The following is a 72089-nucleotide window of genomic DNA, read 5'->3' as shown; positions in this document are numbered from 1 at the left end:
CAATATAGGCCCTTGTATTTATTCGGACATCAATATAATAATTAAATGTATCTTTGAACATCAATTTAGACCCTAAATGCTATTTTTATGCTATCAACTATGAAGAATGAAATTGTCATGTAAAAATGTTTAAAGTAACAAGATGTCTTCTGAATCATTGAGATCCCAATTTGAGTATCTACTGAAATAACAATTTTAAAGAAACATTAAAATCTCATGACCATACAACAACAACAACAACAACAAAGCATTATCTCACTAAGTGAGATCGACTACATGGATCACATGATGTCATTCAGCACAGTTAAAAACTAAAGCTTCAATCAAGAATATCATGAACCATACGGAAAATTAAATCATTGGGCAAAAATTTTGCAATGCTACTTAGCCTTACATTGCTTTGGACATACTCAGAGCTCGATCCTAATATTTTCCCTCCATACGCACCCAATCCACCTCGAATGAGTCCTGAACCAGCAACATTAAACGCGCTCCCAAAAGGATTTGGAGGCAAACTTGTTTGAGGCTGCTGTACTCCGGGTTGGGATCCAACATTACTATACATTCTCACTGCCACCACACACGCACACAGAAAAAAAAAAAAAAAAAACAGAACCAATCAGAAAAAATCTCCAATGTGCACATAAAATCAACATAACATAATACACAACTACGCAAACCCTCTTCACACGAAAACCTATTATTCCAAATACTACGCAAGATCCATTTCAGACACAGATTGCCACACCATTATACATAAAAACCAACAATTAACAAATCATTACCAATAATCAAATGCATCAAAAGGTTGAAAGTAAAAAAATACTAAGCATGAATGACAGAGAATACCCCATTTTACCTAATTTCATATATTAACGATTTGAACAGAAATTTTCATTTATATTAATGATTTGAAACGCTATCAGAAATGCAAATACACACCAAAATAATCGTAGACTCAAAATCCATATAAAAAAACGGGCAATGAAATTCGGAGTTGCGTGTGAATTTGAAAACGACCCAATAAGCAAAAGACGGAAATGTTTAAACTTTAAACCCCAGAGAGAGAAAAGGGGCACGAGCGATAATGGGTATGGAGAAAAAGGAACAGATTTTGAATAGAAATTATTAATTGACAGAAAAAAAATAGTGGAATTAAAAATCTGTGAATATGTTTGAAGGAGAAGAAACAGCAACCTCGAAGTGAAAAGAAGTTTGGAAAGACGAATCACGGTGGTGAGGGAATCAAGAACTATGGCTCCGGCGAAGGAACTGAGTGAGATCTGAGAACAGAGAAGGAACCCACAGCAGAGGCAAAAACGGTAATTGGGGCGAGCTTTCTCTTTTTTATAAAATGGAATGGAAATATATATATATATATATATATATATATATATATATAATTTAAATATTAGTCTAAATATTTTTTTATATAAATTGACACTGATTTATAGTTTTTAATTTAATTTTTTCTTATAATTTGGCCTTTTGATTTAATTTACAGTCGCAATTATTTCGTTAGTGTCAAATTCGTTTTTTCTGTTTAAGAGAAGTTTTTTTTATCTTGTTTAAAAAATATTAAATATTTTATATTAATTCAAGAAAACCACTACATTTCCTAAAAAAACCAATTAATTATAAATATATTTTAACTTTTAAAATATACATTTTTAAAGAAAATTATATTGATATTCAGTGTGATCTTTGTTAATCTTTACATTAACTCTTTTTAGTTTTTTTTTACAATAACTTTTTTTAGTTATTTGTTGTTTTAAATATGAAATAGATCACACTGACATTTTTTATTATCTAAGAAACGCATTGAAAAGATAGAAATGCGGTTATTTTTAATGTGTGTAGTGTTGCATAAGATAAGAGTCATCCATGCACTTTTTTTAAATAAACGACCTTTTTTTATGATTTTCAATTTAATCTAAATTAAGTCCTTAAATTATTTAAGGATCTTTAATTGCGTCCGTCAACCATAGAGCTGTGAGAATGGGTTCCGAGAGATGGATCGGCTCAATTTTTTTTTAAATTGTTATTGGAAACTTTTCAACCAGGCCCATTTAGCCCGTAAAGTAGGTGGGCTCAACTCGTGGATTGGTGGGCCAGTCCGTCAACACAACAAATTTAAATAATATATTATTTTATTTTATTTTATTATAAATTTATAATGACTAAGAAATGAAATTTTTATTTTGTAACTACATATTCAGTAACAGAGCAAGCCCAAACGATAGGAAAGTTTAGTTGAAGTAGTAATTGTTAATTTGTTAATGGTCCGAAATGCAACTACGCGAACCTTTCTTAATTTCTTTGCAACTAGAGCAACACCAACACATTTGACATTACACGTACGCACACAAACACACAAGAGAGAGAAAAAGTAGAAAACCTAAATGGCAACAAGCCAACAAAAATTACGAAACCTAAATCTCTAATAGTGCGAATTGCGAAAATTGATCTGGCGCCACCTCCACCACACGAGCCATCAACGGTGACGGTGACCTCCAAACGCTCGTTTTAGTCGTTTGTGTCGTGTCTTGTGGTCTTTTACAAAAAAAAAAAGCAAAAAAATGGGTCAGCCCGCATAACCTACCAACCCGTGGTGGCTGGGCTGGGCTGACATTTTGTTAGCTCACACAAAAGTGAGCCGAGTTGAGTTAGTCCACTTTTAACTTAATCCATTGCGGGCCAGCCCACGTGGGCCGGGCTGATCCGTTTTGACAGCTCTATTTTCAAAGACTATAAAATATATGGCATTGGGTGGGACAAAGTCAACGCCTTAAAATTCTAAAACCAACTATTTTTGTTTTTTTTGTTTCTTCCTTTAATGCTGCAGTTATGTTATAGACTTATTAGTACAGTAGAAGGTTTTAGTTCTGCAACATTTATCATTGACTAGTAGTCTTCCATGTTTTGAAGATCCAAAAACAATAGGAAAAAAAAAATGATGGCTCACTGTGTTTTCCCTGTTAATGCACTTCCTACTCCTTCACCATGTTTCCACTCCAAAGGTACTTCCCTTCATACTTTCTATGATCAGTATTGTAATTCTCTACAAGCAGTTAAATCTGCATTCCACTAATTTTCAGCAGATGCAGCTAAAGGGTTTTATAATAATTGAAATAAACAAGGGAGAAAAGAAAACCCAAGTCAGAAAATTTGTACAGAGGCAAACTTAGATTTCTAGATTTAATTGTGAAATGGTATTTAACCAAATGGGGTTTGTGATTTTGTTGTTACCTTTGATTATTGGCGTTATACTTTCCAGTTCCACTGTTTAGTAGTATAACTTGGTTATGACTTATCACGTGTTCTTGTGTTGTTAACTTCAGTTGGAAAGCAATGGCCTCAGGGATTTGCCTTGAGTGTGAGGCCAACGAATCCGAAGAGGCTTTCAAGTGCCTGCAAAGTGAGAGCAACTTTGGGTGCTTCTGATAAATCAATTGGAATTCCCAACCAATGGTACAATGTAATTGCAGATCTTCCAGTGAAACCACCTCCACCATTGCATCCCAAGACTTATGAACCAATCAAACCGGATGACTTGTCACCCCTTTTTCCTGATGAGTTAATCAGACAAGAGATCGCCAGTGACAGATTCATAGACATACCAGATGAAGTTCTTGATGTTTACAAGCTTTGGCGCCCGACCCCTCTCATTAGGTATTTAGGTTTGATTGTCCATCACTATGTTAGTGCATTTCCTTTTTGTTATTTGGAGATATGAGAAATGCTAGTAGCATACTCTTCTGAACACATTTTTTTTATTTTTAGTATTAGCTGAAATTTATTGAAAATCACAAAATTTTATGAGTCAGACTTTTTTATTTAATGAGCTCTACTCATGATTTTGTATTTTAATAATGTTTAACTAATAGTAAATAGTGCATTAGAAAGACTGTGTTAGATAGTATGTTGCTATCATTCCTCTTGGAGCTATTGTCTGAGGCTTATATATCTCTGTTGAATTTAGAGCCAAGAGGCTGGAAAAGCTTCTTGATACGCCGGCTAGGATTTACTACAAGTATGAAGGTGTAAGCCCCGCTGGATCACACAAACCAAACTCTGCTGTTCCACAAGCCTGGTATAATTTACAAGCAGGTGTCAAGAATGTTGTGACAGAAACTGGTGCTGGACAGTGGGGAAGTGCATTGGCCTTTGCGTGCAGCATATTTGGTCTTGGCTGTGAGGTATTGCCCTATGGGGATTGAATTCATTAAGAATTTAACTAACTGCTTGCTAGTCTTGGTACATTTAACTATTTGTTATAATGCGTTTTGTTTACAATTAAGAAAAAAAAATGTAATTGAAGTTATATACAAGTAATTGTGCACTTTGAAAGAAGTCATCAATGGTAGTTTCTTGTTTAGCACCTCATATAATCTTTTGAGTATCATTAACCTGTTCAACTCCAACACCAACAAAGTTAGTGCTAATTGAATAATTCATCAAGGCAATAATGGAATTGTGCACATGATGTTATTCGAGTTCAAGTTATGAAACTATGATGTTTACTTAAATGGTTTATATATATAGGTGTGGCAAGTACGTGCTTCTTATGATTCAAAACCATATCGGAGATTGATGATGCAAACATGGGGTGCAAAGGTACACCCATCTCCATCTATGATTACTGAGGCAGGTCGGAGAATGCTTCAAGAGGATCCATCAAGCCCAGGGAGTTTAGGCATAGCCATATCAGAAGCTGTGGAGGTTGCTGCTAAAAATGCTGATACCAAGTACTGCTTGGGGAGTGTACTCAATCATGTTTTACTCCACCAGAGTGTTATAGGAGAAGAGTGCATCAAACAAATGGAAGCTATTGGGGAAACCCCAGATGTCATTATAGGATGTACTGGTGGTGGCTCCAACTTTGCAGGACTTAGTTTCCCGTTCCTTCGAGAGAAGCTCAATAAAAAAATCAATCCTGTTATAAGAGCGGTTGAACCTGCAGCATGTCCTTCATTAACAAAAGGGATATATACTTATGATTATGGTGATACAGCAGGGATGACTCCATTGATGAAAATGCACACACTTGGACACGACTTTGTTCCGGATCCAATTCATGCTGGTAATTATTTGTTATGCCGAGAGAGTTTGTCACTATACAATTTAATTTTGAATAGTGAGGTAACTTTTGTTGATTTGGTCCTCAAAATTATGTGAGTATACAATTTAGTCCTTCAATTTGTTAATAGGACAAATTAATCCAAATCTGTCAATATAATTTTCTAATGTGTCTGCTTCATGGCAATTTAAGTCTTGAATCTATCAACTTCCAAGACAAATTGAGTTCCCAACTTTGTTCAACTTCATGGCAGAAACATTAATTTGTCATGAAGTTGACAAATTCAGGAACTAATTGTACACACACAAACTTTCAAGGAAGAAATCTTCCTAGGTTTCCATTTTCGGTTATGAAATTGTATGTTCACTATCACATGTACTATGTGAATCTTTCTATTAACATGTTTGTTTCTTTGTAGGGGGTTTGCGTTACCACGGTATGGCACCATTGATCTCACATGTTTTTGACTTGGGTTTAATGGAAGCAATTGCAATTCCACAAACAGAATGTTTTCAAGGTAATTCTCATTTTCCATTCATTGGAAACAAATAGAAATTAGAATCATATAGGATGAAATTGTGTTGTGTCTTTTTGGTTACAGGGGCTATACAGTTTGCCAGGTCTGAAGGGTTGATACCAGCTCCTGAACCAACTCATGCCATAGCTGCAACCATTAGGGAAGCTATTCGTTGTAGAGAGGCTGGAGAGGCCAAGGTTATTCTGACAGCAATGTGTGGACATGGCCATTTTGATCTGCCAGCTTATGAAAAGTACTTGCAAGGTAACATGGTTGACCTCTCATTCTCAGAAGACAAGATGAAAGCTTCACTGGCCAATATTCCTCAAGTGATTACCTGAGTTGAGGCTCATTCTATTGTAGTACAGTGAGGAACAAGGAAGACATAATAGTACTTTACTTGGGACCAAAATGTATGGTTCTCTGAACACATATATGTATCTGAGTTTGTTTTAGGCAACATTTGATCCATGCCAAGGAAGGTGCAACTAGTAGTTTTTATGAATTTTTTTTCTTTCAAGATTGATGTGAAAATATAGAGTCTTGCATTTTCAACGTGTGTCCAACACACTTAGAGCATGTTTGTTTCCTTGTTCTAACTGCAGTGCACGAATTCCAATGAGTAAAACGAAAAAGTAACCAAGTTATTCCTTGTGTTTTGTGCCTCGGAATGATAAAAGTTCCGTTGGAAACGGCCAGACAAACATGCACTTAATGATTAGAATAAACTCTTCATCTCAAAGTGGCTACATTTTGGATTGTGCCTTGTCCATGTATACTTGAGAATTGATGTATTCATATATTCAAAAGGTGAGTAAAGCAATAAATTGCAGTAAAACAATGTTGAATTCCTGAATTTGATGTAGTATATTACAACTCAAAAAATGAGTTAAGCAACTCAGCAATAAAAAAAGTGTTCAAAAAGTATGTCAAAATATATTGTTAGCATTTTTTAATGTTCTTATGTATGATTTTTCTTTAGATACCGTAGGATATTTTTTTATGGGTAGATACCGTATGAATTATTACAACTTAAATAAAAACTATTTAAATTTGACGATTATTGTGTTTTTTTATAAATTTATTAAGAGAATAAAGACCAACAATAATATGACATCATAAATCTATAATCTATAACTATTAGAAAGAATAGGCATAAAGAAGTGTAAAAGGGTAAGGGTAATTAAGTGACATATAATATAAATTAAAATTAAAGTAATTTAGTTATTATATGTGTTTGATATAAATATGGGACGAGTATTTAAAAAAAAAACAGGTATTACTCCTATCTGTTCACATCTCCTATCAAAATAAGTATTTTCCTTCAAAATTAAGACAAGTTGGTGGTGGTACCCAAAAGTATGGGTTTGTTTGTCATGTTTAATTTTAGCTAGTTTTTTTTTTACCAATTTAACCCACTCTTAATTGATTGTTTGTTCTATTTATTTTTTTAAAGTTCTCTTGACTAGTGACATGATTTATTACTAAACCAATCGATCGATGAAATAACCGGTCTTGATATGATTTTAAGAATATGAAATACATGAGTAATTTTTTTTGTTATAATGTCGAGAGTTAGAAAGATTAGGATTATACTTTTATTTATTTTTAGTAAAAAGAACAATAAAACTAGTTCCGTAAGTAACCTTACCCCTAAATAGGGATGAAAATGAATCGAGCCAACTCAAATTTTATTAGGCTTGAACTCAGCTTGGGTTGAATACGCAAGGCTTGAACTTGACTCATTATTTGTCATAGGCTTTTTTCAAAGACTCGGCTCGGCTTACATAAAAGTCTGACTTGGCTTACGAACCTATTTAAAAGTTTGCTTAAAGACGTCTTTGATCAATTAATTATTTTAAAACCTAGTAAAATACTAACTAAAAAAAAGAAACTTATAAAATTTCGTATAAGTAATGTACAAATCCAAAAATAATTGATAAACAAAATCATATTGAATTCAAGTCGTTAAAACACAAAGTATATCAAAAGAAAATGAAAAAGGGAGCATAATATTAAAAAATGTATGGATTAGAGATGATTTATACTAATATAGCCAAACAAAAATATTTAAATTGTCTGAAAATGTTCTTACAAAATATTATTATTATTATTATTATTATTATTATTATTATTATTATTATTATTATTACTTAAACAGACCGGTTTGTCAAGCTTAACAAGTTTTTTTTATAGTTTAGGTTTGACCTTTTTATCTAAAAAAACTTTTTAAAAAGCTTGAGCTTGACCTTTATAGTAAACAAGTCAAGCCGAGCCAAGCCTTAAATAAGTCGAGCCAAAGGCCGCCCTTGACAAGTTGCTCGGCTCATTTCCAACCCTACCCCTAAAGCAAAGATATGTTGGAAACTCTAAAAGTCTTCCACGGCACTAGCCCATGTGATTCACAAACCAATTTTTTTTCATAGGACTCAACGTCCTCCGCCTTTATTTTTCATAGGACTCAAAGTCGTCGCCTTTATGTTTTCATAGGATTCAACATTCTCTATCTTTATTTTTTATAGGACTCAACGTCCTCTCCTTTATTTTTTCATAGGAATCAATGTCCTCTATCTTTATGTTTTCATAGGACTCAACATCCTCACCTTTTTTTCCATAGGACTTAATGTCCTCTGTCTTTATGTTTCCATAGGACTCAACGTCCTCGCCTTCATTTTTCATAGGACTCAATGTCCTCGCCTTCATTTTTCATAGGACTCAACGTCTTCTGTCTCCATTTTTCATAGGACTCAACATCCTTGCCTTTTTTTTTCATAGGACTCAATCTCCTTTATCTTTATGCTTTCATATGACTCAACGTCCTCACCTTTATGTTTTCGTAGGACTCAACGTCCTCGTCTTTATTTTTCATAGGACTCAAAGTCCTCTGTCTTTATGTTTCTACAGGACTCAACGTCCTTGCCTTTATGTTTCCATAGGATTCAATGTCCTTTGTCTTTATTTTTTATAGGACTCAAAGTTCTCGCTTTTATTTCTTATAGGACTTAATGTCCTATGCTTTATGTTTCCATCGGACTCAACGTCTTTGACTGTATTTTTCATAGGACTCAACATCCTTTGTCTCTATTTTTCATAGGACTCAAAGTCCTTTATCTTTATTTTTCATAGGACTCAACGTTCTATATCTTTATTTTTCATAGGACTCAATGTCCTTTGTCTTTATGCTTTCATATGACTCAACGTCCTTACCTTTATGTTTCCGTAGGACTCAACGTCCTTGCCTTTATTTTTCATAGGACTCAAAGTCCTCTGTCTTTATGTTTCCATAGGACTCAACGTCCTCACCTTTATGTTCTGATAGGATTCAACGTTCTCTGTCTTTATTTTTTATAGGACTCAACGTCCTCGCCTTTATTTATCATAGGACTCAAAGTCATCTGTCTTTATGTTTCCATAGAACTCAACGTCCTCGCCTTTATGTTTCCATAGGACTCAACGTCCTTGCCTTTTTGTTTCCATAGGATTCAACGTCCTCTGTCATTATTTTTTATAGGACTCAACGTTCTCGCCTTTATTTTTCATAGGACTCAATGTCCTTTATCTTTATGCTTTCATAGGACTCAACATCCTTGCCTTTTTTTCATAGGACTCAATGTCCTTCGTCTTTAGTTTTCATAGGATTCAACGTTCTCACCTTTATTTTTCATAGGACTCAATGTCCTTTATCTTTATGTTTCCATAGGACTCAATGTCTTCGCCTTTATTTTTCATAGTACTCAACGTCCTCTGTCTTTATTTTTCATAGGACTCAATGTTCTCTATCTTTATTTTTTGTAGGACTCAGTGTCCTCTGTCTTTATGCTTTCATATGACTCAACATCCTCGTCTTTATGTTTCCATAGAACTCAACGTCATCGCCTTTATTTTTCATAGGACTCAAAGTCCTCTGTCTTTATGTTTTCACAGGACTCAACGTCCTCGCCTTTATGTTTCCATAGGATTCAATGTCCTCTGTCTTTATTTTTTAAAGGAATTAACGTCCTCGCCTTTATTTTTCATAGAACTCAAAGTCCTCTGTCTTTATGTTTTCATAGGACTCAACGTCCTTGCCTTTATGTTTCCATAGGATTCAACGTCCTTTGTCTTTATTTTTCATAGGACTTAACCTCCTCGCCTATATTTTTCATAGGATTCAATGTCCTCTGTCTTTATGCTTTCATAGGACTCAACATTCTCTCCTTTTTTGTCGTAGGACTCAACATCCTCCATCTTTATTTTTCATAAGACTCAACGTTCTCGCCTTTATTTTTCATAGGACTCGATGTCCTCTGTCTTTATGTTTCCATAAGATTCAACGTCCTCGCCTTTATTTTTCATGGGAGTCAACGTCCTCTGTCTATATTTTTCATAGGACTCAACGTCCTCTGTCTTTATTTTTCATAGGACTCAACGTCCTCTGTCTTTATTTTTCATAGGAGTCAGTGTCCTTTGTTTTTATGCTTTCGTAGGACTCAACGTCCTTGCCTTTATGTTTCCATAGAACTTAATGTCCTCGCCTTTATTTTTCATAGGACTCAAAGTCCTTTGTCTTTATGTTTCCATAGGACTCAACGTCCTCACCTTTATGATTCCATAGGATTCAACGTCCTATGTCTTTATTTTTTATAGAACTCAACGTCCTTGCCTTTATGTTTCCATAGGATTCAACGTCCTCTGTCTTTATTTTTCATTGGACTTAACGTCCTCACCTTTATTTTTCATAGGACTCAATGCCCTTGTCTTTATTTTTCATAAGACTCAATGACCTCTGTCTTTATGTTTCCATAGGACTCACCGTCTTCGCTTTTATTTTTCATAGAACACAACGTCCTCTATCTTTATTTTTCATAGGACTCAACGTCCTCTTTCTTTATTTTTCATACGACTTAACATCCTCTATCTTTTTCGAAGGACTCAATGTCTTTTGTCTTTATGCTTTCATAGGAATCAATGTCCTCGCCTTTATTTTTCATAGGACTCAACATCCCCTGCCTTTATGTTTCCATAGGACTCATTGTCCTCGCATTTATTTTTCATAAGACTCAACATCCTCTGTCTTTATATTTCCATAGAACTCAACATCCTCGTCTTTATGTTTCCATAGGATTCAACATCCTCTGTCTTTATGCTTTCGTAAGACTCAACGTTCTCGCCTTTATGTTTTCATAGGACTCAATGTCCCCTACTTTTATGTTTTTCAAAGACTTCAATTTCTTTTGCTTTTATGCTTTTCAAAGACTTCAATGTATTTTGTTTTTTACGCTTTACAAGACTAGCTTCAATGTCTTCTGCTTTTATGCTTTTCAAAGACCTCAATGTCTTTTACTTTTATGCTTTTCAAACGACTTCAATGTCTTCTGTTTTATGCTTTACAAGACTTCAATGTCTTCTATTTTTATGCTTTCAAAGACTTCAAATGTCTTCTGTTTTATTAGTTTCATTATTTTTTGTTTTCTCTGGCATCCGGTTTTGAATAGCCCAATCGCTCGAATGAAATTAATATCATTATCTTTACTTATATTTTATTTTTAATAAAAGATAAGTAAAGAAGGACAACTGTCAAACCCTAATTTCATCCGGGTATAATACTTTTATCATTTGGATATCATGTTTTGATAATTGCTAATCGAATTACGGTGGTTGGCACTGGTTACAGCGCAAGGCCAAGGGGGTCGCTCAAGGTTTGATGGTTGTTTGTCAGATCTAGAAACAATAAGCCACAAAGAAAGGGAAAAAATGGTCATTTTCAAGAATTTTTTGGACCTAAACTCACCCAAGCTAGCATCTGGCTCACCCCGGCCAAGAAGAAGCTTCAAACCTAAGCAAGTCACTTGCCTAGGCGAGTTAATACCTTTAGCCCTAAGCAAGCAGCTCGCTTGGGCAAGCTCCCCCTACACCAAATGGATTTTTCTATAAATAGCCATGTAGGGGAAGAAGTTTAGGGGTGGAGAATAGAAGAAGGAGAGGAAGAAACACAAAAAGAGAAAGAGAAGAAGAAAAGAAGCAAAGTTGAGGCGTTGCCGAATCGCAACCGCTCTCACCCTTTGTACCTCATGCAACAGTCGGTTAGTTTTTCTTAAGAGTTGAATGTAATCTATGTACCCTTATGGGTCCTCTGTGATATTGTGTGTGTATTTATCTTCTCCCCTTTATTGTTGATAATTTCGTCTTATTCGTAAGGCTTAATTTTAGTCGATCACTAGTGTCATGAAATTGGTTTTTTTAGTGAGACCGAAGGCAATAAACAAAACCAAAATGAAAAAATCAATTCATAACCAAACATCTTTTCGTCAAATATCACTTGAGATCGTTTTAAAGTCCAAAACCTTAACGATTCTCTCTGCTTTTCAAAAATTAAAACGTCGTTTCAAGATCCAACGTCTTAACGACTCTTTGTTTGCAATTAAAATAAATCTTTTAAAAAAACATGAACATTCTTACTTAAAGAACTAAATAGGTCTGATTTTCTCATTGCACCTGGGGATACATAGGAGTAAGGACAACACCCTTATAGATTCGAAAAAAATAATAATAAAAAAAACAAAATAAATGATTTTGAAGTCGTATTGCACACCCGGTTATTGTCTCTTGTGATGAAAGCGCGAGGTGTTAATACCTTCCGTATGCGTAAACAACTTCCGAATCATTCTTTTCAAAATTCCCAAACCTTTTCTAAATTTTTTTAACATTTTTCTCGAATAAATATTGATGACGTCTCTCACTCATTTTCTCCTTAGGAGACCAAGTGTTTTTTTTTTGTCGTCCTGACATAAGGTAAGTTGTAACATAAAACATTTACTTTTCAAGCTCAATATTTTTGGCAATAGAGTAAGTTAATAAATAAAACAAATTAATCTAAATATGCAATCGGATATTTGATATGAAAATTAAATGTACATATAATATGTATAGAAAAAAAAAGTTGAATAATGAGAGATAAAAAGCGACGAATGCAATGAATAAAAAAAAATATTATATTAACGATATATCTCATTTTGATTATTAACCTTGTGAAACTCTCCTTTGTGACGTTGTGGTTTGTGGACCAGGTTTATTATTTATTCATTTTTTTCTTTTCTTTTTGTTCTCATTGATGATTAGGAATCTGCTTATAGAATTTCTCCAGCCACCATTATCCGTCCAACCCGCACTTTCCACAGTTGACAGTGATACCAACGGCGCGTCATTCCGCAAAACGCACCGCATTGAGCGATGCCATGTCACGTGACCGAATTTCAAAAACGAGAGGTGCACACGTGCCGCTCCCAATTTGAACCAAACCAAATAAAGAATAGAAAAACCTGAAACCCAAAAAACCCCCCACTCAGTCACTCTTGTGTTCGTTCAGTTCAGTTCCTGCTTTTCTCTGAGTGAAGAAAAAAAAAAAAACGAACGTTACGAGAGAGAGAGCCATGGAAGCAATACTCGTAGATTGCGCGCAGAAGAGTCTTCGCCATTTCATGCACTCCAATGCCATCTTCATCTCGCAGCGTCTCTGTGCTCAGTTTCCCTCCGAGGTGTTTTTTTCTTCTTCTCTTTTTCAACACTCACATTGAAAATTTTCTTTTATTTTTTTATAATCTCTGTTTGGTTTCTCAGATAATCGAAGAAAACCTAACCGGAGAAGAAATTTAGTTACTAAAGCCTACGAGCTTCAGGAATTTAAATTGTTTTTCCTTTTTTTTTTTTTAATTTACGTTTCCCGGCGCGCTCTTTCGCCGTGTTACCTTTGTGATCGATGTCTTCTGGTTAGGGTATCGGTAGCTGTTTGATTCGATTCCTGTGTTGAAGTTTCTCGATGGAGTGTTGTTTGCTTTGAGTGATTTGGATTCGGTTTTGTTTTCATGTTGGGTTAATTGTTTGAGTGAGTGAATTGAGGTTTGGAGTTTCCTTGAGTGTCTTTGATAGGTTTCTTTTGTTTTGAAGCGATAAACTGTGGATGGTGATTTTTCCGGTTTTGAAAATTGAAGTTTGTTTGTGCTGAACCACTGAAAGGGATACTTGGAGTTATAGCCTAGTTCTAGAAATTTTGGCATTACTTTTGTTGATGCTAGAGAACACACTTGTCAAATACTCCTAAAGTTCAGTATGAACTCAAGTGTCCGGTGAGCTCCATAATGTGCGACTTGGTGTGACCTAGGTTGGTGATGCCTATTTAACGAGTGTGTTCTCTGTTAACTGTTCCCACCATTTTCGGGGGTGGTGCCAATTGTGCCTTTGCTAGTTTCCTGCTAAAGTTCTAGACACCGTTATATTGGCCACCAAGGCCCGGTGCCCCCAAATTCTTTGTGGCCGTCTAGTGTTTTCGCACAAGGGTTTCATAGACCATAACATCATATTGGTTCTGTTAGTATAGATCAGCCGCAAGACCAAGGATGGGCCCAGTCGGCTGCTTCCTCGGACAGTTATGGGTGGGACATCGGTCGGTTTACCCATAGGACTCGGTCAAACGATTGACAATTCCTCAAATGCCAAGTCTGTTAGGTGTAGGCGATTATTCGGTCAGAAGTTTCAACATGAAGCTGTTTTTGCAGATTTTTAAGGCTTAGGATTACATGGTGTTTTGTTCTGTTGATAAAGAAACACCCTTGTTGCTCAAGACATAACGCAACCAACATTAATTATAGTCATTTACGAAAAATGTGAATCACACAGATCTCTTAGAAAGAAAATGTCCATATTTAAGCTTCACTATTGTGATATGTTTTATTATTAATTTATTATTGTTATAAATTTTGGCATTATCTTTCTGAATTAATAATATGGATAATGTATCCTCCATATTTGTTGTACTTGTACCTAAGATACATGTGTTTTGAATGTGCCTCTGATACTTGTATTGGAATGTGCCTAATCAACAATTTTGTACTGTTATAACACTGCTAATTTTATTACTTATCAAATTGGTTTGCACCCTTTATTTGGCCATTTATTAAGTGAATGTCAATTGCTAAAGGACATCTTTTGTACTTTCTTAGTCAGTGTTTGATAATTATGTTTGTTTTATACAGACAAACTTGCAATTGTTAGCTGGCTGTTATTTGCAGAGCAATCAAGCTTATTGTGCATACCATATCTTAAAGGGTATGTTTTTGGCCTTAATTATTTATGTCCTATTTTTTTTTAATATCACACTTCCTTTCCTACCCCTTTTATTAGCTTTTTAAAGAATGTTTTATTTCCTTTGGTTGCTATTATTTTGTAACAATGCCTCTTATTATATTGCTTGACAGTTGACTCTCGTTATTTTTTGTCTTTATTGCTTGAAGGAACCCAAATGGCTCAATCTCGGTACTTGTTTGCGATATCTTGCTTTCATATGGATCTTCTTAGCGAAGCTGAAGCTGCATTACGTCCTGCCGATGAGCCTGGTGCAGAGGTATAAAACGCAATTTAGTATGTATTCTTATTAATGATTATCTCCCAATTATTAAATCATAAAAATATATAGGTGGCCATATTTTATTTCCCAAACAATTTTAAATTTTCTATCATTCTTATTTTGCTTATTTCTAGTCTAGTTTGCTATTATTGGTTCATTTATCACATAAGTTCTGACATCCTCTCTGTTTCTAGTTGTTTTTATTATTGTTTGTTGCTGCATGTTTTGGCAGATGAATGATTTTGTTAATTTTGTTTTTCTTACTATGTAGGTTCCAAACGGTGCAGCTGGTCATTATCTATTAGGGCTCATTTACAGGTAACTGAACTGTCTTCTCATCAATGATTGACCAGTCCCCCCTCCCAAAAAAATATATTATTTGGCATAGATCACATTATGCATACATGCAAACATTTAACAATGACCGACACCAAATTAGTTTACCTCTTCTCACCTCTTAGTGGAATGTACAAGAGGCTAAGAAGAGTTGTACTTATACGACCTTCCCTAGATTATAGTTATGAATAGGATGCTATAGCAGTATAGCAGTGCAGAGCAGCTGTGAGTTGCTACAATTTTTAGTAATTTTGATTAGAGACCATAGTGGCTGCTGCAGTCGCGACCAAAATAGTGCTCGTTGCCATACTATAGTGGCACTAGAATGAGGCTTTTCCAAAAATCCCCATTTTCTCCGTAAAAAAACAGGAACATTTCTTTTGGGGGTGCTAGGGGATAAGTTGAAATTTCCGCCCCCTTTTTAGAATTAAAAAAATCCCTCATTGTTTGTATTTTTGCATGCACCCATATTTGAACCCTCATCCTTCTCTGTTTTTTCTCTATGCAACACCCTACCTCTGTTTTTATCAAATTTTTAAGATTTCTTATATTTGAAATATGAATGTCTATTGAATTTTGTTTGTTTCCTACCTAGACCTTTTATTGTTAATTATGAATATGTAATGATTTTTCAGTATTTTTTTAAATTTTTGAGCATTTATATGCATATAATATATAAATATAAATTATTTAATCTGTATATCAAAATTATTGAAATTAGCCTCCCACTATGTGCTATACCATTATAACGTTTTTGGGGTTGGCTGCTTTGCGCTGCTGTCCAAGATTTGATAACTATGCCTTGGAAATGTTAGTAAGTTGTAGTGAAGTGTTTTGGTTTTTGTAACCTATCTTCTCTGTGAAGGATGGACAACTCCAAGAAGAATCTATTGAGAATTGGAGAAGGCATATTGTTAACACATTTTAAGTAGACAACAAGGCGTGATTTCAATCCTTGAATTTTATAACCAGTTCTGTACAAACTATTTTTGCTAAGCAGCCTAAACTTTATTTGGATTGATTTTGCTCTAGAATTTCGTGAAGGATTCTATAACATTTTGTGATAATCTCACTTTTCTCTATTAGCACATCCCTTTGCCAAATCTCTTGCATGTTCACCTCACAGTCCCTTGGTTGTCATTTGGTGGTTGATTCCCATTAAGTATTTGGTATTGTGCTTAATGAATATTTGGTCCATTGTGTTCCTTGAACTGATTTCCATTGAATTGTCTTTAAACACCTGTCTTTGCTTTAACTTGTAATTAGTTCGTGCTATTTTCATATCTATATTCATCCTTCTATATTTCCTTTAATAATTATTCTGCCTTTTCAGATGCACTGACAGAAGGAAAAATGCCATACAACATTTCAAGCAGGCACTGTCAATGGATCCTCTTATGTGGGCTGCATATGAGGAGTTGTGTATATTAGGTAATGTGAGATGATTTCACTTAATTCTACACCGAATATACTTGATGAAGCAAATGGCAAAACCTATTAGTTTAAATGGCTGCTTGCTAAGTTGTTAAGTGTCTGTTTCCCATTTGGATGAGGTTATTTTTAGCTTTGATCAAATAAGAAAGCTACCTAAAGCAAAGCAAACATTTTAAACTGTATGGTATGGTTATGGGCACTTATTGTTTAAACATTTTGTTTTGGTAATGGAGCATCATACATAGTTTATTGTGGTTTGCACATGTGATAGATGAAAAAACATAACAGTAATGAGCACTAGAAAAAGCATTTGTTATTCTTACTTTTTTTTTTTTTGCTTGGCATTTGTTATTCTTACTTAAGTGCTTATGGCTATACCAAATACTGAATCTGTCATCTGACTCAACAGAAAGCATACATATGCCAGGAAACCAATGCAAAATTAGAGTTGGTGTAATTAAATGACTGTTTCATTTTTCTAATATATATTATATTGTTTTCTTATGCTCATTCATCAATATTATCATTTCACTGTTTTCTAAATATCTAGGTGCTGCTGAAGAAGCAACTGTAGTTTTTGGTGAAGCAGCAGCTTTTTGCTTACAAAAGCAATACCTGAATTGTTCAACCTCTCCAAACTCACATATGTCACCTGAACATAGTAATGAAGTTGCCGCAAGACCTTGTATGTCTGAAGAAGCGAGTCCAAGGCAACTCAAACAAATGCAAAGTCTCAAGGATATTGCTACATATCATCATGGAGCATCTATTTTAGGAGGAGCTGCTGGTCAACCTATTAATAGCAGTTCATCTAACATGTCATATTATAACACCCCATCTCCAATGGTTGCACAGGTGACTGTAGTTCTATATTGTGTATGCGTAACCGGATAACCCAATTCTAAAATCCTTAAGGCTAGCTCATAGGGTGAGGGTTTCCCTTATATACTTTATCTTGGTACTATCTCTAGCCAATGTGGAACTTGGGTTTTTTCCAACAATATATATGTATATATGTGTGTGTGTGTTCTTTTGTCAATATGTGTTTGATGTCCATTTTTCCTTTTCAAATGAATGACATGTTCTGTTCTTGTTCTTTGCAGTTGTCAAGTGTTGCTCCACCGCCGTTGTGTAGGAATGTGCTGCCAAATGGCCAAAATCTTACTACACTTAGTACTGACAGTTCTCCTAAGTCAACAGTAAACTCTCCTATTCAAGCCCCTCGAAGAAAGTTTGTGGGTGAAGGAAAGTTACGAAAGGTTGGTTCTGTTGATCAACCTCCATTCTTGTCAATAGATAAACATGTCAACTGTATGACATTTTCTCTTTCATTGGAGATTGATTTGATCATTTGATTACGTGGCTTAATCTAGAGTAAACAATGGCAGTATTGGATAGATTGTCTTTTTCTTCTTTTGGAAGTAATTAGTGATATTGATTTGTACAGATTGTTAACATCAAAACTGGCAATCTACAATGCATTGAGCTCGGCGACCCTTATATTATGGGAATGGCACTTTTTTCTATCAACATTATTGAACATCAATTTTGATTCCATCTAATAATGATATTCTTCTGAGTATCTGAGTTTACCTTCATGTTACCAATTACCATTGATTCTCATTTATATGCTTGCAATATTGTTACTCAATTTTTGGCATACCCTCAGCATCTCAGCTTAGCTATAGTTTATTTTTCATTCTGTTCTTTGTGGATTTTTACTTGGTGCTATACATCATAAGATGAACAGTTGAATATATTTTGCATATTATGACATGTGAATTAATTGACCATTTATTCTGTTGAGTAACTTGCTTTTTTGAAGAATGTTTTGCATGATTGTAATAATATGTACTCTGGGTTGAGTGCTTGACTTTTCCAGACTATATGATATTATATTCACTCATTTGTTTACCATTCATTTTTCCCTAAATATGTATTGTTACAGATTTCGGGTAGATTGTTTTCTGATTCTGGTCCTCGGCGTAGTTCACGACTTTCTAGTGACTCAAGTGTAAACACAAATGCTAATTCAACTGTTGTATCTGGAAATGGAACCAATAACTCTTACAAGGGAGGTTCAAAGCTAAACCATATGGCATTTCGTACCATGGCAATTCGTAAAGGGCAGTCATGGGCCAATGAAAACATTGATGAAGGTGATGAATGTTTATATATTTCATTACTCTGTTGTATAAGTTTATTATATTATATGGAAATGTTTCCCTTCGTAAATAGTTTTATTGCAATGTTTGTGAAGTCATTTACTTGTACAAGTTGCATTCCCCCAGCTGATGATGTTAGATTTCTTGTCAATTTTCTTCTATGCTATAGCCTTTCTAAAGATATCAGAAGGAAAATTCATATCATAGATGGTCTTGTTAGCTCCTTTAGCCTATGTTTGGTAGAGAGGGATGAAAGTGTGAGGAATGAAAAGACTTGAAAGAGAGTAGAAAGTAAGGTTGTTTGATTGGCGTGAAAGAGATGAAAGATTTGAATTAAAGTAATTTCGTAGATATGAAAAGAAAAGAAAAAAATATTATATATATATATATATATTATTATAATTTTATGTTATTTTTATTTATTATTAAGGGGGAGGGGTCTGAGGGGGGGGGGGGGGGGACTGGGAGAGGGATAATGCATGTTTGCATAATTGGTTATGCTTATGCCGAAAGTGAGACTCCGTTCCTCTCTCTCTTCTGTTACACATACTGTCATCCTTCTCTCTACTTTCACCTCTTTTCTTCTCAATTTGCGATGAAAGTTGAAGCATGAGGACATATTTTTCAAAACTTTTCAGCTGCCTTTCGCACACACCAAACATCCTTACCCAACCACTTTCATCTCCTTTCAGCTTTGTTTCATCCCTTTAGACCAAACACACTGTTAATTTCTGATTATTTAAATTGGTGAGCCAGATTGTAATAGTAATCCTTGTCAACATAAATATGCTGAACTATATTAACCTTAAGGTTTGCATATCAATTGTTGATCATGGTTAATTCATTTTTTTTCTTAAGGTGGTTATTGCCTAAAAGTTTCCTTGTTTCAAATACTTAATATTTTTCATTTCTTTAATTTTAGGAATTTGTAATGATGTTCCAGATGATTCTTCTTTAAATCGTACATCTATAAATTCTTGTTCATCTCCTGTCATTGAAGCCAAATCTTATGAGCAAGAAGCAGCAACTTTTCACATTGGTGGGCAAGTAACAAGTGGTTCTAAGGTCATCACTGGCACTTCAGAAATATTAACCCTTCTAAGAGTTCTTGGTGAAGGCTATAGACTTGCCTGTTTATATAGGTGCCAGGTATTAATTAAATTTTTCAGGGGAAAATCCAGATAATATTTATATTTTTTTAATGTATTGTAATTAGGGATTTGAAATTGGAAAAATAAAATGTGGTAAATACCTTGTCCCCAGTTGCATTTGTTTCCTAATATCTTTTTATGGTAGAGCAGGATGCTCTGGATACCTATCTGAAACTTCCACAGAAGCATTACAACACTGGCTGGGTTCTTTCTCAGGTAATTTTGGTAGCTCGGCATGCTTTCTCTGGTCTTTCATTGGGATTCTTCATACATAAATAATGATACAGAGATATATTGCATTCATGCTCATGAATCATGATGTTTTATTCCAATATTTTGTTTGGCGCACATAGAAATTTGTTCTTTATTGTACCTATTTTTTTCCCACTTTGTTTGATGGATATCTTGTCTGCCCCTTAATTACACTACTGCACTTTCCTCAGTAATAAAAATAGTATTTTTCTGTATATGAAGTCTTGTTGCTGAGGTTCTAACTTCTAAACTCAAATCAAAATTAATCTCACTGTCCAGTATCCATTTTATAACTAATAACCAATCTTTACATTCACGACTTAATCCAATGAATAAGATGTAAAGTAAGTCACAACTTTTTCAACTTTTGATGAGACTATAAATACAGAAATAAAAACAAAGAACAAGAGAAACTCAGTTAAATTAAATTTCAGAGACTAAATTAAATCTCAGCACATTTCTTGTGCCTTGTTCAGGCTTCAAGCCTGGAAGACCCTTGTGTGAGGGGTTGTGTAAATATACAAATTTTTAGTAGGCTTCCTCGTCCTGATAGACGATAGGTTAATCTTTTTAGAGGGTTGGTCTTTGACAATAAGTCTGTTGGTGGGAGAGAACAAGGAGATGTGAAACTGACCTATAAAGAAAACATAACTATTTGCTGTAGTTTATATATGCCAGGCACATGTCTGACATGGACACATGACACAATTATGTGTCCAGTTTTCTTTTTTGGAGGGGCTTACAAAATAGCAAGTATTGGCACATATGAATTATGATAAGTATCAAGATATTGTAAATCTTGGAGCTACATACATACATATATATATATATATATATATAACAAAGTATAAATGATTTTCCTTGAATTTTCAATTTTATGTTAAGTACCAACAAACTGATATCTTAACTGCATACTACAGATCTGTCACACTCACACCACATATTAAAACTCACCATAAAACAGAAGGTTCCCAATTAACACAAAATAACTGCCTAATAGAACTTGGCCAATCAATGCCTCCTTGTACAGAAATAGCCTTGGCCTAATAGAAACAAGCTATCCCTTCCAGATTAGTGTTAGGATTTGGTTTCATCAGTTCAACTCTTTGAAATCTCCTTACTTGAACATGTTTTAACGCAGGTTGGGAAAGCATACTTTGAGCTAGTTGATTATTTAGAAGCTGATTGTGCCTTTAGTCGTGCTCGTCAGATTACACCTTATAGTTTGGAAGGAATGGATATACACTCGACAGTCCTTTATGTGAGTTGACATATTTTCTTTGTAAAAAGCAAACCATTTATGTTTCTTTGTTGCATTTCAGACTTGCACATTTGGTCTATTCAAAATCTCTTGATAAAAGATATTGCCTTAATCAACATGTTTTGAATTTTAATGCTCTTGTTTTGGGCTTCTAGGCTAATGTTACACCTAGAATATGTTTGAGGCTATGATTTCTATGATGCTACATGCTATTTATGAAAATGTTTCCTTTGTTGATGGTTGTCATCTACAAATTTACAAAGAAATCCTGGATGTTGATATGTGACACCTAGAATATCCTTGTATTTCTTTAGCTTCTTCCCCCCACTTAAAAGTTTAAAATTTTAAATGATTACTACATGACGAACTGACTTATATCTGGTGCAGCATTTAAAGGAAGATATGAAGCTAAGTTACCTGGCACAGGAACTGATTTCAACTGATCGCTTAGCTCCTCAATCTTGGTAGTGTTACATTGAACTTTATTGTAATTCTCTGTGTAACAATTTTCAATTTTTGGGACTGAAATTTCTTCTTAGAGGTAATTTTTTGCATACTACTGTCTTCTTTTCAGATGGCTTAAAACTGTATCATTTCCTGTATATGTGTGCAAACTAAAGGTTTATGTATATTATGGTTTACTAGATTTGGTTGTGAAGCTGATGATAATATTATCTTGCTGCTCAAAAGGAATGTTATTTTGGAAAGTTGAAAGCTTGAGAGTTGAACATTCCCCCCCTCCCGGGGCTGTATATCGCTGTTCTATTTTAATCATTGTCACTTATCCTGGTTTATCTTTTCTGTTTAATACTGTGGCAGGTGTGCCATGGGTAATTGCTACAGTCTACAGAAAGATCATGAAACTGCACTGAAGAATTTTCAACGAGCTGTTCAACTGAATCCCAGATTTGCATATGCACACACCCTTTGTGGACATGAGTATGAACATTAGTCTTTCTTTTATGATACACATGCGTCCACACAAGTTTTCGGCAACTTTTTATGATCGTGATTCACACTTTTTTTTTGCAGGTATGTTGCACTAGAAGATTTTGAAAATGGGATTAAGTGCTACCATAGTGCACTCAGGGTTGATTCAAGGCACTACAACGCATGGTATGGACTTGGAATGCTATATCTTCGCCAAGAGAAGTATGAGTTCTCTGAACATCATTTCCATATGGCCTACCAAATCAACCCACGATCTTCTGTTATATTGTCATACCTTGGAACTGCTTTGCATGCTTTAAAGGTTAATAATCTCGTCCCACTTGTTGTAGTGGTACAATATACAAACTACAATTGCATTTGTCTTTTGCTCGTGTTTCTGTATCCAGGGTTCTGAAATTATGCTTCTGTGATTTGTCAGAGAAGCGGGGAAGCATTGGCCATAATGGAGAAGGCTATATTGGAAGATAAGAAAAATCCACTTCCCATGTATCAAAAAGCCAGCATACTCGTAAGCTTAGAAAGAATTGACGAGGCTTTGGATGTCCTTGAGGAGCTGAAAGAGGCGCAACCTCGTGAAAGTAGTGTCTATGCTTTGATGGGCAATATCTATAGAAGGCGTCACATGCATGAGAGAGCAATGTTTCATTATGGTGTTGCTTTGGATTTGAAACCATCTATAACAGATGCTGCTATGATTAAGGTGAGTGGCTTATAACAGCTTTACAACAATCCTTTTTGGCTCTAAAATCGTTAGCAGTTTTTACAAATAACTGATCTTTCTGCTCTTTTGATTGGTTTGGTAAATGTTTAGTTAATTTGTATGATCACTATAGTATACGTAGGAACTTATGGTTGCTGTCATTATTTATTTATTTTCCTATGTGACTTGAAGCTTCTTATTTTTTAAACAGGCTGCTGTTGAGAAATTGATTATACCTGATGAGTTCCAAGACGAAGATGACTCTTAGCTCTACCTTTGAAGTGCAAGATTTGAATTATAAGGATTTGATTTCCGGCTAGTTGTGTATACAAGCAGCACAAATGCTCGAGTGAGTATTCATTCAATGTTCAAACAATCATCAGTCCATCTAATTTTCGAAACTTTAGAACTGCACACAGTTTTGTAGGAAAGTCGAATAGGGTTAGAGATGATGTAACAGAGGTACCGAGAAGCTCCTATACTTGTACAAATAGTTGCATTAGGGATAAATAGGTGTACCATAAGTTTATCTATTCATTTGTCTATAAATCAATGCTTTAGTCTATCATCTCTGGTTTAAATCATTGGTAGCGTCAAATGTTTCATCTCAAATTCATTTTATAACGTGGAGTATTAGCAACACTTATATGTAAGTTAAAAGTTATTGAAAACTACAAAATTGTTGGAAGGTTTTTTAAATGAGTATAACCTACACAATTTTTTTATATTCAATAAATTTTAACTAATAGTGAAGTGTTAGAAAGTGTGCTTCTAGTATTTCTCTTATGATTTTTCAACTTCGATCCTTCCAAATGATGATGAATATCTTTTTTGCAAAATCATTTTATTTTTATTTCTCCCTTCAAAAACCACAAAAGAATGGAGCTTAAACTATTTTGTGCAACCACAAAGTCAATGGTCAAATCCAGAAATATTTTTCTAACGTTGAAGGAGTACAATGACAATAGTTATACAACGATCAAACAAATATACAATGTCAAAAATGTTTGCAGTTCTTCCATAAGAGACAGTAATACTGAAATACAACAACTAATGACACTTCTTGAACGAGACTAATATATTCATTGGCATAGATTAAAGGATGAAGATGTTGTGCGTGACATATTTTGGAGTTATCCTGATGTAGTCAAATTAACCAATGCATGTAATTTAGTATTTTTGATAGACAATACCTACAAAACAAATAGGTATAGGCTGTCGTTACTTGATATTGTTGGTGTGACACCAACAGGGATGACATTCTCTGCTGCCTTTGCTTATTTGGAGGGAGAACGTTCGAATAACGTTGCTTGGGCTCTTCAAAGGTTTCGTGGTCTTTTCCTCGGACGTGATGCACTCTCTGGAGTTATTGTTATCGACAGAGATCTAGCATTGATGAATACGGTGAAAACTATATTCCTTGAGTCTCTGAATTTGTTGTATCGGTTTCACATTGATAAAAAATGTGAAGGAAAAGTGTAAAACCATTGTTGGTCAAAGAAATGCATGAGATTATGTAATGGAAGCCTGTGAGAGTTTAGTGGATTGTCCTTCTGAGCAACAGTTTGATGAGTGCCTTAAGAAGTTTGAAATTGTTTGTTCACCATGGCTAATGTTTGTTGACTCTGTCAACCAAACATGAGTCATTCCTCACAAAGAAAGATTTGTTAAAGCCTGGACAAATAAGGTCATGCATTTTGGAAACACAACAACTAACAGGTATGAAATTTTTAAATATGTAAAGTTGTCAAGTTTTACGATTAAATGCATAAAAAAATAATGTGTTTCTTCTATTGGTTGTGTATCTCATATGCAGGATTGAGTATGCTCATTGGGTCTTAAATAGACTACTACAAAATAACCTTGGAGACCTATGTAGTGTTTGGGAAGCCATGAACAACATGATCACGCTACAACACACTCAAATTAAGGCATCTTTTGAGTCAAGTACACATGTGATTGGACATGTGTTTAAAGTTACCTTATACAAGAGACTACTTGGCATGGTATCAAGGTATGCTTTAAATCATATTGTTGCTGAGTTTGAGCGTGTACATTATGTTGGCAAAAACCCTTCTCGTTGTGGATGTGTGATGAGAACTACTCACGATCTTCGATGTGCATGTGAGCTATCCAAATATGTTGTTGGTACCATACCACTTGAGACAATCCATATGTTTTGGCGGAGACTAAGTTTTTCAGACTAAGGGTTATCTGAGCCCCAAGTAAGCATAACCGAAGAGATAGAAACCATTTCTAAGCGATTTGAAGAGCTTGATGTTTGTGGCAAAATTACTTTGAAGAGTAAATTTTGGGAAATTGCTTACCCTGATCTAAACTCTATGTGTGCTCCTCCAGAAAAGGTGAAAACAAAAGGTGCTCAAAAGAGATTGATGACCAAGCAACAAAGATCTATAAAGCTTGATCCCTCGTACTGGGAGTATGTTGATGCATTACATTCCGTGCAGAATAGTAATTTGTCAGTGAAACATAGTGCATCATCATCTGAGCAACCATTTGAAAGAAGGACCATGCCGATGTTGGATCAATTTCATCCATGCATTCATGATTCCATTGTAAACATTGTTGATGTGAAAGCTGATGGTAACTGTGAATATCGTGTAGTTGCTGCCCTATTAGGTATGGGTGATGATTCATGGTCATTGGTGCACAACCATTTGCTTAAAGAACTTACAAAATGGTTTGATGACTATATAAACTTGGTTGGTGGTATAGACCTATTTGAGGAATTAAAGCGATCCCTACTTGTTGATGGATTATCCATGGTATAGTATACAACTTTAATGTTACGTTTTGTTTGATTAAATTTGCATTAACTAAATTCAATTTGTTGACTTTACATGTAGGTTACCATGGACAAGTGAATGAATATAAATGACATGGGATATGCCATTGCATCAAGGTATAATGTGATCCTTGTCTCTCTTTCACTTAGACAAAACATGACATTTTTTTCTCTTAGAAGTCAACCACCAACAGATTCTTCTGTGCATCGTGTGATATGTATAGGTCATGTGTATGGTGATCATTTTGTTCAAGTAAATGCATGAGTCATCCTCTCTGTGTAATTATTGTGAAAATATTTGCACCATGGTATTTTAAATGTGTATGTTCTTATGTAACAGGTATTTCTAAGGGACCATTGTCCGTTACCGCCAATAGCGTTGTTATGGTCTACACATTGTCATCATCAGGCAAAGCAGTGACCCACACCATATATTAGTAGAATGCAACAATATACAAATTTGTCAAGGTTAAATACATAATATGTTGATTTAGATGAAGATTAAACATTTACTTACTTGTGTGCTTGTGATCTAAAATGATAATATACATGTGTTTCATTAGATGTTGACATTTACTTAAGTGTCTTTATGTCACATTGAATCCACTAATCACATTGTTAGTGTTACTTAAATAATTAAGTTGGTTTCACTAATTAGGGTTACTAAAGGATAAACATAATAATGTAAATTTGTTATTAATTTAAAATTAAAAATAAAAATTAAACAACTAACGTTCTTCAATCATATAAAACCATAAATTATATAAAACAAGGTAACTGAAATAACTCTTCATGCGTCTTCAATGCGCCGCCTTCGTCGCGACCGCATATATACATTGCGATCCGCAGTCACACCTTTAGCGATCCGTAGACAATCCTCCATGATATCGTATGTCTTTGTGCCTTTAGTGACTATCGTATGTCTCTATACAAATTATCTTTTAGAAAATATATTTTAAAATTTTAAATTATGTGGTGGAATGTTGGTAAATATTTGTGTTATAATTTAAAATTTATAAATATACATTACTTATATTAATTCTATTTTATAAAATAAAATATTTATTTTAGATTTTCTTAAGATTTCATTTTAATGAATCAACTAGTTTGTTAAGTTTGTTTTGACAATTGTAGGTTGGTTTCCAACAGTCATATTTTGTTGTTGCATAAATGTCTATATATATCTCTTTCCTCTTTCCTAAAAAAGACACTCATTTCTTTCTCCAAAAAAAAAATTCTTTCTTTTCCTATATAAAAAACTTATTCTTTGAGAGCAAGAACATTGATGTCTAGAAGGTTCGGGGATCCTTTCGCTGCACACGATCGGAACCAACGGGTTGTTGTATCTTGGGAGAGGAGCGCAGTCAAATTTTTCTACTTCTAAGGATAGCGTTTGCGCGCTTTAAGCCAGACTAAATATTTCTTCCCCTAATTTATTTTTTCCTTGTTCTTATTCAATGATATAGTGCATTGTTGATTTATGTGGTGTCAATTAAAATTATTTTACTACTGTTATTTTGTTATTTAATTAAAGGCTTTGCATTTTTCTTTTTATTTATTTCTTTCATTTTTTATTTTATTTTCTAACCGTTATTTGGATGTTTTTAATTAGGGTATATAGTTATTTTGATTTTAAAGTTAAGCTAAATCTGAATAAAAAAGAAAGAAAGTAAAGCTAAACCAAAGATAGCTTGTTTTGTGAAGTATTAGGATAATAATTTTTCTCCTAATACATGGCAAAACAAGCTGTTTGCAATTAATTGGGCAGATATTAAACTAAAAAAAATGGAATAAAAAGTAACAAATTTAACAAAAATTACGAAAGGTTTCATATTCAGTTTTCGTTGAATTAATTCGTGCAATCCATTCGTACTTACCAGCATTTTTTCTTCTTTTAACTATAGGTGTATTTCACTTCACTGAACTAGCTAATATTGCAATAGTGTCATGCCAGCCAATTGAGCAGTGAGTTTCTAAGCACAACATATTTTATTTAGAAAATTACAAATCATCCAAATCTAAGGATCTAAAGATTTGTTCTGTGTCACGAATAAATATTTCTTGGCCAAATTAAGCTGTTATTAAGATGTGGGAAATGTACGAATCTGGACTTGGTTTTTTTGAAGGAAACAATTATGCTAAGTCGTTTTTTCATTCAGAAGTATCTTGGTACGTGCCCACTTTGATGTTTCATTTTCATGTGCAAACAATGCATATTTCATGCTTTATCCTCCTTTGTCCTCTATCGTCAACCTCACATCAATAGTTTCACGTGCAGCCAATTGCCACATCACTATTCCTCAACTTTAGTCTGCCACTGCACTAACTCTGCTTACACCTATAATTATATATCTTGCTTTATAATGCACCAGAAAAAAAAAATATGTTGCTTTATATAATTAGGAATGTTTGTCCATGTCTGAATAATTTTAAGAAATTAAAAGTTACTTTTTTAATGAAATATATTATATTTATTATTCTTTTTTAAGATATTATTATTCTTAATAATGTGTTTTATTGTAGTTTTTGATAATTTTTATTTAATTATTTAATAAGTTTTGTTAAGACATTTATTAGTAAGATTTTATCATAAATTATTAGAAGAGAAATGAATTTTAAATAAAAAGTACTCTTAATTATTCGAAATGAAAAGTACTTTCGGACTAAATTATAAGCAATATTTTTTTTATTTAAATATAAATAAATTTTAACTATTTTATCTTATTTAATTATACAATCTATAAAATACTCTTCAATTAATTTTGATTTTATTTTTAATGACTCTTTTTTATTATTATTCTTGATATCACATTTTTAAGGATACTTTAGAAAAAATATTTTTAAATGTTTTAATAAAACTAAATCATGTTAATCAACTTTTTTAATGTAAAGTTAAATTATTTTGCTTATATTTCAATATGGAGGGAGTACTTTATTTAGAAAGAAAATTTGACATTATACGAATTCACAAACTATTAATCACTTTAGTAAATATGTTTTTAAAAGAGTTTTATTAAAGATTTAAATATATTTTAACACCATACAAATATATCAATTTTTTTGTTAATTGTACGCGTATTTGTTTAAATGAATTTTATCATCAATGATAATGTGTCACATATCTATAAAAAATAATTTAAGATCTTAAGATTGAGATTTTGGAGATCTTGAAAGTAATGCGACTTACTGATTAAGATCTTAAATTGAGAGATGATCAAATGGAGATGTTTTATCTTAATAATATTTATTAAAAAAGTATAAATTAAAAGAATTAATATAAATCTAACATTTAATATATTTCTTTTAAAAAATATTTAATAGATTTGAAATATTCTTTTTTCAATTTAATACGTTAATGTATCTTTAATACTTTTTTTGTAATACTATAAAATATCAAAATAAATGTGAGTTACCATAGATGTAACCGTTACAGATAAATACACAATCTTCAGTTTTTTTATAAATGCAGTGGACTCGGTTTCAGGTCAATCTTATTTAATGTTGTACTATATTCATCACTTATTTTGATCTCAAAATCTGGAAAAAAACTGACATGACATGATTTAGCACAGGAATTATTTCCCTCGTGTCTATCTAGTTGGAATTTGGATAGAAACTAAATTTAATTAAAATTTAAAAGAGACTTATATAATATTAGGATAATTAACGAAATTCTCCATATTTTTCAATTGATATTGGTAATAGGAAGAGAAAATTAAAAAAATGAAAAATTATTAATAATTAATCTAAAAAAAATAAAAAATAGAAATGAAATATATTTATATTCTGTAAGATTATTTATTATTATTTTACATTGTTATTCTTTATCTATTATACAAAGTATTTGAGACATTACCTAGATGAAAAAAAAAAATTCATTTGTTAGGCAAAAATTAATTATCGATAAAATTGATAAATATTTTATGAATTTTTTTTTTTTAAAAAATGTGTTTTGTGGGAAAATGGCCTGAGCAGAATTCGCACATGTTCTTCCCAGGGTATCCAAATTCCCTAAGTATATTCACCACAAATGTTACTAAAACTTGGTTTTTGGTGGATGTGCTTGATGGAAAGAAGAGACAGAGAGCTCAAGCACAAAGATAAACAATTATCTCATTGAAACTACATATGGTGTGCATGAAACAAAATTTGAGAGAAATATTGAAGCAACTAATAATAATAATAATAATCTGAGTACAAATGAAGCATATATCAGAAAGCAAAAGCTTTGGGCTTTGGTGAATCAGCCACCTTGAGGGTCTCTTCAATGAGCTTTCTGGCCTTCCTGCTCCTAATCTCCATTCTCATGCTCTCACTCTTCTCCACCTTATCATAATCAGGCTTCTTCATAATCTTCAAAGACCTTATCTTAGATTTCAGAGTCACCATCAATCTTCCCAGACCCATCACTTGTTTGTTGTGCTTCCTTGAATCCTTAAGTTGTTTGATTCTGCTTTGGAATGAGAAATCTATCTTTATAGTTCTCCACTAAATGAACAAAAAAATAAAAATAAATGAAGAGAAATAAGAAGAAGAAGAAGAAAAGGACAAAGAGAAGGAGGAGAAATTAACAAACCTTGTGAAGGAGTGATTTGTGAAAAGTTTTGACCCCTCTTTTGTTATTCAGCAGTACAATTCCTCCACCGAGTGAGCAGAGAATGTGAAAATGGTATTTTGTCTCTATTTATATTTGTCAATGGAAATGAATGCATTCAATAAATGGATGGTAAGGATTTTCCAAATTCTGGCTTCAAAAACAAAGTCAGTTATTTGATGATATGGGATTCTGGGATTCGGTTTCCAACTAAAAAGATTGACTAAAAAAACATTTTATAAATTTAATTTAGTATATGACAACAAAAAATGGTAATATAAAATTGATTGTAGATTGAAAAATATAATACATGTATTACTTCAATAATAATAATAATAATAATAATAATAATAATAATAATAATAATAATAATAATAATACAACAGTAATGAAATACATAGTTTATTATTTTTGGTAAATATTAATATTATAAAATTCTTATAATAGTATAATAGTTATCTTTGTAAATATTTTTGGTAAATATTAATATTTTTAATTTACTTAAAATTTTGAAGACATTTAAGGAATATTTTTTATATTATTTATTATTTTTACATATTTAGTTTATTTCTATTTACAATTAATTAATTATAGTGAATTTTCAAACTTTTTATTCATTAGTATCTTTTCATTTTGTCAATATTTGAGTATTTTACTTTCTTAATCCTTTTTTATTTATTTATCGAAAAATGCCTTTTAATTATTTTAAAACTTGTTTTCCTAATTTTTATATTATTACTAGGAGAAAAGATGCACTTTCTTCCTCTCTCTCTCTCTCTCTCTAATATTTTTAAAAAAAATATAATTAAAATAAAATAGAGATGATGAAGGTTAAATACGAAATTAAATAAGAGTGTATTGTTATTTCGAAATTGGACTTTGAGTTTAATGGATATACATAATTGATACGATAAATTTTATATTGTTAATCAAATAAATATAAATTTTAATGTGACTTTTAGGATGATTATTATTAAAATAAAAAAATTTATTATAAATAATTATTTGTAATTAAAAAATATACACTAACAATATATATACTTTTTTTTCTTGGATTTCATATGCAGTTAGTGGAGTAGTTTTTAATTTTTAATTTTTAATATCCAATTAAAATATAACGACAATGTAATTTATAATATTAGTTAAGATATAAAATAATCTAAAAATATGTAGACAAAAGTATCACCATTATCAATGATAACTTTTTATTTAGTTGATAGTGTAAAAGTTTTATATTAACCATGTATATTCATTCAACTCTATCGAATAATAGTTATAGGTTTAAAAAAAAGTTATACACTAATAGTGTAAAAATTTTGACACAATCACTTAATTACAACTCATTATTCATTATATATAATAAATTTATTGATTTTTAAAATAATTATTTTAAAGTAATATAAACAATGACTTGTGATTGAATATTTAAGATTGTTTTACACTATCAATACATAAGTATTAATATCCATAGATCATAAATTATTATTGTTGTTGTTAACAATTTTAATTTATTTATTTTATCTCTTTTTTATTATTTTTATTGATTTATTTGTTCTAGAAGAATAATGATAATAGATGCTTTTTTTAAAAAAATGAAATGTAAGCAAAAAATATGATCCGCTATTAAACATGACTAGCAAACACTATTTCAATAAAGTCGGGTTTTCTTGAAAAAAATGTTTTTATTTATTATTTTAAGATTTTAAGATTTTAAGATAATACTAATTATTATTTTATTAATTACGTAGGAGTGCATCCTTACTTTTATTTATTTATAATTATTTTTCTCATTAATCATAAAAGTAAAGAAAAAAATTAAATAATAATTTTAATTAAAACAAAAGCATTATTATATTCTTAATTTTTCTGTCAGTTTTTACTAAGGTATAATAATTAACAACCCAAAAGAAGAAACAAGAAGTCATAAGTCATAACTCTCATACGTTGCTGACTTCTATTCTCCTTTTCTTAATGTCAACTATTTTCCTTTTTCGTACTGTTAAAGTCTTGAAGTTCACGCCAATTAAAATCTTAAGGGTTTTGATTTGGGCTCAGGTAGATTTGCTGATACACCAAGCAATTTTTTTAAAATCCCCATTATACCCATTCATTATAAGTAGTGTTTTCCTTTTTCACTTTTGTTCACGTGACATTCTTTTTATTTTTCCTTCATCGTCATTCTCGTGAGAGATGTCCCATGAGAGTTTGTCATTCGTTCTTGTGTCCTATTTGATCGAGGTACATTGTTTATGGAGGTTTATCAACAAGTGGTGGTTGCTTTGATCATTAATAGCGAAGGTAAGTTGTTGATTTCATTTTTTTCGCGTAATAATTATGAATTGATAATCCGTAAGTTATATAAAACTTACGAATTGGTCATCCATAAAAAAACATAGAAATTGGCAATCTGTAAGAAGCATACAGATTATCAATCCATAAGCTTCATACGGATTGGTAATTCGTAAGAAGAATACGAATTACCAATTCGTATGAAGCTTACGAATTGTCAATTTGTATGCTTCTTACGAATTGTCAATTCATAATTTTGTTTCAAATTTATTTGTTATTTTTATAAATTTATTTTATTGTTTAATTAGAAAAAATTAGAATTTTTAATTAAAAAACTTTTAAATAGATATAGTTTGAATATTCTTTTGATCCTCGCTCAGGACATATGAATGCTGCCAACATTCTGCTAAGATACCTCAAGCACACAGCTAGACAAGGGGTCTTCTTTAAGACCAAATCAGACACATCACTCCATGCTTATGTAGATGCAGATTGAGGTTTATGTCTTAACAGCCGGAAGTCGACAACTGGATATTGTATTTTCTTAGGAAATTCATTGATTTCCTGGAAGGCAAAGAAACAGAAGACAGTTAGTAAATCTTTTGCAGAAGCATAATATCGAGCTTTATCATCTGTGTTAAGTGAGCTTACTTGGTTGCGAAACTTGCTAAATGATTTCAACATTAAGATATCATTTGCAGCTGTCTACTGTGATAACAAAGCAGCAATCCACATTGCTACAAATCCCACATACCATGAAAGAACCAAACACTTAGAGATTGATCTGCATTATGCTAGAGAACAAGTTGATAAAGGAGCACTAAAACTGATTGATGTCAGGAAACATCATTAACTAGCATATGTTTTCACAAAATCTTTGCTTCGAAGTGCTTTTCTCAGCACAATTCCCACAAGTTGGGTATTGAGAATATCTTTCTTCCATCTTGAGGGGGGTATTAACATTGTTAGTTATAACTAATTATAATTAGTTTGTTAGTCATTTTCTGTTAGAGTTTGTTAGTTACTTGTGTTAGTCAGCTTACTTGTATATATACCTACATAGGATCTTTTCTGTAGATAGTTAACAGTTTACTCTTTTCAATATAGTTTTCTTCCTCCTAATATTTTCCTCTGTTCATGAGTTTCAATAAGACATCTAGATTCTATGTTAGTTACCTTTGTTAGTCAGCTTACTTGTATATATACCTACATAGGATCTTTTCTGTAAATAGTTAATAGTTTACTCTTTTCAATATAGTTTTCTTCCTCCTAATATTTTCCTCTGTTCATGAGTTTCAATAGGACATCTAGATTCTATGTTAGTCCCCAATCTTTTGATTATTTACCTGATTGTATCAACTATATTCTTATGAATGAAATGATTGAGCCTTTGGAGTAAAAAAAATCATGTTATGACTAATTTGAATCAAATGAGTAAACATTTTTACTTTTTAGTGGTGTCTCTTATTCTAATTATATTTTTGGGTTAATTAAATATTTAGTCGCATAATTTAATTTTTCAAATTCAAATTTATAGTCCATAAAAAAATTTAATGGCTTTTTGTCCTCCATTAAGTTTGCATCAATATTGTTTTCAGTCCCTCTAAATATTTTTTTTTTTATATTTTTAGTCCTTAATTTAATTTTATTACTTAAAAGTAGTTCTAAATATAAAATAAGTGAGAGACTGAAAATAGACCAAACAACACTAATTTGTCTTTTTTTCTTATTTTCTAGCAATTATTGTGAAATAATTTTTAAGTAATTAAAAATATTCAATAAATAATTAAATACTTTTTAACCATTATCTGAAAAGACTAGTTAGTCACAACCTAAATTCAAAACTCTAAAGTAGAGAATCTCAACATATATACATGAACATGATTAATTGTTAAAAAAAAAAACTTAATCAGAACAGGAAACAGCTCAGAGACAACTTCAAGTCACTATACACACGATTTATAGATCAAAATTGCTTTCATTACCCTGTCCCATTTCCCTCTTCTTTTCTCATATTCTCCAACCCTTTACAAGATGAAGTTCCAAAAGATTGAGCTTCTCTTTGGGAACAAAACCCCAACACAAATGCTCCCAAAAGTGACTTTACTTGCAATCTTAGCCATACTTATATTTGCTATCACCCCAATGTGTTATCCTTTGAGTTACTCTTCACTCTTGAAGATCAATAAATATAAGCAGCCTTCAACTACATATGATGGGACAGAAAGCTTGCCTTCAACATCTGTGAAGAAGTGTGACATTTTCAGTGGGGAATGGGTGCCGAATCCAAAGGCACCATATTACACAAACACAACATGTTGGGCAATTCATGAGCACCAAAATTGTATGAAGTATGGGAGACCTGATTCTGAGTTCATGAAGTGGAGGTGGAAGCCAAATGAGTGTGAACTCCCCATATTCAACCCCTTTCATTTCCTAGAAATTATGAGGGGGAAATCTATGGCTTTTGTTGGAGACTCAGTAGGAAGAAATCATATGCAGTCTTTGATTTGCCTCCTTTCAAGGGTAAGTCTTTTTTCAATTTTTCAACTCTGAATCCACATCATTCTTTTATTTGCTTTTGTCTTTCTCTTTGATTTATTGATGCCATTTTCCTTTCAATGGTATTCTATATGCACTGGTTTTCACTCTGGTGAAAAGCCATTATTATTCTTCTCAACTAAGCTAAGTTCATCTCCAATGAATTCGAAAGATGTTTGATGAGTTTCTTAAGATAAAAAATAATTTTCTATTTTCTTTTGTTGTTAGAGAAGTCCAATAAGCATTTTGGATTTCTTAAATTTTAGTCTAAGTATTTTATATAAGCAATTATTCTCTAAAAAATTTTAAAAATAACAAATAATTTAATATGTTCTAACATACTAGAATTTTGGATTTGTTAAATTTTAGTCTAGGTATTTTATATAAGAAATTAATCTCTAAAAAAAATTTAAAATAAAAAATAATTTAATATGTTCTAAGATAGTAGAGGCAGATATCTTAAGTTTTACTATTAGAAATGCCTTATATACATAATTGAGAAGAAATAGTCATCAATAAGTTTCAACCCTCAATTCTAAATCTCTAATTTAGCTTCAAACTAGCGCATTCATTAACGGGGAAATTTATATACAATTTCAATACTCGTTTAAAACAGTTAATTAATATAAACTTTAAATGTTATATTTTCTGGGAGGAAAAGTTCACCTAGCTAGTCCATAATCCTATAAGATATAAGCACATTATGAACACATTTTTCAGCATACTTTATTATTATTTTAAAAAGTCATTAGTCGTCTCGAAACCCATGACTTTTGAAAGTACATATTTGATTTTTTTAAAGATTAGACCAATAATATATATATATATATATATATATATATATATATATATATATATATAACATGCATGGCAGAAGGAGTGATCGAATATTTGCACTGGAGACAAGAGATTAGAGATGCTGAAAATTAAATCAAATTGTTTGTAATTCGCTAAATCAATTTAAAAAAAATAATTAAAAACCACTCAAACAGAAAATTGAAAAATAAAAAATCTTAAAATTTTTTTTTGGTTTAGTTCGATTTTGAGATTTTATTATAAAAAATTAATTCAAATAGAACAAATCACATGTTATATTTATATTAATTTTATTGTGATAATTGATAATAAATAATAAATAATTTATTATTTTTTCTTTTTTTTATACCTAAAATGCTTATTTTAGTTTTATATGTTAAAAACAATGTATTGATATACTTTTATTAAAAAATAATACTAAATATAAAGTGATATACAAATTATTATTTAACAAAAAATATATAATATCATTTTATATTAATACTAAATAGAATTAAAAATAATAATTTTCAAAAAAATATATTAAACAAAATTTAATTAAAAAAATCAATTTTAAAATAATATTATATATTTTTATTAAATTTAGTTGATAAATTTTTATATAAATTTAGTTGGTAAATTTTAAATTATAAAAATATATTAAAAAACCATATAATCAAATCGAATCCAACAAAAAATATTGATTTGATTTGGAATTAATATTACATCTTTATTATATATTCAATAAAAATTGAACTAAACCACCACGCGAACACACTACTGGATATCACATGCATTGAATATAATACTATATGTCCTACCTGTCCCTAACCCGCCACATGAAACATAATCAATTTAGTGTTTTTTATTCTAGTTCTTACTTTCTTTAATTATGACTTCCGAGCAAAACCTAGTGTCTCTAGATTAATGTCTATATCTTAATAATATAAAATAATTTTATATAATTATTTAATTATAAATCATCAGTTAAATTATTTTAAAATAATTATTTTAAAAATTAACAAATTTATTATATATAATAAATTAAAATTAAATCATTACATAAAAGTTTTTACCGTCTATAACTTTATGTGTGTCTATGATCATCTTATATTTATATGAAGAGGTCAATCGTGTCACTGAACCAGCCCTTAAGTCTACAATAATTATAGAATCCTACCAAAGCCCACTAATATGGATCTGGTTTTATTTTTTAAATGATTTTTTTTATTGAAATATTCTCATAAATATTACTGTGGATCTAACTCAAGCACATCATTATTAAAAATTAAGAAGCCTTCTCAATAATATTTTATTTAAATTGTCAGACCTGTAAACCAAATTTGTGTGGAACATGTACAGTAAATTATTAATTAAAATTTCTTATTCCTTCACCAACCCAAACATACCTGCACCCGATACACATTTCATTTTTCTATTTTCTTTTTATCACGTTATATCATATATCAATTCCTTGTCTTTCTTTCCTTCTCATCTTTTGACGTGTCTTCAAGAGATATCCACTAATCTTTTTTATTATAGCTCAATAAATTCTTTGCTTAACAAAAAAAATTAAAATAAAATAAAAACAATCTTAATATTTGAAATTTTGTCTGTCAGTTAAAAAAAATTGTAGTATATATTTGTGCATAGAGGGTTTAATTTTAATCTAAAGGTATTAAAGAACAATTTTAAAGTAATTTAAAGCATTTAATAGAGTGTATTTCGTAGTTCATGTATCCACAAACACACAATAGAAATCTCTTTCTTTTTCCTAATTTATTTACCTAAAATTAACGGTCATGTTTTACGTTAAACAACAGCAACAACATTGGGAGAATTCAAAAAATAATATTCTTTTTCTATTATATGTGCTCTCAAGCCAAAGAACTAAATCAAGTTTAATTTGGGTATTTTGATTGTAGATACGTGGTTTTATCCTTTTGTAAACTTGTGCATGTATATTTTATTTTATTTTTCTTCTTCCATTGATAATTTATAAATTTTCATATTAATCTTAAATCTTAACATTTTAGGTGGAATGGCCCATAGATGTTTCACCCACAACAAATGACTATTTCAGGCAATGGAAGTACCCAAGTTATAACTTCACCGTAGCAGCTTTTTGGACACCCTATTTGGTGAAATCTAAAATGGTAGATTCAATTGGACCTAGTCACAATGGCCTATTTAACCTTCACCTTGATCAAGTTGATGTGACATGGGCAACCCAAATTAAGAAGTTTGACTATATCATCATGAATGCGGGGCATTGGTTTTTTCGTCCAATGATATTTTATGAGAAACAAAATATTGTTGGATGTTGTGACTGTCTGTTAAAAAATGTCACTGACTTAACCACGTACTATGGCTACAGACAAGTTTTTAGGACTGCATTTAAAGCCATCAATAGTTTACAAAACTTCAAGGGAATAACATTTCTTAGAACATTTGCACCATCTCATTTTGAGAATGGGACGTGGAACAAAGGTGGACACTGCGTGAGAACTAAGCCATTTAAGAGCAATGAGATACGATTAGAAGGTACTAATTTGGAGTTATATATGATCCAATTGGAGGAGTTCAAAATTGCAAAGAAGGAAGGTAGAAAGAAGGGTTTGGAATTTAGGTTGTTTGACACCACACAAGCAATGTTATTAAGACCAGATGGCCACCCAAGTAGATATGGGCATTGGCCACATGAAAAAGTGACACTTTATAACGACTGTGTGCACTGGTGCTTGCCTGGACCCATAGACACATGGAATGATTTTCTACTAGAAATGCTGAAGATGGAGGACATGAAATTTACTAGAAGTGAAAGAGATCATGTGCAAACAAATTGACAATTTATTATATGTATAATTATCCTTTGTATGTCTAATTATTTTTTGAAACCATCACATGCAAAATAATTATCTCCCTACGTATCACAAAAGTGAAGACTAGTGGAAGCTTAATTAAATTGATGTAATTCTCGTAATTATTTTAGCTTAGTGGATTTTAATTTAGAAAAAATATATAATAATAGAAAAACATCTTAATTTTTAATAAGATTAGCAAGAATTATTTATAAGATTAGCAAGATATCAAAATTAAATTAACTAATTTAATGTGGATGTAAATATATGATTTGTGCAATATTTATCCATTTTGAATCTCTCTAAAACTTTATTAATATATGATTTCTGCAACAAGCCTAACAGCCCTTGTGATCTATCACGGAATATTTCTATTCCTATCACATAACCCGTCTCACCCATCTTTCATTTCAAAGTTATTAGAGAGAAATTTCTTAGTCTCACTTAATAGACCAAAATCATTAGTTGCAAGCAAAATGTCATATATCAACATACAGAATAAGAAATATAAATTTGCTCCCAGTGACCTTCAGATATATACACCGATCAACAATGTTTTTCTTAAATTCAAAGGACGTAATAGTATCATTGAACTTAAGATACCATTGTCGGGAAGCTTGTTTAAGTCCATATATTGATTTCTTAAGTCTACACACCATGTGTTCCTTTCCTTCTTCAATGAACCCCACTGGTTGGTCCATATAAATATCTTCCTCTAAATTCTCATTCAAAAAGGCAGTTTTAACATCCATTTGATGCAACTCAAGATCATAATGAGCCACCAGTGTCATGATAATCTTGAAAGAATCTTTCTTAGAAAATGGAGAAAATGTTTCCTTATAATCAAATACCATTTTTTGAGTAAAACCTTTAACAACAAGTCGAGCCTTGTGTCATTCAATATTGTCATGAGAGTCACGCTTAGTCTTAAAGACTCATTTACACCCAACTCTCTTGCATCCTTCAGGCAATTCTACAAGGTCCCATACATCATTTTGTGTCATTGATTTAAGCTCATCTTTCATAGCATTTAACCATTTTCCAGAATCATCACCATTAATGGCTTCTGAAAATGAAATTGGATCATTATCAATGCTTAAGTCATTTTTTGACTCTTGTAGATAAATCACATAGTCATTCGAAATAGCAGATCTCCTTTCTCTTTGAGATCTTCTTAATACTATTTCTTGTGATTGTTCTACTATAGGTTCATTGTTAACCTCAGGATCATTAATTTGTTGTTCTTGATTGTTGTGTGGTTCAACAGTATAAGGAACAACAATTCTTGAAGTATAAGCACTAGTTAAAGGAACTTGTACTCTAACTTCCTTAATCTCCACATTCTGTGAAGCTTCACTCCCATTGGTGTCACCATTCTCAATGAACCTGGCATTTCCAGTTTCAACAATTCTTGTACCATGGGTAGGACAATAAAATATATACCCTTTTGACTTTACTGGATAACCAATGAAATATCCACTGATTGTTCTTGCATCCACTTTCTTTTCTTGTGGATTATATATTCTAATTTCTACCTGACAACCCCAAACATGTAGGTGTCTCAAACTAGGTTTCCTACCTGTCCACAATTCAAAAGGTGTCTTTTGAACTGCCTTATTAGGAACCATGTTCAACAAATACTTGGCAGTTTTTAAAGCATACATCCATAATGATACAGGTAAAGATGAATTACTTAACATGCTCCTAACCATATCCATTAAAGTTCGATTGCGCCTTTCTGACACACCATTTTGTTGTGTTGTACCTGACATTGTGTATTGAGCACAAATACCACGTTTTTCAAGGAACTTAGCAAATGGATCAGGATGTTGTCCATTTTCACTATATTTTCCATAATACTCACCACCTCTATCTGATCTGACAATTTTCACCTTTCTGTCTAATTGTCTTTCTACTTCATTTATAAAAATTTCTAAGGCATCCACTACTTGAGATTTCTCATGTAGTAAATAGACATACCCATAACGTGAAAAATTATCAATAAAAGTGATAAAGTATTTTTCTTTATTAAAAGAATTTACATTAAAAGGTCCACATATATCAGTGTGTATAATTTCAAGAAGTTGGTTGCTTCTTGTGGCTCCTTTCTTTGTGTGTTTTGTTTGTTTGCCTTTAATACAATCCACACATACATTCAGATCAGTAAAATCCAAATTTGAAAGAATTTCATTCTTTACTAATCTTTGCATCCTTTCTTTGGAAATGTGTCCCAAACATTTATGCCACAAGTAAGCAGAACATTCATTCACTAAACTACGTTTAGTGACAACATTATGATGCAAGGTCATAAGAGTTTCAACATATAAATTATCAAGATTTAATTTATATAAACCATCATAAAGTGTACCAGATCCAATCATACAGGTATGTTTATACAAACTGAAACAACCATTCCCAAACCTAAAAGAGCATCCAGCAACATCAAGTTTAGACAAAGATACTAAATTTCTAGAAATATTAGGTACATAAAAAGTATCAAATAAGTCTAAATGAAATTCAGTGTCAAGGATTAAACGATAAGTCCCAACAGCTTCCACTAGAACTTTCACTCTATTTCTCATAAAGACAAATTTCTCATTTGGGTTTATGGTTCGGGTTGTAAGGAATCCCTGCATCATATTAGAAACATGAGTTGTACATCCAGAATCAATCCACCAAGTATTATGTGAAACTTCAGTTAAATTTGATTCAAAACATACATGAGCATTATGCTCACCTTTCTTTTCGAACCAAGCTTTACGTTTTAGGCAGTTCATTTGGAAATGTCCAAATTTCCCACAAAAATGACATTTGTCATTTTTCTTTTAGATCTTAGTAGAGGACTCGACAATCCTTAATGATCCTTTGTCCTTTCCATGTTTCTTATTGACTTTCTTTCCAACTCCCTGATTATTCACATAATGAACGGAGTGGTTTCCTTGATTCTTAAGTCTGGTTTCCTCCTGAACTAACATACTATGCAATTCATGCACATTTCATTTGTCTTTCATGGTATTATAGTTCATTTGGAATGGACCATACTCAGACAATAATGAATTCAAAATGAACTGCACAAGGAAATTTTCATCCACCACCATTCCAAGAGACTTAAGTTTTGCTGCAATATTTGTCATCTCAATGACATGTTCATGCATAGTACGAGAACCATCAAACTTCATGGTGGTTAAAGTACTCATTAATGTCCCCGCAAGAGACTTATCAGCAGTTTGGGAGCGGTTCTTCCACAAATTTCATAAATTCTTTTGCACTTTCAGTTTTGGGAAGAACATACTTAATGTTACTTGCTACGCTCAAGTGCATAGGCATCAATCAAATTATGTTTGACCTTTCCCAAACCTTATAATGAGTTTTCTCTTCATTGCTACTAGCACCAGTAATAGCAGCAGGTTTTTCAACTTGAAGAGCCAAATCAAGATCCAACACACCTAAGTGAAATTGAACTTGTTCGCTCCAATCAGAGAAATTTAACTCATTAAAAATCAAAACAGACATACCAAGAGAATGCAAAGATACAGGAAGGGATACTACAATTAATACATGCTTAACATTAATACTTTGAGTCATAAATTGAACTTACAATACAGATTCAAACAACAAACCAACATTCTATGTATACTAATGTTCTCCTTTGGGTGATACATTAATACACAAAGAAACATACCGATGCTGATAACTTTAACATTATTTGGTAAGACATATGCATTAATTAGAAATACTTATTATCTTTGGATATATAAATAAAACTAATAATGCATGCATACTACCAACAGTCATATCCATAAATTATAAGAACAATCAATCAACCTTTGGGTGATCCATAAATGTCTTATAATAATGAACTTCAATTAACCCATAAACCAATAATCTATAATTTAGCATCCATTCTATGGGTAATTGAAATAAATTTTCAATAATTTGGGATTAAACAAAACATAAAGATTTGACCATTTTGGTGATTATAAATCTATCATACATTTAATCCAAATTACTTTATCCAATTTTGAATTGAAATTGACGTAAGAGAGGGATATTGAATTTCAATTCAAGACATTCAAAAATTGGATTCAGGGCATTCCAAACTCGAAAACAATTATAATATGCACAACGAAAAACAAAATGGTTTGAATAATTTTCCAATTGGAATTAGATTCATACAATTTGTGGAAGAAACATCATTCATGGAGAATCACAAATTCGATAACCTATACTCTGATACCACATGTTAGTTATAGATTTCATACATTTATATTCAATGAATCTATTGCATATTGTAAGGATCTTAAAATTTATGATTCCCTCACACAGTTTGAAAGTAAGTAGAACTTACCTTGATCCATGAAAGCATAAGTTCTTCAATCTTCTTTGTCCCAATCTATCTCTTTCCTTTCTGTTATTTTCCTCTCACGTTCTTGATGGTAATTAGAGGAAGAATGCTTATGACAGAGATAGAACCCTTTGCCTTTTATAAACCAACTTCCATCAAGTTAGTTATCGAAAGTTTATTAACTTCTCATATTTGTCAATAGGTCCCTTTATTTTATTAAATCAAGTTTAGGCTCTTAATTCACATGAGTCACATTATTCTAACAAGCAGGTGTTTAGGTTGTTTGGCTCTTGTGCCAAATGGACATTTTTAGTTAGGAATATTAATATGATGCTTTAAACATTTTGTAAACATAGATTTCGATGAAATTTGAGATTAGCCTTTGAGGTAAGTGAGAGTTGTGTCTTGGTTCTTGGATTGGAACCTTTTTATTGTTATCTCTTCTGTTATGATATTTTTTAACCCTTTTGATTCCATTTATTGAGTTTTTGATGCTGAAATTTGTGATCCATGCCAATGAAGTCAATGATTAAGTAGGTCTACATTAGAACAAAATGGGATGGGCCACAACTCAGAGATCCCAAACTGGCCCAACAATTAGTTAGAGAAGTTGTTAATCATTTAGTCTTATTGTTGTATTGTAACAGTTAGAGAAAAGGGGGCTAGCTGAGATTGTTGGTGAGATAACACTTTTATTTGTATTGTATCTCATAATCTGTTTTTGGTTTTATATATCAATGACCAGATTGAAATAGGCCTTATGGTCTGCCAGCAGTTTGGGGGAATCAATGGAATTTGCTTTATGGATTGATGGGTTGGGGGAATCAATGGCAGCAGTTTGGTTTTATATATCAATGACCAGATTGGAATAGGCCTTATGGATTGATGGGAATTGTTGCAGAGGATAATTCAGATCCAAGAGGAGCAAATGTAGAGCTTACGTTCCCGTGTCCCTGTGTGAGATCATCGAAAGTACAAGGTTTGCCCAAGTTCAAGTATTTTTACTACTGCTCACTGCAGTGTGACATGTTCCAGACACCTACCGAGGATGAAAAGGTACTATTGTCTTACTACTTTGTCCTTACTGCAGAATCTGATGCCTGCAAATTAAATATAATTGCACTACTTTTATAAGAATTGAATTACCACCATTAGTTTCTATACTTCATTTTTTTTGTTCAACATGAGTGATATGAACATGGTCTTAAAATTCAAATGTGAGAATTTCACGTACATTACTTTATCAAATATCATGTATGGATGGTTCTCAAATCTTTATAAACAATCTTTATAACTGCTCTAACTTGCTTTTGCTAGGTTATCCGTTTCTCTTCGTAGCCTACATCCAACTTGCAGTGCCTGTCACTCGATGAAAAAGGACTGGAGATGATTGATAGTTGTATTATAAAGTTAAGGACATTACAATCATGCTAATATATAGTCTTTTTTCATATTTTCAGCTTCTCTGCGGTCCTCAATTTTTGGGACCAAATAATTATTTAACTTAGGAGCTATTTTTTAATAAAAAAAAATTTAATAACTTTTTTTTCTATGAAAATGTCTTAGAAATTTTTAATTTATCAACCTCTTATTTTTATTTAATCTATCATTTCAATCTTTATTTTTTAAACAAATTTTAATATTCGTTAAAATAAAAAAAAAACTTTAAAGAACTAAAATTGAAAACATCCTATTTTATAGAAATCAAGAGGTTATTTAAGTTTAATTAGAAATAGACGAGCATAAGAAATTAAAATTTGTATAGGTACAATTTTACATGTTTAATTATATTTAATTTAAAAGTATTACTTTTGTCAATTTTTTAAGACATTTAAACAAATAATTATTTTTGAAAAGAAAAACATTTGTTGTCATATTGAAACTTATGCTTATTGTGTGTGTATTCAGGATTTCTGTATGCATACACTAATAAAGTTTGGTTCAGTTAATAAGAATCAAACTCATTATTTAAAAAAGATGAGTTTAATTTCTCTTACTAATATGAGAACTTTTATTGATGCATCTTGAGACTTACTTTGATCCTAATAAACTTAAAGAAGTCAATTTACCCAAACTTATATATATATATATATATATATAAAAGATGAAGTGTGGGTCTCAAGGTTACTCCTAGACGAGTCAAAGAAAAGGAAAAAAGAATTCCGATGGCCACCTTAACAAAAGAGTGCAAATACTTAACTTGAAACTAGAGAACACCATTTTTTTATATAATATTATTTGAGATTATAATATAACTTTAGTGGACAGATATTAGCGTAGTTCCGCTTTATTTAGAGTCCATTTGCAATCTGCAAATTTAAAATAAAGATTTCAGAAGTTTTGTTGGCAAGCCTACATCAATCTAATCAACAAGCATGCCATACTTTTTATTATTCTTTTTCACTTGCTTGCTAAAGTTGTTTAGCAGGTACAAATAATTAAGTCATTTGACTCTGTTTACTAACTCCTGGACTTAATTTGAGATTGGAAAGGAATTAACTAAAGCCGAATTGTAGAGAAATGGTATGTTTGGAAGAGAAAAAAAAATAGAAAGGAAAAAAATATGAATAACAATATATGTTTTGTTTGGTAGAAACAATTGGAAAGAAAATAAAAGGGAAATTTGATTTTCAAAACAAAGATTTAAAATCTTGTTTGATTTTGTTTTGTCTTTTAATTTTTAAAAAATAGTTTGTAAATCAATTCTAAAAATCTGTTGTTGAGGAAAAATTTTAAAAATCGTTTGGTAATTTTATTTTGAAAGTTGTCTTAATGGAAAAATATTTTCTTGTTAATTTTTTTCTATACATGTTTTTAGAACTAAAAAATAGAAAACTTGTTAAATTATACTAACTATCTCGTATCAATAACCATAAACCAACAACATAACCCAAACACCCATGCAATTGGATAATAAGGTAAACGTATATGTGCAAAATTTACCCGTCTACCTATATACATACTTCGTGTTTAAAATGAAATAACAATTTCATCTTTCACAAGTACTAACTTGTCATCCTATGTAAGCCGAAATAGTTTCTTAATAAAAAGGATTTGTAAAAATTGTTTAAAACATTTCCTGTATTATATTTCGTTCGGTAAGATGAAGAAAAAAATGAGTTGGGTGTTGGTTTCAAATATCGGTGAATTTTAACTAATTTTATTTTATATAATGAGATATTCTTAAAAAGTTAAAATATATTTTTTATTTTCATAAATATATGAAAACATTTAAAATTTTTGTAAAATTTTCAATATGTTTTTTGTTTTCGTAAAATTGAAATATTTTTTTTTCAAACATATGCTCGAGTAAATCTAAACCTACCATGATGATGACTTTTTCGGTGGATCATATCTGTTATGCACATAAATGATGTATATGTGATATTTTCTTACATTGGATATGCATACAACGGATAATGTAGTATACAACAGATGTGCATAAGTTTGGATGTCTAAACCTTATTATAATCCAAAAATGACACATTTCAACTTAATTTCTAAGGACGAATTGAAAAATATATTAAAATTTTTACATGAACAAGTTCTGAACATTTGCATATTTATGAGAATAAAAACATATTTTAACTTTATTAAAATACCTCTTCATTTAATTGAGATTTAATTTATTTCTAGTCTCTTTCTTTTATTCTTAATATCAAATTCTAAAAAAGAGTAATTTTAAAAAAATATATATTTTAAATAAGATTCATACAATTAAATGATATTAACTAACTCTTGATTAAAAGTTTTCTTTTCTTATACTTGCGGGACCAGAGAGAGTACAAACCTATAAATTAAAATCAAGAATGATGTTCATTGAATAACAAGTAAGACTTATAAAATTAAAATTTTTCATAAATTTCAATAGTGTGTTAAAATATTCAATGAATATAATTGAGTTGATAACACATGTTTAAGTTTACAGGGAAAGATATGTTACTTGTAAAAAAACTCTCATTGAACTCATATATAAGCAAAAATAATTAATTTCGTATTAATTAAAAATGTTAATTGATATTATTTAGTTTTACTAATATTAAGTAAAAAAAATAAAATTATTGTTAAAATGTCCTTCATTCGAACTTTTATCATCAATAAAAAAAAGTCATTAAAAATAGAATTACAATTAAATGAATGATGTTTTAAGAATGATATAATTAAATAAAAATGAAATTAATTATATTTGCTTATATTTAAATCCAAGATACAAGACATCTTTTTTTTACTTATATGAAATAGTACATTGTTGAAGAAGGACGAGAAACATTAAGTGTAATTAAGTTTCAAAACAAAAATTAATTTCATAATGGATAAAAAAAATTAAAACTTGTAAAAATATATTTATTGTGGTTACAATAAATAGTGTCATAAATATCAATGAAGAGAAATATTACATTTATTATGTGTCATAAATATTTATTTAATTAATACAATAAATAATCATATTTAATGTTTAAACATTAATAACATTCGCATGAATTAAGTTTCTACATTTAATTTTTGAGTACTATTCATGAATAAGGTCGCTTCCCCAAACATAAGTACTTGTGAGAAGAAATAAATGCATATATGGTTAATTTATAGAAGAAAAGAAAATCAATTCTGAATCAGAACCCGAAACAACTCAAAGTCAACTTTAAATCACTTTACACACAATATATAGAGCAACAATGCTTCCATGACCCTATGCGATTGCCCTACTCTTCTGTGCCTTTCTCTTCTTTTTTTCTTCTCTCATTATTCACCATCTCTTCCAAAAATGAAGTTCCAAGATTATGAGCCTCCCTCTAGCCCAAAACACATGATCCCAAAAGTGACCTTACTAGCAATCTTGGTCATACTAATATTTGCCGTAACCCCTTTATGGTACCCTTTGTTGAGTTACTCTTCACACTTGAACATCAATAAGAATATTCCATCATCATCTTCATCATATGATCAAAGGCAAGAAGAAAACTTGCCCTCAACATATGTGGAGAAGTGTGACATTTTCAGTGGGGAGTGGGTGCCAAACCCAAAGGCACCATACTACACAAACAAGACATGTTGGGCAATTCATGAGCACCAAAATTGCATCAAGTATGGGAGGCCTGACTCTGAGTTCATGAAGTGGAGGTGGAAGCCAAGTGAGTGTGAACTCCCCATATTCAACCCTTTTCAGTTCCTTGAAATTGTTAAGGGAAAATCCATGGCTTTTGTTGGTGACTCAGTGGGAAGAAATCAGATGCAATCCATGATTTGCCTCCTTTCAAGGGTAAGTTACTAAACACTCTCTCTTCTAAATTCTAAAATCATCTACCTGAAAATTCTAAAATTCTGCATCCACAATTATTATTATTATTACTATCACTACTGTGATTGTGATCACTTGTTGGTTTCCCATTTGCTTTTTTGTCTTTTTTCTATTTGATTTTTTTAATACATCGCTTTGGTGTTACGTAATTTGGCATCTGATTACAGAACAATACTAATAAATCTTTGCTTTTAACCCAAAACTTTAAAGTGAAAAATACCTTCATTCAGTTATACTCTTTTCCTTTTCAATGACAATATCCATACTATATGGGATTTTCATAATAGTGAAAAGCAATCATTATTCTTCGCTGTTACACATAGAGACTTGTCAAGAGATTATAGCCATCAATAATGTTCAACACCCATCCATATAATAAATCTCTAACTTAACTTCTAATTAGAACATTATTTCAGCAATAAATCTTGATTTCAATACTATTTAACAAACTTAGTTAATGTACACATTATTTTAATTATTATTGTTATTATTTAAAATAAGTAAATTTATAAATATTAATTATTTGGATACAAAAGTAACATGCATGTGATATATAATGATCAAGATAGCATGCATGCCAAAAGGAATCGAATCTTTGGTCTGAAAAATCTGGCGATCACATTGAATGTACTGTAGCATGGCTTGTCCCGAACCTGGCCACATGAAACAGAGTGTAGTCAGTGTTCTTCATAATATGCCCCCAGTTCTTGCTTTTGTCTACTTTCGAGTTCCCAGCAATTTTTTTTATTTTATAAAATTAGTACAGCAGAGCGAGGCTGACTCTGAAATATACCTGCACAACACTCGGGAATTGAGATTGAGAGAGTTATTTAAGGTTTTTTTTTTCTTCTATATTTAATTTTTTTTTATCTTCTCTCTCTTTTTTATTATTATCTTTTCTCCCAACGTATTTCAATTGTTTTTTTTTTCTTCTGTGTCGTTCACAGCGATGTTATCTGATTTGAACAGAATTTTTTTTTATCAAAATTATATGTGGTCTATATAAAAAATATCCTTTTTTAAACAATACAATCCTCTCATTTCTTTCTTATCATTTAATTATATGTGATATCCATCATAATTTTTGTATTTTCTTTCTCTTTTCTTTTAATTTCTTCTTTCTATTCATCCATTCCTCTTAATGAGTTTTAAAACAAGCATTATATTACTATACTATTTATATAATATTATATTTGTCTGCCATTTTTCAATATATGATTTTTTTATCACATTAATTAGCTTGTCTTATACTATTCTCTGTTGTTTTTTCTTATTTTACTTTTTTGTTATAAAAAGAGTTGTTTTTATTTTGTTTTTTTCATTAAGACAGTATTTATTATTTTTAGCTGCTAAAAAATGCACCATCTCTTAAATTCTTTATTTATAGAAATGTATTAGGACTTTTTTGAGTAAGATTATCCAAAAGCATTTCTACAAGAAGAAAGGAATAAAAAATGAAATGAGATGTTAAAATTAGCTTATGGACAAATTAATTAATTAGTAGAAATTCTCTCGTATAACTTCTTTAAAAAAAATGAGAGAATTTCTATTGTACATATGTTAATATGAGTTTATACAGAAATTTATTTCTTTTTCTTCTTATTTTTAAAAAATACAATTTGTGTTAACTTATTCATAAACTTTTCTGTCGGTACATTTAATTAAATCTCTGCGGATGACAACATTAATATAATGAAGAGATCAATCATGTCATCACCTAATCCAGCTCTTAATTAAGTCTACAACTAATTATAATTGTTGAGTCCTAACAAGGTCCACGCGTAGTAGAACTTGTTGAGACGTCACAGTTGAAAGATATACACAAAGGAAAAAAAACAAAATGCATGCCACTGCAATACTTCATAATTCATATTCTAGCTTTCTTATTCCTCAGTCTCGGTGATACTTCTCTCTTTCGGCATGTGAGACTAGTTTGAATTCGTCTAGAACACTGAATTTTTTATTGTAAATGTCCAACAAGTTACATGACTCAATTTGATTTATTAGCTTATTTATTGTACTAGTATTTTAACTGAAGTTTTTTTATATTAAAATATTCTCATAAACTATTACTGTCACTCTGTCAGGATGCTCTTATAAATTGCTTTGACCTGTTGTTAACCAAATTTTCATGGGATACTACTATTATTATGATTATTATTATTATTATTATTGGTTTGGGTTGGCTAATATTATCACAACTTGATTTAGACTTGAGTCGGTGAGATTACAAATGTTTGAAATAATATCAAATGAGAATTCTTGTTTAATTTAGAAATATTACTATAAATTGATTTAAGACATACAATTATACATGAATAGTCAGCATTAAAAATTAGTTAGTGATTACATGATCATTTAAAAAAATTAAATATATTTATCTTTTAATTTTGATTATTTAAATATAATCTAATAGTCTTATTATTATTTTCATTTTGTAAAATAACGAAGAGTTGTTACTTAATAAATTTTAGATAAAATTTTGTTCAATTTATTATTGCATTAATGAAAATAAAAATAAAAACACGAGGGAACCAAAAGTGAACTAGAGTCTGAAGTAGTTGTTGACTAATCTACCAAAGGAAGGAAAACAACTGATGCTTACTGTTGTTTGACAAATCCAACTAACAAATCCTTTGGGCCTAAGTTGTTGTTTGTATGTGAAAAATGAATAATTGCTTTTGGAATCCCAGACGAAATAATCTGATGGGGGCCCTTAAATTATTTAAGTAGATAACTATGCTAAGAAATTGAATGAGTGATTCACAAAAAAAAATAAAAAATGAATGAGTGTGTATGTGCATGTAACCTAATTTTATGTTGCAATGAATTGATGTTTTAAGATGATAGAGAGAATAAAACTTTTTTTTATAACGTATAATTATTCCCTCTATTACAAAGCAATTATATCGTTTTACGTATTAGCTAGCCCTTCATATGAAGATTGTCTAAATCATGTTATTTTCTAATATTAAGAAAGTATATATTACTTCTTTTTTTCAATTTTATTCTTTTCTTTCCGCACTTATAAATATTTTATCTTGATATTTGTAAAATTAGGTTTTCATTATCCTTTAAGGAAATATAATATTAAGAATATATAATTTTAATAAAAGAATAATTTAATCTTATCATTAACTTTTTTCTAAATTTTAGAAATATTATTATTATTTTTTTATTTTTGGGCTAGCTCTCCCAAACGAAAATTATTTTAAAATAAAAGCAGTAGATGAAAGATAGTATTATGAAAAGTGCATTAAAATTAAAACTTATTATAAAAATATGTACCTATTTTTTTCATCTCATTTTTTATGTCACTTTCTCATCACATTACTTATTATTATATTTATTAAATTCTTTTTTTCCTATTTTTCTTTTTCTTTCCGCCCAATCCATCTAAAATGAGTTATACTTTTTGGTATTTTCCTAATTAAATACATATCGTAAAGTTAGCTGTCAAATTCTCTTGTCATTAACAAACAAAAATATAGTTATCTATGGGCTGGATCCTTCGAGTGTGTAACATGCACCATAATGGGGACCTGTAAGTTTGGCTCGAATTGCAATGATTACAAATGTGATGTTACTTAAAAAAAATCAACTCTGTGGAATGTTTGGGGCCTATGGGCTAAGTTTAGAAGATTTAAAATCAGTACATGGTACATAGTACATATAGCATAGAAATAGACAGCAGTGAGACTCCAATTATAGAAATATCAGGTTAAATTAAACATGTCTTTAGGGGAAATTGAAATTTAGGGTGCTCTCTCTTGTTCCTTTGCTCCTATCTTTGTCATGATCAAATGAAATATTAGTATTACTTAATTAATTTAAAACATAGTTAAAGTAAGAATATGTGTCCTTACCATAAAAAGAAAAGAAAGAGGAAGAATGTGTACTTTTACGTAGTTGATAACTTTATTGAAAGTTAAATGAAGATTAATAATATCTTAATAGTGGGAATGGTGAGTGATTTCAATACTTTATATTCTCACGGCAAATGCAATATAATTATAACAATCAATAAATATTGAGTTTTTTCTAACCAGTGTCCTGAAGGTATTATTGTTAAAGAACTAAAAATAAAAAATATTTATTATGTAAATCATAGGAAATTAAATTAAATGTAAAAAAATTATGAGTATAATCTGATTTTTCATCTCTCAAAAAAAATATTTCTACTTTAAATTTTAATTAATACCTTAAAGCACTGGTTAACATTTATCATAAATATTTATGCAGTAAAATTTTTTATAAATTGATCAAGATGTGAAACACACATAAAATAAGAATAAATAGTCATTTTCGTCCTCATTGATAAATTTGTTTCCGAAAAATAGAAATTCAAATGTTAATTCCCAAAAGTGAAAAAAGTATAATTTATCAGCCCTCTACATATTTAGGGATGGAAAAGATTATTTATCCAAAATATAATTTAATGTTCATATTTCCCCTCTTTTTTTAATCGTTGCAAACATAACATCACAATAAATAATTAAAAAATAACAAAACAAATATAAGTTACAACAAATATAATAATAAACATACTATTGATTAATAAGCATAATTTGTTTATTGTTCTAAAATATGAGACTCAAATAAAAGAACACAGTCATTAAGTTAATCCTTACAAAATAAATGAGACTCAACTTTATTTTATCACTACTTGTCACAATAGATTTCAGACCAATAGGTTGATTATGCTTATTAATCAATATTATACTTATTATTATGTTTGTTGTAACTCATGTTTGATTTCCTATTTTTTTAAATTGATTATTGTAATATTATGCTTGCAACGATTAAAAAAAAGAAGAAAATTTAAAAATTAAATTATATTTGATAAATAGTGATTTTCGTCCTTTAATGTACAGAGCGCTAACAAATTAGTACTTGAATGTGTCACGGATAGAAATTAACAAATGGATGAATTTGTCCACTTTTTTTACTTTTAAAAACTAAAATTGAACTTTTATCTGTTTTAACAAATTTATCAATCTTTTACATGTGTAGGACAAAATGGTTATTTAACCCATAAAATAATTAACATACATGCACTGTGTCAATAAAGATTGATATGGACCCAATTAACATATCTTAGACCTACTAATTATGGTTTGATTGAATATACTGTGTTGTGTGTATGAAAAACAAACACGTGTGCCGGAATTGACAAATCTCATAATTGTGGGTCAAGTTGTATTGTGGTCTGGTTTAAATTTTCTTTTTATATGTGCGTTAAAAAAATTGTGTATTCCCATAGCTTTGATAGTAAATATCCTAAATTATATGTTTGGATTTGTCTGGAAACTTTTAGCGTTTCAGGACTCTCGTTTACTTAAAAATTAGATACAAATAGTTTTATTAAAATTAATTTGTTTAAAATTACGTTTCAATCAGATACAATTATTTTTGGTTATGGCAATAATAATAAGTTTAAGACTTATAACCTCACATAAATTAATTTAAGTTTCAAATAAGTATAGAAATTAGCTATTAGTGCTTGATTGGAATCAGTTCAAATAATAATAATTATATTACAATTGTCTAATGTAAATTATCACAAACCCAAGTTATAATTTTTTGAAAACAGTGTAACCAAAGTATTTGAACAATTTCAATACTTTTTTTCCTATACTAACATCTGCTTGAGCCCTCTCTTTATGTCAACAAGTAAGCTGGACACTCTTTTCTTTTTTGCATTTATTTGAATAAATTTTTAAAATTTAATTTTCTTTAACTTGTCAGGTGGAATGGCCAATAGATGTATCATACACTACTGATGAATATTTTAAGCGATGGAAGTATCCGAGTTATAACTTTACCATGGCCACATTTTGGACACCCCATTTGGTAAGATCCAAAATGGCAGATTCACATGGTCCAAGCAACACCGGCCTTTTTAACCTTTATCTTGATGAGGTTGATGAGAAATGGACAACCCAAATTGAAGAATTTGACTATATCATTCTTGATGGAGGGCATTGGTTCTACCGACCAATGGTGTTCTATGAGAAGCAAAAAATTGTTGGATGTCACTATTGCCTCTTAGAAAATGTCCCAGATTTAACCATGTTCTATGGTTATAGAAAGGCTTTTAGGACTGCATTCAAAGCTATCAATAGTTTAGAAAATTTCAAGGGTATAGTATTCCTTAGAACATTTGCACCATCTCATTTTGAGAATGGAATATGGAATCAAGGTGGGAATTGTGTGAGAACTAAGCCATCTAGGAGTAATGAGACAAGGTTAGAGGGCACTAATTTGGAGCTATATATGATCCAATTGGAGGAATTCAAGAAAGCTGAAAAGGAAGGTAGAAAGAAGGGTTTGAAATTGAAGTTACTTGACACCACACAAGCAATGTTATTGAGACCAGATGGTCATCCAAGTAGATATGGACATTGGCCACAAGAGAATGTAACATTATATAATGATTGTGTGCATTGGTGTTTGCCAGGACCCATAGACACATGGAGTGATTTCTTGCTAGAAATGTTGAAGATGGAAGGCGTGAGATCTGCAATAAGCTAAATTTATAAGTATTATTAATTTAACTATTTTTTTCTTGTAAATTATCATTGACAATATTATTTTTGTAATTTTATAAAGATGAAATTTGTTATGCCATAATAAAAGTGAATATTTTAAAAAAATTATAGAAACAATCAAGATATACATGTTCAAGAGTTTATCTCAACGTGTATTTTATAGCATTCTATGAGATGATTACAATTATCTCAACCATTTTGTACTTAAATTTTATGAATAAAAAAATGATGATATATTGTACATTTTTTTATATATATTTTCATAACTCAATGTTAAGGTCTACATATCACATACGTCTAAGGCAATATACATTATTATCTTAAGGGTTAACTACGTTTTATAATAAAAACTAAGACTATGATTAATTAGACAACAACAAAGCATGCCAACGAAGAAATAGCATGATCCTTTATTGTTTTCCACAGGTCTCTGCTCACAACTAAATATCAAGGGCATGAACAAACAACAAAAAAAAAATGAGATCCTAAAAATAAGATAAATAACTTAAACATGTTATAGGCTCACATCAAATCTTATACATTTATAATTACAAAACATTTGTCAATGTTGCGGATGTTAGTCATTGTGTTATTTATGTATGTATGCATATGATCCACAACTCTGTAAAATAATAATAATGTGATTACATTTCTCAATAAGAGAAAAGCTGATGATAAATTTTATATGATTGACTAAAATTTATTAGAAATTACAAATTTTTGTGAGTCTCATTTGTTATTTAATGAGTCTTTCTTAAATTAGTAATTTTTAATAAATTTTAACCAATAATAGAGTATGTGTTGTTAATATTTCTCTTCTCCGTACCTAATAATGAATTAGGACATTCTCAATAAACTTGATATTTGATCAATCACTAGTTAGGATAGCTTTGTTATGCATATCCCTTTTACAATTGAAAGGTGGCTAGCCTTAGCCCTAATAAAATTAAATGCGATGTTATCCCTAAGGCCTTTTCACACTCTTGATCTCCTTCACGGCCCAATTAACTAAAATGTGAAACTAGCTACTAAGGGGGTTTATCTAAGTTGGTTGAATATAGTGTGTTAATTGTTGTAAATCTCTTGGTACATGTCTTTGATTCCTACAAATAAAAAAGTGTAAAACTATCTTTATGCACAACATGCTTTATAAGTTAAGAACCACTAAAAGCTGTTACAATTTCCCTATAAATTCTTGTTGGCTGCAATTAATTGTAACATTGTGTTTTGCAAAAATGGGCTAAGATTCATTTGATAATACTTAAGTCCACTAATATTCTGATTAATGGTAATGGGCATTGGACATCTAATGATAGTTAGTGTGAGAAATAGTATGGGCCTAACCACTAGGCCCATAATGGGAGGTGAAGTGGATCAATTAATCAATAAAAAAAATAATTGAATAGTAACACACAAACTGATTAGGCCTTTTCTTGCATAAAACACTTGCTTTTAATTTTTCTTTCTTAGGCTTCTTGCTTGGAAATCAAAAGTTCAAGAGCAAGGTGTTTCCTTCTTAAGTACCTAGATAAAATAATTATTTATTGAAAGAATCTCCAAGTTAAAACATTAAATATTGCTTTAAAAGTTACTCTAAAAATCACAGATTCTACTATTCGCATATTCTTGTATTAAATGTTTTTTTATACAGAGTAGATATTGCATCTTAACTATGTAGCTGTTTCGTAAAAAAAAAAACCTTTTAATGAAATATTAGAGTTATACTTTTGCAAAACAAGGTTTTTTAGAACATACAATAAATATGAACAAGAAGCAATAAAGAAGGATACAACACACAAAAGAACTATACTGATTCACCTTAACCTGAACTATGTCCAATACCTACACTTATAGACTCTCTACACTAAGATAAAATACACAACAATGATATTCATTCTTCTAAAGCCTCCACAAGCTCCTACATGCAATATTTTAAACCTTTATAGGTTTCACTCGGTACTTGCAAGCAAAGCCACCACAAATATTTTAAACCTCTACAAGTTTCACTCAATATTCTTTAAGCCTAAGCTCGTAGTTCCAAGCATTCTTTCAAAAAGTTTCTTCAAGCTTCACCTAAGTATTCATTCAAAAAGTCTCTCAAGGTTGCACACCCTGAGTAGCAAATGCTATTGGGCTCATACAACACCTATTGTGTTCACACAAAATTTAGAAACAACAATCATTTTATTTCTTTTTTTAGTTCTTCCACTATCCTAAGGGAGTTGATACTACACCTTTAGTTAAGGCTCTTCGTATGAAGGTGTTTACAAACACTCTTTTGAATTTGGCTCTAACCTAGAGTATTTTGGTTTATGAAAATTCTTCTAGTTGAGGTATTTTTTATTGACTTTTTCCTAACCTTATCTTTTCAATTTGGCATTCCATTTCCTGAAAATTGCTCCTCAAATTTGCATCCTTAAGTAAATCTTGGAGCTAGTTGTTTATGGTCATCTAAGGTGGTATTTAAAACATCATATGTTGCATGAGTTATCCAAGTTCACAAGTAGGCAATTCAAATTTGATCTTCTCCTTCAAGTCTTCTAGAGCTTCAAACTGTTATTGAGATACTTCATTCATTTATACTCTTTCCACCATTGTTAACAACTTGCACATTTCAAATTTGAAATGTGGTTATGTGTCAGGTTATTCAAATTTGAAATGTGGTTATGTGTCGAGTTATGTGGTCTTAGTAGATCCTCATGAGTTCTTGAAACGAATTATACAGTCAACCCATTTAATTTTGTAATAAAATAAGAAAAATTAAGTGTAAACCAACACAAAATATATAATACAAGAAATAACCAAATTTCTCCTTAATAAACACAAAGACCATTTGTCAAAAAAAAAAAAAACAAGGTTTCATCAAAGTATCTATTAATTGATATTTTTAAAGTGGATTTGGATTTAGCATAATACAAACAATCATTTAAAGAATTTATATTTCTTGGTTTTTTTTTCTTTCTTTTATCAGCCAAAGAAAAGATAACATTACTGTAGGTATAAACCCTTTTACAAACAAAAAAGATCCTAAAAGAAAAAGATAACATTCTTGGTTCTTTTCATAATGAGTATCATTAGTATCTCTACTTCTCTCAGTTGATTTATCATGATAAGTTTCCATTCACACCGATAACATACTTCGACCTTAAAATACGACTCCTAATCTTCCTATAATATTTTATTATATAAATCACCGGACAAAGCATAATGGTCAAACGGGAAAATATTAAAAGAGCAGAAAACAAAATTTTTAAAATGAACAACCACAACAAGAAACTTGTGAAACAGCTGCAAGTTATGGCAAATTTCCCCATCTGGGGATGTTTTAAAAAGTATTTCCCCAGATGGGGTTCTTTCATTATTATTTCCGGCAGGGGGTACTTTTTAACGTGAAAAGGATGCCATGCAGTGACCAACTCGCCAGAACCAGTGGCGAGTTTGGTCTCAGTGAGCAAATCGCTCCTGCTGCTGGCGATACGTGCATTGAGGGCTGAAACCGCCAGCTTTAATGGCGATATGCGGATTGCGTAGGGAACCGCCAGTCAAACTGGCGAGTTCCAATGCTTGAGGGTGCAAACTAGCCCTGCGAATGGCAGTGCAGGGAACAGACATGGCAGTGCAGGGTGCAGGCCAAATCGCCACTCCCATTGGCGGTTTGCCTTGCACTGGGATCCTTTGCTTCTACGTTTTGAAAATTTTCATTCATCTTCTTCCATTATAAAAGCTGAAGAAGGTCCGAGAGTGAGGAGCTGCCTTCCTTTGCTTGCTCTTTGCTATTCTTCTTCCCTACTACACTGCATTCTTCTTATTGTGTTGCTGTATTTGATTTTTGGTAAGTATCTTTTGAATGGCAAATATTATATATATATATATATATATATATATATATATATATATATATATATATATATATATATATGTGAATATGAATGATAAATATTTTGATAATTTGTAGGGCTGTGCTTTGTACGTGGTTTCTCTCGTGCTCCTATTACGTGATTGCTATACTTGGTAAGTAGTTCTTAACTTAATAACTTTAGTTGATAGGTTAATATTATTTAAGTTAGGTTTTAAAAATTATATGTTAGTAGTTGTGTTATATATATATATATAGATATATGTTAGGTTAGTTATAGTTAAATTGATATATATTATTTTCTTTAAATTTTATAAATTACCATGATATTAATTGTTTTATATATACATATGGCACGTTTGTTGATGTTAGATGAAATTTTTAAATTTTAAGTTGTACATTGAAATATTGATATTATTTATGTTAGATGTATATGTTACAAATTTGAGTTGGTATATTATAATTTGTATGTTAGTTATAGTGGATTTATTAATATGATTTTGTTAAGATTTTTTAAATTTGTATGTTATTATTTGTGATAAAAATATTTGTACGTTAATTTTAGTTGTTATGTTATTATTATTTGGTTTAGATTTATTAGGTTTGTATGATATTATTTGTATTTTATATATGGTATTTTAGGTTTAGTTAGAATGTGAATATTATTTAATTGACTTATTTATAGTTTTTATTGAAATATATGATATTTTATTAATTATATATATATATATATATATATATATATATATATATATATATATACGTTCTTAAAATTTTTTATTTCATGAAATTATTTTGATTAAATACCATTTTGTTGTGTCTAATATTTGTTATTTAATTTAAATTTTAATAATTGGAAAAAAAAATGGTCATTTAATTAAATTTATGTACGTATTTGAATATTTAATTTTGTTATGTATAGAGTATTTTAGTTAGTAAATTAAGTTTTGTTGTGTTAAATTTATGTACGTGTTTTATTTTATAATTTGATTATGTACATATTTTAATTTGGTCATTTATTTCAATTTATGTTGCTAAGTTAATTTTTAATTTTGTTATTTGTAGAGTATTTTAGGTAGTATTTTAAGTTTTTTTGTGTAAAATTTATGTACGTGTAACAATTTTTAATTTTCTTATGTATTTTAATTTGGTTATTTATTTAAATTGTTGTAGCTATTTAATTTTTAGATTTTTTATTTGTAGACTATTTTAGGTAGTATTTTAAGTTTATTTGTGTAGAATTTATGTACGTGTTTAAATTTTTAATTTTGTTATGTATTTTAATTTGGTCATTTATTTAAATTTTTGTAGCTATTTAATTTTTAATTTTGTTATTTGTAGACTATTTTAGGTAGTATTTTAAGTTTATTTGTGTACAATTTATGTATGTGTTTAAATTTTTAATTTTGTTATGTATTTGAATTTGGTAATTTATTTAAATTTGTGTAGGTATGTAATTTTTAATTTTTTTATTTGTAGACTATTTTAGGTAGTATTTTATGTTTTTTTGTGTTAAATTTTTGTATGTGTAACAAATCTATGTATTTTAATTTGGTCATTTATTTTAATTTGTGTAGCTATTAAATTTGTAATTTTGTTATATGTAGAGTATTATTTTAGAACATTTATTTAAATTTGTGTAGCTATTAAATTTGTTAATTTTTTTAATGTAAAATTTTTGTTGTCAATTTTTTGTATTATATTTAACTTTACAGCATCAATGGCATCTTCGTCATCATGTTCATCTAGTATACACATTAAGTCTGGTCCAATAGAAGGAGACGTCTTATGGTTGCAACCTAAACATGTTTCCAAACATGTTTGGAATGGGGAAGCAGACAGAAAACTACATATCAGACGAGTTGTACCCATCTATCAAGGACAAGAAGAAATACCAGAGGAAATTATTCCTCTGCTTCGCCAATCAGGATTCTATTGGATAATGAAAATGGGGTACCTGAAAATTAATTCTTCATTAATTACAGTCTTGATTGAAAGATGGAGGCCCGAGACACACACATTTCACTTGAGATGCGGAGAGGCTACGATTACTCTTCAAGATGTGTCAGTCTTGTTAGGTCTTCATACTGAGGGGACACCATTAATTGGTCAGACTAATCTTGATTGGGCTGAATTGTGTGAAGAATTATTGGGAGTCAGACCACAGGAAGGTGAACTTCAAGGCAGTGTGGTCAAATTAAGTTGGCTGGCTCACCATTTTTCAGAAATAAATATCCATGACGGTAACGTAGAACAATTACAAAGGTTTACCCGTGCATGGATCCTCAGATTTATAGGAGGAGTTCTATTTGTTGACAAAAACAGTAGTAAAGTTTCCCTAAGGTACCTCCAATTTTTACGGGACTTTGAACAGTGCAGCACGTATGCATGGGGACCTGCCGTGCTTGCTTATTTATATAGAGAGATGTGCAGCGCCACCGATGACAAAATAAAATCAATCGGAGGTATGTGCATCTTAATCCAATTGTGGGCATGGGAACGCTGCACGACTTTGGCTCCAAAGACAACTCCTCCTATAATAGAAAACAAACCACTCGGACACAGATTAGTTGTTTTGAAAAAAAATTCATTTGAAAATAATCAATAATGTAACGCGTCGGGACTAATTATTTCATATTTTTTTTGTAGGTGGCTGCGACGTGGAAACCAACATATTGGCAATGATGATCTAATAGTTTTCCGTCGCAAATTGGATATCATGAAACGACATGAGGTAACAAGATCATGATGTATTCGTTAAATAATAAATAAAATGTCATGGTTTAAGATAAATTAACAATTGTGTTATTGTATGCAGTTTCTGTGGGAGCCTTACACAGCAACTGTTATGTCGATGTTGCCTCCCATTTGTTTGGTTGGCAGTATGTCGTGGTGCGCAGTGGTGCCACTCATTTGTTTCCATGTTGTAGAGTGGCACCAACCGGATAGAGTTTTGCGACAATTTGGAATGCAACAACCTATTCCGGAGTCTCCTTCGCAACCATGGAATGTTCACGGGCTAACACTGAAAGGCAAAATGGATGAAAATTGGTTCCAGCTGTTGGCCCCATTTATCAGTCAGTGGAATAATCGAGCTGAGTTTAGGGTCGACGTTTATGCTCGACAAGAGGGCCTATTGAGTTTTAACTCGGATTACATGGTGTGGTATAGGCGCAAAACAAAAATGTTTATCGACCCAAACAATGCAAACACGACTACATTGGTATTTATTTCTTTTTAATTATTTAACTTCAATTTACTTTTTAAAGCATCGACATTAATTTCCTTACCCTAATAATTGCAGGGTGAAGTTACCGAGACATTGCAGTATATGGTGTCACCACAAGGGCGAAACACATGGACAGTTGATGATCTCTTGCCATACGTGGAAAAGTTAGCGATTTTATCCCAAGAGCAAGAGAGGATCATTGAGCCTATGGCACATGGTCCAGCATCAGAGCGTCGATTTCCCCCACAACAGTTACACATGCTTCAGTCAAGTGTTGAAACTCGAGGTTTTGACAGACGAAGGGAGATTGTTCAAGCGGAAGATTTTTACCAACATATGGAGCAGCGTGGCCATGGAATGTATTACACGCCACCAACATTTGCTCAGTATCCTTCGCAGATGTATCAGTATCCTTTCGAAGGCCATGACACTGATATGTCTGCAAGCAAACATTCGTTTGGTGGTGTTGCGGAAACACAACCTCATTTTTCATGGCCGACCATGATCCCTTCGCAGCAACATGATGCCCCAATGACAATATCTAATGCCCCATTAGGTTAGCAATGGGATGTACCCGGAGCAATCCCTGCTATGGGTGACTTATTAGGTGTTGATTTGCGTCACGAGTTTTCTGCAGAGGCTGAGGAACAAGGGCGGAGACAGCGCGCAAGAAGAAATCCGGATCGTCAAGCCCGAAGGTGGGATAGACCATGTGGCACATCCTCGCGCCATCACGGACACCATGATGACTGATTTTGATGTCTCTATTTCAAATTTGTTTTGTATCTTTGTAATTTGAATTTCAGACTTAATTTATGGTATGTCATTGTACTTGTTATGGAATTTGTTATGGAATTGCGTTTTTTATCACCATTTGTTATTAAATCACCATCGCGGACACCATAATGACTATTTTTATGTCGCGCATCAAACTACAATAATAAATATGAGTCATATAGCAAAATTAAAGTTGACAAATACAGAGTTAGGGTTAGGGTTTATGAGTTAGTTTTAGGACTTAGGGGTTATGAGGTAGTGTTAGGGTTATGAGGTAGGGCCAGGGTTATTAGTTGGGGCTAGGGTTTAGGGTTAGGTTCAAGGTTTTGAGTTAGGGTTAGGGCTATCAGTTTGGGCTAGGGTTTATAAGTTAGTTGTAGGATGAGTTATGTTTATGACTTAGTGTTTATGAGTTAGGTTTTAGGGTTTTGGGGTTGTCTTATGAGTTAGGGTTAGGGTTAGGGGTTAGGGTTATGAGTTAAGTTTAGGGTTTATTAGTTAGGTTTATGAGTTAATTTTAGGGTTTATTAGTTAGGGTTAGAGTTTATGAGTTAATTTTAGGACGTAGGGTTTATGAGTTAGGTTTAGGGGTTATGGGGTAGTGTTATTAGTTAGGGTTCAGGTTATGAGTTAGGGTTAGGTTTATGTGTTACGGTTAGCGTTATGGGTTAGTAATCATAATGACTATTTTTATGTCGCGCATCAAACTAGAATAATAAATAAAGTCATAAAGAAAAAGTAAAGTACACAAATCAAATAAGTAACGGTAGTAATCATAGTGGTTAGGGTTTAGGGTTAGTGGTTGATTTTTAGGGTTAGTGGTTATGGTTTAGGGTTAGTGGTTTATTTTTAGGGTTAGTGGTTAGGGTTTAGGGGTAGTTGTTTATTTTTAGGGTTAGTGGTTAGGGTTTAGGGTTAGTGGTTGATTTTTAGGGTTAGTGGTTATGGTTTAGGGTTAGTGGTTTATTTTTAGGGTTATTGGTTAGGGTTTAGGGGTAGTTGTTTATTTTTAGGGTTAGTGGTTAGGGTTTAGGGGTAGTTGTTTAGTTTTAGGGTTAGTGGTTTATTTTAAGGGTTAGGGTTTAGGGGTAGTTGTTTATTTTTAGGGTTAGTGGTTAGGGTTTAGGGGTAGTGGTTGATTTTTAGGGTTAGTTGTTTATTTTTAGGGTTAGTGGTTAGGGTTTAGGGGTAGTTGTTTATTTTTAGGGTTAGTGGTTGATTTTTAGGGTTAGTGGTTATGGTTTAGGGTCAGTGGTTTATTTTTAGGGTTATTGGTTAGGGTTTAGGGGTAGTTGTTTATTTTTAGGGTTAGTGGTTAGGGTTTAGGGTTAGTGGTTTATTTTAAGGGTTAGGGTTTAGGGGTAGTTGTTTATTTTTAGGGTTAGTGGTTAGGGTTTAGGGGTAGTGGTTGATTTTTAGGGTTAGTGGTTATGGTTTAGGGTTAGTTGTTTATTTTTAGGGTTAGTGGTTAGGGTTTAGGGGTAGTTGTTTATTTTTAGGGTTAGTGGTTATGGTTTAGGGTTAGTTTTTTATTTTTAGGGTAATTGGGTAGGGTTTAGGGTTAGTGGTTTAGTTTTAGGGTTAGTGGTTTATTTTAAGGGTTAGTGGTTTAGGTTTACGGTTTATGTTTATGGTTTTAACTAACGAATTGATTGAACCCCACAAATAAGTCATGTACAAAAGGCAAAATGTTTTTAACTACCGAATTCATTGAACCCGAGAAATTCAATACATTGAACAAAACGTAAACAAATACAAGTCACTCAACTAACATACATAGTACTTAATTTATGGTATCTCATAGTACTTGTTATGGAATGTGTTATGGAATTTCGCTTTGAATGACTATTTGTTATGGAATCACCATCGCGGACACCATAATGACTATTTTTATGTCACGCATCAAACTAGAATAATAAATAAAGTCGTAAAGAAAAATTAAAGTAGACAAATGAAAATAAGTAATGGTACTGACTAACGACAAACACCATTTTCAAGGTTTATGACTTAGGTTATGGCTTAGGGTTATGATATGAGTAGGGTTTATGAGTTAGGGTTAAGGGTTATGAGTTAGGGCTGGGGTTATGAGGTAGGGTTAGGGTTTATTAGTGAAGGTTTATGACTTAGGTTATGGGTAAGGACATGGGGAAGGTCAAAATTAGTGGTTTAGGTTTAGGGTTTATGTTTATGGTTTTAACTAACGAATTCATTGAATCCCACAAATAAGTTATGTACAAAAGGCAAAATGTTTTTGACTACTGAATTCATTGAACCCCAGAAATTCAATACATTGAACAGAACAGAAACAAATACAAGTCACTCGACTAACATACATAAATCAAGGATTTGAACAACTCCCACGCTCAGATTGCATTGGATAGCGACGCCTGTTATGCCCTTCGGCTCCACATCTACTGCATTTTGTTCGGTGCTCAGATGCTTCGACCCAATCCATCTCATTTCTTATCCTTGTTGATTTTGGCCGACCTTTCGCACGAATTGTAGTTGGGTTAGGGATAAGTGTCCATGCGTCATCAGAAGGAGGAATAGCCGCTTCATTCCCAAGAGGCCACCATTGTGCGGAGTAAGCTTTTAAGATGTGCTCGTTTGTATAAACAACATCTATATATTGGTAGTAGTTCATGCTCACGTAACCACAAGCTGCAATAATGTGTGAACATGGATAGTGAAGCGCAGAATACCTTCCGCATTGACAATGACGACCATTCAAGTTTACTGCCCACTTTTGTCCGCCACGTTGCGTTATAGGGTTGAAGCTCTCCTCTACTTCAAACCTTGTGGAGTGAATATCATACACGCGAACGATGTGCGTACAAGCTTGTTCTTGATTTTTCCTCAGTTCTTTAACAAGCTTTGAACAATATACTTGGCCTTCATTTAACTGTCTTTGGGCTTGGCGGCCACGCTCAACAAAGTACTTTTGACACCTATTGTACGTTGATTTCACCAATGCTGTTATGGGAATGTTGCGACAATCCTTTAAAACCTTATTGATACATTCTGAGAGGTTCGTTGTCATGTGGCCATATCGACGTCCTTCTCTATCGTAAGCCATCGTCCATTTTTCTTTTGAGATGCGATCAATCCATGTTGCTATGGCTGGACTCAGTTCACGAAATTTTTCTAAATTTTGATCAAAAATGTGCTTGCAAGGAGTGTAGGCTGCATAAAATTAGTTATGAATAACAATTTAAAGTATAAATGAAAGTAAAATAAACGTGGCCATCAAATATGAAATTTTACCCAATTTCTTCAACATTTCTTTTTGTTTGGCATTATTGAATTTTCGATTGAAGTTGCTTGCTATGTGTCACACGCAGTAGACATGATAACCGTGGGGAGGTTGCCAGCCAAGTGCTTCGTTAGCGACAACGGACTTTATACTCGCGTGTCGATCAGATATCAGACAAATACCATTTTTATCTGTGACATGTTCACGCAAGTGTGCCAAAAACCATGACCACGCTGTCAACGTCTCACCTTCCACCACCGCGAATGCTAGAGGAAGGACACCACCATTTCCATCTTGGGATGTGGCCATTAAGAGGGTCCCACGGTATTTGCCGTACAAATATGTGCCGTCAACTTGTATGATTGGGTTACAGTACTTGAAAGCCTCTTTACATTGGCCAAATGTCCAGAAAACTCTATGAAATTGGCGGTGTTCGCGACTAACCGTATTTTCAACGATAAAATCGTCATGTAGTATTTGAAAATACGATCCAGGAGAATGATTTTGCATGTGTGTTAGCCACGACGAAAGTTTCGCATATGACTCATCCCAATCGCCATATTCAATAGCAATGGCTTTCTATTTCGCCAACCAAGCTTTTTTGTACGACACCTTGTATGCAAATTGACTGTTAATCCTCTCTTGAATCAATGAAATTTTTATCGATGGATCTTCTCTGATCATGCCTGTCAATAGAATAACAAAATTTAAATGACAATTAAGGCTAAACAATAACATAATATGAACATAAAATACGTACCTACCACACAAGTCGCAATTAAATCTGAATCAAGTTTCTCGTGATCTTGGGTCATGGTCATATTGAGACATGTGTGTGGTCCACCCCATTGAGTGACTTTCCATGAATCAGTCTTTTTAGATAGAATTGACCTCATGTAGAAAGGGCAAGGACAATCTGCATTTCTATTCAAGCAACAAACCACATACTTGTCCCATTTGCTTTCAACCACTTTGAAACTTTGATGCACCCTCATAACATATTGTTTGACCGCATTCTTGACCGCATCTTTACTATCAAATTCCATGCCAACATATAATTCTTGGCCAACATTAAAAGTGGATGGCATCTCCAAACCACAAATGTCTTCCTCATCAAGATGACTCCAGTTGATATTATTATAATGCAAAGCATCATTCCAAAATGGATTCTGAATTCCTTGTACACCTTATAGTCCAAAAAAAATTCAAATCATACTTATTTGGCATTAAATACAATTGTCGTGAAATAATAAATGTATTGAGTGAAGTATTTTTTAAGAGGAAATCATACCTTCTGCTGGGTGAATAATTCTTACTGGTGGAATCATCTCAGGGACTTCATTGTCTGTATTTGATATACCGTCAACACTGTCATCTTCGTCTAACGACTCTTCAACGTATGAGTTAGACACAAGATAATCATCATCATCATGATCATCATCTTCGTCAAGATTTAAATTACTCATATTTGTTGGCGGTTGTGTGTAATCATTAGATACATAATTTCCACATGATGTAAGGGAATTTGCAGAATGAAACATTGAACCACCAGCCACATCTTTTTCTATGTACAATTCTAGAACTGACATTTCTTGTTGTTGTTTAAAACTTTCCAGCATCGTTTCAACGTCTTCATCATCGCAAATTTGCAAGGCAATATATTTTCCTGACACTAAAAATCTACAACTGATAGCAGAAATAATTTCATTATTTTGTAACTTTACCTTGTCTCCAATTTTTTTCTTCAAAGCATTGAAACTAATTCCACGTTTAATCTGAATCGCTTTTTTACTGCCTTCAAATATTACACCATCATTATCTTCATATACCCTTTCATTGAAATACAACACTGTTATAACCGAATTCATCGTGTACCTACAAAAACAATATTTTAATTAATTATTCTTAATAAACTCAAAATAGTCAATGGAAGGAATAAAAAAAATATTTTAGTGCAAACTAAGAAATAAAAAAAATTACTTAAAAAAATTACTTAAAAGCTGAAAGCTAGTTTAAATTTCAAAAAATTATAATACAAATTATTTTAGTGCAAACTAAGAAATAAAAAAAATTACTTAAAAAAAATTACTTCAAAGCTGAAAGCTAGTTTAAATTAAAAATTACTTTCAAAAGATTATAATACAAATTATTTTAGTGCAAACTAAGAAATAAAAAAAATTACTTAAAAAAAATTACTTCAAAGCTTAAATCTACTTTTAATTATAAATTACTTAAAAAAATTACAATACAAATTAGTTTACTGGAAACTAAGAAATAAAAATAATTACTTAAAAAAAAATTTGAAAGCTGAAATCTAGTTTTAATTAAAAATTAATTACAAAAATTATCATACAAATTATTTTACTGCAAAATAAGAACTAAAAAAAATACTTAAAAAAATTTACTTGAAAGCTGAAATTTACTTTTAATAAAAAATTACTTAAAAAAAATTAGCATACAAATTATTTTACTGGAAACTAACAAATAAAAAAATTATAGCCTCATTCAAATATTTAAAACTGAACAAGCAAATACAAAACTTTAGTTTGTACCGAGATTACTTTAAAAAAATTACTTTAAAAAATTACTTATATTTGCTTGTCCCAGTACCTTTATTTTTACCCCAATTTATATCATTTTGCGAAAGTTTTGTTCGCCCATGGAGGCACCCATCATTTTCTAAAACTTTCATACTTATTACACTCCTATCAAATGCTTCACCTTACCACTTTCATCTCATTTCAGCTGAAATCAATTTCAAGTTTAATTCATCGCCTTAAATCAAGCACACACTAAAAGGTTCTCTTACAATCATCTATAATTAGAGTGTTAAGGAGCTTCTTTATGATATGATCAATAGACAAAAATATAATGGATAAAAAATGAAAGATAATCCTCTTAAAAAAGAACATTTTTCAATAACAATAAGACATATTTATAGGAATGCATTCTCTGTTAAAATATAACCTAATTTTCTATGTATAATATAATTAATTATTCATAATAAAAAAAATGACTTTCGCAAAATTATAACACAAATTATAGTCTCATTCAAATATTTAAAACTGAACAAGCAAATACAAAATTTTATGCGGAATTCCTAGACACTCACAATTTTAAAATGAATTTGACGCCCTTAAATCTGAGTACAGCAACGTTGAAGAAGCAACAAATTTAAAAACTGAAATTTGAGCACGCAACGTTGAGATAAAAACTGAGAATTTGAGTTTATATAGCCCTTAAATCGCTACCAGGACTGACTAATTCTTCTTCCCTAACTCGCTGGTGGGAGTTGCAACTTGCCCTCAAGTTGCCAATGGCAGTTGCAACTCCCTACCTGAAAAAATGTACCCCTGAAAAAGCTGGAACCTAGGCCTGCAAAAACAAAACCGCCAGTTTGACTGGCGGTTTGCTCACCTGTGCACAGACTCGCCAGAAGGAGAGGCGATTTGCAGATGTGGTATGAACTCGCCATCACCACTGGCGTTTTCCTTGCCACGTGGGAGATGGTCAGCAAACCGCCATTGCCAATGGCGGTTTGCTATGTTTCCATGCAGTTTACGTAATAAAACAACTCCCCCTCGTTAAATTTTTGAAAAGAACCCCATTTGGGAAAATACTTTTAAAAAAAAACCCCAGATGGGGAAATTTGCCGCAAGTTATAGCTCTCAAAATCAAATCCACGTGGAAACCTTTATGCCAAAGACTATTCCATCTATGAAGCCGATGGATTGGGCTATCACACTACATATTGACCCCACCATTGCATATGTGGAGTTTAGGCATTTCATCCTTGTTGGCTTGTCCATTTCTTAAGCTCTCATGCATGCGAACTAGCACTTTCATTTTGATTATTATCCATAAATCAATCATATTAGGTACATTTTTGCCCTTGATTAATTGACTGATTAATTAAGTAGCCATTTAGTTTAATTAACGGGATTTCTTTGCCCATTTGACTAAAATAAATTAATCCAAATTAAATTTTGTGAATGGGAATATTAGCTTTACAGCTTTACTTATTCAAGCACGGTTAGTTATGCTTATTCACCTTCTCTTTTTTACAAAGGTTAAATTAAAAATTTAGTCCCTATATATTTATTTATTTATTTATTTATTTATTTTTTTCTTATGTAAAAAATTTCTACATTTTATGTTATTACTTCATTTTAATCTCTACATAAAAATTAAAGCTTTCTACATTTCGGTCTTTACACTTAGCACACCTTTTTTTCACATTTTAGTTCTTATATGAAAAAAATTATAATACCGTTACAACGTTGGTTAATATATGGTATGGATTAATTTGTAAACAACTGTATCAACAAGGTTTTATATATATATATATATATATATATATATATATATATATATATATATATATATATATATATATATATAATTCCTAGATAACTAAGTTCATTAGGGGTTAAATATGTAAATGAAAAAATTTTATTAGGAGAGATAAAATTCATTTTCATAATCTCTGCTCCCTCCGATTTTAAATATAAAAAAATAAATATCATTTTATTGATCTTTAAGTATAAGAAAATTTTAACTAAATTTACTTCATTTAATATTATTATTTCTAGAATATCCAATAAATGATAAGTTAGAAAAAAAACTTAATTTTTAATTAAAATTAATGTAATTAAATGTGATTAATTAATTTTCTTAGTTGATGAATCAGTTTTTTTTTTTTGTATTTAAGAACACAAAGAATACATTTCAAAAAGGAAATAATTTTGAACTATGGAATTAAATTTATTATTTAACGGACGTATAAGGCAATATAAAAAAATATTAAGAAATTAGACCATTATCTATTATTTACTCTAGCTGTCCAAAAAAAGTTATTATTTACTAGCGCTTTATATATTTGTATAAAGTATTATTACCGTAGATAAATATTCACTAAAAAACTCTTGTTAGTTAGTTGAAACCCAAGGTAACATAGGTACAAAGTAAGGCAATTAGTTGAAAAATCAAATTTTATATATTTATGTAAAAATATAATGCGTGCATATGTTTTTTTTTTTTCACTCATCAGTTATAAAATAATAAAGAAAGAAGATAAGAAGGTTAAACAATAATAATATTGTTATACTTCTATAATTCCGTAGTATTTTGTAGACTTAGCAAAGAAGGAAAGAAAAATATGATAGAGACAAAAATCGGTATAATGATTAAAAAAAAAGACAAAAATCGAGTTCAGAACATCAAAATACAGTATGATAGAAACTATGATTGATGTAATGTGGGTCCATTTGCTCAGTGATACTCGTTTTTAGTTAGTTCAACGATTAGCTAGCCACACCCAAGTTCATTTTACCAAAGAAAAAAAATAGTAAAAGGACGATTCTTTTGCATCTTCATCTTTCATTATTTTATGGACTTAACTAGCCTAGGACACTTTAACCCATGATGGGAACTTGGATCAACATTTTTGGTGTATTTGTGAAGTCAAAGAAAGGTGGTGTATCTCATCATGGAAAGATACTCTTAGCTAATTGTATGCGGGTAAGGATGTATTAACGAATTCAAAATGCAATGTATTCAAAGCTACTTTCATCATGTTTTCCTATAATTAATATTATCATATACGTTTTCTATTAAAGCATTTAGGATAATTAATTTTTTAGCAACAACTTGTGGGATAAAAAAGCCTTG

General features: G+C 31.2%; 5 protein-coding genes across 7 annotated transcripts in view; 4 read left to right on the top strand and 1 right to left on the bottom strand.

Annotated features, from left to right (window-relative positions):
* LOC114380768 (protein YIF1B-like) overlaps positions 1 to 1350 on the bottom strand; it is a 3748-nt gene extending 2398 nt beyond the window's left edge. Inside the window, exons 1-2 of the mRNA XM_028339810.1 lie at positions 1198 to 1350; positions 395 to 570 (exon numbers count right to left, since the gene is read on the bottom strand). Of these exons, the coding sequence (XP_028195611.1) occupies positions 395 to 565 (171 nt within the window). The 5' untranslated portion in view covers positions 566 to 570; positions 1198 to 1350. The remainder of the gene's footprint in view (positions 1 to 394; positions 571 to 1197) is intronic.
* A 1500-nt stretch (positions 1351 to 2850) lies between these two features.
* On the top strand, positions 2851 to 6244 carry LOC114382530 (tryptophan synthase beta chain 2). The gene is made up of 6 exons (XM_028342010.1): positions 2851 to 3020; positions 3342 to 3672; positions 3983 to 4199; positions 4546 to 5083; positions 5499 to 5597; positions 5682 to 6244. The coding sequence occupies exons 1-6, from the start codon at positions 2954 to 2956 to the stop codon at positions 5936 to 5938; spliced, it is 1509 nt and encodes a 502-aa protein (XP_028197811.1). The 5' UTR covers positions 2851 to 2953; the 3' UTR covers positions 5939 to 6244.
* A 6655-nt stretch (positions 6245 to 12899) lies between these two features.
* LOC114382671 (cell division cycle protein 27 homolog B-like) lies at positions 12900 to 23810 on the top strand. Of its 3 annotated transcripts, none has more exons than XM_028342241.1 (16): positions 12900 to 13111; positions 14606 to 14678; positions 14864 to 14973; positions 15248 to 15294; positions 16646 to 16743; positions 17297 to 17601; positions 17850 to 18005; positions 18695 to 18905; positions 19912 to 20060; positions 20213 to 20278; positions 21456 to 21575; positions 21963 to 22039; positions 22395 to 22514; positions 22608 to 22827; positions 22945 to 23226; positions 23438 to 23810. In XM_028342241.1, exons 1-16 carry the CDS (start codon positions 13007 to 13009, stop codon positions 23492 to 23494), a joined length of 2196 nt encoding a protein of 731 aa, XP_028198042.1. In that variant the 5' UTR covers positions 12900 to 13006; the 3' UTR covers positions 23495 to 23810. The 3 variants fall into 3 exon arrangements, with proteins under 3 accessions (XP_028198042.1, XP_028198041.1, XP_028198040.1); XM_028342240.1 differs by having other exon boundaries at positions 19855 to 20060; XM_028342239.1 differs by having other exon boundaries at positions 19834 to 20060.
* An 11004-nt stretch (positions 23811 to 34814) lies between these two features.
* On the top strand, positions 34815 to 39234 carry LOC114381998 (protein trichome birefringence-like 19). The gene is made up of 2 exons (XM_028341227.1): positions 34815 to 35441; positions 38288 to 39234. Exons 1-2 carry the CDS (start codon positions 34950 to 34952, stop codon positions 39095 to 39097), a joined length of 1302 nt encoding a protein of 433 aa, XP_028197028.1. The 5' UTR covers positions 34815 to 34949; the 3' UTR covers positions 39098 to 39234.
* Positions 39235 to 48039: 8805 nt separating this feature from the next.
* On the top strand, positions 48040 to 55421 carry LOC114382597 (protein trichome birefringence-like 19). Its single transcript, XM_028342131.1, has 2 exons — positions 48040 to 48714; positions 54502 to 55421. Exons 1-2 carry the CDS (start codon positions 48139 to 48141, stop codon positions 55285 to 55287), a joined length of 1362 nt encoding a protein of 453 aa, XP_028197932.1. The 5' UTR covers positions 48040 to 48138; the 3' UTR covers positions 55288 to 55421.
* Positions 55422 to 72089: the final 16668 nt, after the last annotated feature.

This window comes from Glycine soja, chromosome 13 (assembly GCF_004193775.1).
Source record: "Glycine soja cultivar W05 chromosome 13, ASM419377v2, whole genome shotgun sequence".
Lineage (NCBI taxonomy): Eukaryota > Viridiplantae > Streptophyta > Magnoliopsida > Fabales > Fabaceae > Glycine > Glycine soja.
The sequence above is the reverse complement of the archived record's forward strand: the minus strand, read 5'-3'. Positions and strand labels throughout refer to the sequence as shown.

Excerpts from the sequence above, each read along its gene's own strand:
- LOC114382530 (XM_028342010.1), top strand. The coding sequence starts at position 2,954 with ATGATGGCTCACTGTGTTTTCCCTGTTAATGCACTTCCTACTCCTTCA. Across the intron at positions 3,673-3,982 it reads CGCCCGACCCCTCTCATTAG|AGCCAAGAGGCTGGAAAAGC; the intron begins GTATTTAGGTTT and ends TGTTGAATTTAG. Across the intron at positions 4,200-4,545 it reads TATTTGGTCTTGGCTGTGAG|GTGTGGCAAGTACGTGCTTC; the intron begins GTATTGCCCTAT and ends TTATATATATAG.
- LOC114382671 (XM_028342239.1), top strand. The coding sequence starts at position 13,007 with ATGGAAGCAATACTCGTAGATTGCGCGCAGAAGAGTCTTCGCCATTTC. Across the intron at positions 13,112-14,605 it reads GTGCTCAGTTTCCCTCCGAG|ACAAACTTGCAATTGTTAGC; the intron begins GTGTTTTTTTCT and ends TGTTTTATACAG. Across the intron at positions 14,679-14,863 it reads TGCATACCATATCTTAAAGG|GAACCCAAATGGCTCAATCT; the intron begins GTATGTTTTTGG and ends TATTGCTTGAAG.
- LOC114381998 (XM_028341227.1), top strand. The coding sequence starts at position 34,950 with ATGAAGTTCCAAAAGATTGAGCTTCTCTTTGGGAACAAAACCCCAACA. Across the intron at positions 35,442-38,287 it reads TGATTTGCCTCCTTTCAAGG|GTGGAATGGCCCATAGATGT; the intron begins GTAAGTCTTTTT and ends TTAACATTTTAG.
- LOC114382597 (XM_028342131.1), top strand. The coding sequence starts at position 48,139 with ATGACCCTATGCGATTGCCCTACTCTTCTGTGCCTTTCTCTTCTTTTT. Across the intron at positions 48,715-54,501 it reads TGATTTGCCTCCTTTCAAGG|GTGGAATGGCCAATAGATGT; the intron begins GTAAGTTACTAA and ends TTAACTTGTCAG.